Source organism: Nannobrachium achirus (assembly GCF_963921795.1).
Source record: "Nannobrachium achirus genome assembly, chromosome: 17".
NCBI classification, from domain to species: domain Eukaryota; kingdom Metazoa; phylum Chordata; class Actinopteri; order Myctophiformes; family Myctophidae; genus Nannobrachium; species Nannobrachium achirus.
The window spans coordinates 10073486-10145574 of record NC_137824.1 but is presented as its reverse complement, the minus strand read 5'-3'; the positions used below and the strand labels follow the sequence as shown (position 1 = coordinate 10145574).

Sequence of the window (72089 nt, the reverse complement as noted above, 5' to 3'; positions counted from 1 at the left end):
AGAAGAACAAATGAAAAGGAGGGGTTTAATTACTTTTCCTTTCCATATAGCTACTGTACACTGCTCTATCGATAAATGTGTGTAATCTCTGGGATCATATCAAGGTGCAGGTTTGTCAATATACAATGTCCATGTATTTGGAAGATAATCACTGTGTTTACTTATTTATATCCATAATAATACATGTTTCCCTTAAAAACCTGCACTATCCACACATTTCACACAGATTTAATTTCTTTGCTAAATAGTTACTATGTCGATTTTAAATCATTGAATCAAATCGTATCGTATCGACATGTATGAACCAATATCGTCCATGTATCGTCAACCATGTATTGTGATATGTATCGAATCGCTGTTAGAATGTATCGTTGCACCCCTATTACTTACTATATACTGTATATATGTTACACAGTGACTAACATTAACATGCACTATCGTCTCTGACGGGTGGAAACCTCATATGTCGAAAAGCGTCACTTTTTCTGCTCCCCCGATAGCGATGATACGCAAGTGACTGCCACACACACACACACACACACACACACACACACACACACACACACACACACACACACACACACACACACACACACACACACACACACACACACACACGTGCGTGCGTCACTTTGCGTCACGGAATGCATTCAACGACAACGTAAATTCCCCACCACAGAAGCCGAGGGCATGCATATGTTAGCTTTGATAAGGACTTAAAATACTGGGGGGGAGGGGGGGGTGACCCACCACGGATTTACTATCTCATTAACATGCCGAGGACAAACGCACACAAACAAACACACACACACACACACACACACACACACACACACACACACACACACAGAGTAGACCCGTGTACGCACACACACACACACGCACGCACGCACGCACGCACGCACGCACGCACGCACGCACGCACACGCACACGCACACGCACACACACACACACACACACAGAGAAACAAACACACACACACACACACACACACACACACACACACACACACACACACACACACACACACACACACACACACACACACACACAGAGAGAGAGACAGACGCACACACGACACGTCACACACACGCACACACATAAAGCAGCAGATAATCACACAGAGAACACACATGTTTAATTCATGGCTTTTTAGCCTTTAACTGAAAAGAGACTTATCCACCCTGATATGTAGGGCTGGCGTGGATCACACACACAGGCACACAGGCACTTACGCACGTACACACACACACACACACACACACACACACACACACACACACACACACACACACACACACACACACACACACACACACACACACACCGTTTACTATACTTGTGAGGATATGGACATTGTGAGGATGCCAGTTTCAATTTTCTTTACCATTTTTAGCTCTCCAGCCCTGACGTAAAAAATAGCCTCTCTACGCACTGTGGTGAGCTTATAGATCTACGAGCTCACACTGCTACGTGCAGTGAGCTTATAGATCAGCTATCCTTGGTTGCACAGAGCCAGCGTAACGAAGTATAAAGCAGCCATACCGCTATAATCCTGACCCCTCAACCTAAACCAATGGATTTATGTCTTTACCATAAAACAAGCACTTCTCTTGTGAGGAGTCTGAGGACCAGGGGTGTGCAGAGAATGTTAGAGAGGCCGGGGCTGAAATGTCTAAAAGGGCCTTTTGCAGGGGCGCTGGAACTCCCAAATCCCAAGGGGAGCTGAGCCTGGAGGAGTTCATGCGTGCGGCCAAAGGCTGCACGCCGAAGAATTCACGTTTTTTATCTGGTTTTGGGTTATTTTTATTACGGTTTCGGGTGCTTATTCCCCGCACAACGGTGTAACAAGGAGCTATATAGTTACTAGTTATTTTAGCACACAGTGCAACACACAGCACGCATGCACACACTAGAGTTGTACGGTTTTTCGGTGTTTCGGTTTGATACAGTGTTATAAAATGTTGACGTTCTCGTAAGCCGAAACCGAAAACCGTCACGTGACATGTGCGCCGCTGCCGCATGTGCCGTGTTTACGGAAGCAGCAGAAATCACTCCTGAAGGAGGAGACACAGAGATAATAGTAGCAGCTGGACTGGAGGGAGACCTGGTCTCTAAAGAAATGCACGAGGCTTAGCTTGAAGCTAAACACGGTGGATCTACAAGCTCACAACACGTTGCACGGTCGACGAGCCACAAGCTTGTAGATCAGCTATTTTTGTATGCCTCTCGTCTCCTCCAAGGCTAAAGGAACGGGGCTAAAGCGCTAGCATGCTAACGATTTAGCCACGTTCCTTCAGGAGGAAAAACAACAACAAACGTAGGCTAAAAGTAACAATTATGTAACGTCAGTGAATCGATGCAGAACGGCACGCGGCTGTATGCAAGCAAATTGTCTTATATTAATCTAAAAACTTTTAAGAAGTCTTCTACTCCATCAGTGTTTACTATGCAGTGTGTGCGCTTGCCGCTTGACACAGCACCCAGTACAGCGGCGTCAATTCAGAAAAAGCTAAGGTATGGCAACATGACTGGTGTCTTGCATGCGCGCCCTCGCGCGTGTGCAAGACACCAGTCAGGTTGCCATACCTTAGCAACGGCCACGATTACAGTACATTTTATTATTTCCCCCTGTAGCCAAGGGTATGGCAGCTGCCATAGCTTGCCATACCCAATTGACACCTCTGACCCAGTACAGGCAAATGCCTCAGCGTTTGTCAATCTGTGGGTCGAGACCCCAGAGAGGTCCCAAAATGATTTTGGGTGGTCCCCAAATGATTAACTTAATGTGCAACATTGTTTTCTCACTCAACTGTAAACAAAACAACAATAATATAATAAAATAATAGCTACCTATATTATCCCGCGGGGGAAATTCAGATATCGCAGCCCAACCCAGCTGCTTTTTTTTAACATACAGTGTAGTGACAACGTAAGGACTTTTTTAACCTATGACAAATTAAATTGACTTGGGCTATTTACAATTTATTTTAGTATAGCCCAATAGTATTTACTGCATTTTTGTGGGTAACTTTTGTATCTGCTTTATAAATAAAGCACATCTATAAGATTGTAAAACCATGTAAAACCGTGTACCGGGGTTTTGGGGGGGGCCTAAACCGAGGTTAAGAAAAAATGGAAACCGTACAACCCTAGCACACACACAGTCACTCACGCACACACTACAAAATCGGGTATTATTTTTGTAACAGTTTTCTACTGTTTTTTATTCCCCATATACAACAGTGTTAGTTTGCAACAATGAGCCTATAGACAGTTTCTAGTTCTCAAATAAATAGACTTTGGTGTGCCATCAAAGCGGGATTTAAATTTGACTTCCCTTCTGACCGGAAGTGGCAAGGTGACCATGTGATTAGGTCACCATGTGATAATCAAATACCTTTTTTCAACATATTATGTATGGGGCTTTAAGCCGTGACATCATTTTGTATGCAGAGGAGAACTCTGCCCCCAGCATTTTCTGTCCCTCGCTAGATCCGAGACAAAAATAACGACTAAAGTATAATTCTAACACTTTCCTTTCAACAACAAAGAGAAGAAAAATGTGTAAATAGTAAAAATAGTAAAAAGATTCACGGAAACTGGGGGCAGAAATTCTCCTCTGCCTACAAAATGATGTCATACTTAACAGCCCCATTGTATTTATCATTTTAAAAAGGATTTAAACTAGTGTTTAAATCACAGCCGATCTGCAAGCACACAACGTCTCGCGGTGCGAGGCGTTGTGTGCTTGTAGATCTGCTGTTTGCACTACTGTTGTGTGACAGCCTTGTATGATGAAGCAGAGCTTTACTTTGCGAAGAAACAAATTCGAAACTTGGAGATACAAGATTTCTTCCCGACACTGACGATATTTACACCCCCGTGTTATGTTGGTGTGCCCATGGATTCTTGGGATATGAAAAGTGTGCCCATGCAGAAAAAAATGTTGAGAAACACTGTTCTAGTGTAGTCTTGCCAGTCGCTACGAGTTGGACTAAAAGCATGCATATACCAAACTAATTTTCTAAAAGCAAAACTACGCCGCAACCAAGGGATTTATTAGGTAGGCCCTAAAAGTATGTCCTTGAGCGCAGGGGAATTGCTTTGAGCACTACAACATGACGTGGAGTGGTTTCCGCTCCTGACCGGATCAAACCCCGAAATGGGAAGCGCTCCCAGGCTAGGGAAACAGTCTATAGGTGTCTGCTAGACACATAAACACATAAGCCCTGGCAGAGACAGGCCCAGGAGAATTAACCCATTCAGAACGGGTACACATTTTGTGTTTCATTATTTTATGCTTTAGCTATTGAAAAATAGCAGATATACAAGCTCACAGCGCGGCACCGAGTGCCGCGCTGCGAGCTTGTAGATCTGCTATTTTTTTTTTATCGTGAAAATTAGAATTTTGACCCGATTCTATAAGTGTCTTTTGAATCCTTCTAAGATTTTTTGAAAAACCTAAGTTTCTATGTCAGCAATCTGGCTATAGCCATCGTCAAAGAAAAGGTCCTTTTCACTTAACTGGAGCTCAGTTAGTCTGTTCTTGAGAGACTACTATGTCAGTGGTTCTCAAACCTTTTCATGTGAAGGACCCCCAAAATGATATTTATTTGGCCACGGACCCCCATCTCAAAATATCTAGTTCCAGGGACCACCCAGAAGCAAAATTTGAGTTACAAACGTTCGCTTTGAAAATACATATATTCAAAGATTTGCACACATTTTCACGACTTTTTCAAAAATAGCAGATCTACAAGCTCGCAGCGCGGCACTCGGTGCCGCGCTGTGAGCTTGTATATCTGCTATTTTTCACTGGTTAAAGCATTCAATAATTTTAGGCCTAAATGGGTTAATAGCATGTACATTCTTTAGCCTTTAGAGAAGTAAGAGAGCGGCCCATGGAGAATAGCATGTATATGATGTATCCTTTTAGCCTTTAGAAGTAAAGCGTTCCAGAGGAGAGCTGTGTTCCTCTCCGAGGAATAACATCCACGCAGCAAACACACAGGGAGAAAATATCATTCCAATATTTAAACCATTTAGACCTGCCATTGTTCATGCTTTAAAGGCCCGCTGACACGCACCGAAATTGTAATAGTATGATACAGTACAGTAGGTCACGTGGTCTCTCTGAAAACGGTCTGAAACAGTCTGAAGCTCATGTCACAGTGTAATCTGCCCCTCGCTCCCCAACAACAGCTGACCAGTACAGCAAGTAGTCTAAGTACAGTAAATTAATTTGATTGGCTTATAATTGCGCATTCTCACAATGACATCATAAACATATTAACTAATATTTTAAGATTACTTTTTAAAGTGACAGTATCCCTTTAGATGACAGTCCTGCTTTAACTATTGCAAAAAATAGCAGCTATACAAGCTCACAGCGCAGCACTCAAGCTTGTAGATCTGCTATTTCTTTTTTTTTTCTTTTTTTTTTTTTTATCGTGTAATGTTTAACACATCTTTGAATATATCATTTGCAACTCAAATATTTGCTTCTGGGGGGGTCCCCTGGAAGAAGATATTTTGAGATGGGACCAAATACATATAATTTTGGGGGTCCTTGACATGAAAAAAGTTCGAGAACCACTAATTTAGGAGAAGGATTTAGAAGACATTTCTAGAATCGAGTCTAAAGGCTTGCACAAATGTCCACCATTGTTCTACAAGCTCGTATGTGAGCTTGCATATCTGCTATTCTCCAATAGTCTTAAAGAGGTTCTAAGTCTGACGCGACACAGATGGGTTCCCGATCTACATGGGTTAAACATGGTTGGAAGGAAAACCAGACGGGCGCACAGCCACGGTGGCCCGGAGGGACCCTGCTGTGCCTGCAATGAAGTGCCAGGACACCGACGGCGGAGTCTGGGGGCTCCAATCCACCAGCGGTGCATCCGGCTTTGTCGAGCGTCTGTGTGCGAAACACAAGTGAATTCTGTTCCCGTGCTCTGGGGAAGGGGAGCCGGGTGGGGAGGATGGATGGATGGATGGAGATATGTGTACACGGCCAGGGGCGTCACAAGGGGTAGGAAAGTGGGACTGAGTTACTGGGGCCCAAGGTGGAGGGGGCCCTAGTAACTTTATCTATTGAAAAATAGCAGATATACAAGCTCACAGCGCGGCACCGAGTGCCGCGCTGCGAGCTTGTAGATCTGCTATTTTTGAAAAGTTGTGAAAATGTGTGAAAATCTTTGAATGTATTTTTTTAAGCGAACATTTCTAACTCAAATTTTGCTTCTGGGGGTCCCTGGAACTAAATATTTTGAGATCGGGGTCCGTGGCCAAATACATATCATCTTGGGGGTCCTTGACATAGGTTTCTTGCACACATTTTCACGATTTTTCAAAAATAGCAGATATACAAGCTCGCAGCGCGGCACTCGGTGCCGCGCTGTGAGCTTGTATATCTGCTATTTTTCAATAGTTAACATTCATGGGGGGCCCGCAGTGAATCCTTGTACCCAGGGCCCAGGATTTGGTGTGACGCCCCTGTACACGGCCCGTCAGCGGGGAGCGTCAAATTGATTCCGTAACAGAACACAATAACGCAAAGGCAAGGATTCAGATTTCAAAGCGTGAGAGATTTTTAGCACTTGACTACGGAGGAAGACTTACATTTACAAGACGATGGAAAAGAAAAACAACTGGGCATATCAACATGTTATCTCCCCGTCCGTCCGTCCGTCCGTCCGTCCGTCCGTCCGTCCCCCTCTCTCTCTCTCTCTCTCTCTCTCTCTCTCTCTCTCTCTCTCTCTCTCTCTCTCTCTCTCTCTCTCTCTCTCTCTCTCTCTCTCTGGATACTTGTTTTTAAGAAAGGACTTGAGTGTCTTAAACACACTTTCTAAGTGAACAAATTTGAAAGTGTGTTTTTCTTGTGAATATCAATACATTGCTATTGCATCTTTTCCGCCAACAGTTAAATGGTTTCCGCCAGGGCAGGAATTTCACGGAGGCCATGAAGGCCATGGCCGCCATTGCCCCTCTGTTTGGCCTTGTGCCCCTCAAACCAATGGCATGACCTGGGGCAACAGTGGCCTTAATGCCCCAGCTGACTGTACCACTTTCTCCTCTGTCTATTTCTTATCAATATGTAGACAGTACTAGACACCAGTCTCTTCATGTAGTCATGTAGACACCAGTGTCTTTTGTTGAGATTCTGAAATCTTAACTCCCCCGCGTCCCCATCTTTAAACCAATCCAGTGACTTTGATTGGTGCAGGGCTGAGCATGGATCAGATTGTAAATACCATCATGTATCTATTTCACTGCAGATTAGGTTATCATCCCTAACCCTTAAATTCAACAAATTCTTTCAGTGGACTAAAATCTTGTTTTATTTGATGGTCTTCCTGCCCTGGCATTTGGCCTTTGTGCCCTCAAAAATGGACAACACCAAAGGCCAAGTGGCCCTGCCCCTTAAATGACGAAATCCCAGGCCTGGTTTCCACAAACGGTCAAGTGAGAGTGAAAACAGCAGATCTACAACAAGTTCCCGGTGCATAGGCAGCGTTGTAGAGCAGTCAAAAAGCCACAAGGGTTTCATGTCTCTGAGATGCAGCAGAGTGAAAAAGGCATGCGCGTCCAAAATGACAAATACTCGAGTGGAGTACATGGTACTCAAAAAGTAGGTAAGTAGCCTATAGATACAGTACTCAAGTAGCTTGTTACAGTCCCTCACTGATTCCCCCTCTCCTCTCCATCTATCAGACTCCACAGAGACCTCTGACCTCCGCTCCTCTCTTCTCCGTTTCACAGACACTCTAAATCTCTGGCTCTCTGTAACCCTCTCCTCTCTCTAACCCTCTCCTCCATCCACTCTGAGACAGGGGCGTCAATTGGGTATGGCAGCTGCATACCCCTGCCTGGATGTACTCATTTATAGCACGACCAGCATCAGTTTGAATTCATGTGAATTACGTCACACTAAATAAATGCTCCTGGTGTGTGCTCTAAGTGGTTGATGACCCTCTTTCTGTCTCTCTATTCTCTGTGTGTCTGCGTGCATGTGCATGTACATATGCACGTGCGTGTGTGTGTGTGTGTGTGTGTGTGTGTGTGTGTGTGTGTGTGTGTGTGTGTGTGTGTGTGTGTGTGCGTGCGTGTGTGTGGGGCACACAGCTCAGCTCTATGGCTGCCCTAACCCTAATCCTGGGTCCAGGGGGGAAAATAAAAGTTGCTTTTAAATACAAATCCACAAATGTCTCTTTGTCTATCTGCGCTGGTTATTATGTTGTTAAATTACAGTAAAATAACTACAAATGCAAAATGTAACAAAATGGTCACTTTAACAAGGTATTATAATTATATTCTCCACACTTGTATTCTCCCCAGCTTGACAGAATGGTATATTACCAGGTTCCGCAGGTCAGCTGCACAGGTGCAATGCATTATTGTTAATTGTGGCACGTTAATAACATGCCAAGTTCAGCTGCACTTGAAAAACCATTCCAGGCTGCCATATCCAGCCCAAGAAACCGTAGAGACATGTGTAAAAAGTCGTTCTACGAAGCCGATCTACATGCTCACAACGCCTTGTGAGGCATGTAGATCTGCTATTTTCACAATAGAACCGTGTTATACAAAATGTAATGCCTCTTTTCCATGAGGACTCCCATCTTTGCCATACCCTAGCTTTTGCTGAACTGACGCCACTGACTCTGAGAGCCTCTCCTCTCCTCTGCTCCCCAAATCCAATTAGTCACAACTGAGAGGAGAGACAGACGGAAAGAGAAGGAAAAAAATGGAACTGAGAGACAGAGAGAAAGGCAAGGGAAAAGAGTGTGTGAGGACTGAAACATGACAGGATGGGAGAGAGAGAGATTTCTGTCCAAAACAGTGTATGTCCAAAACAGTTTCTTTTCCAAACCCTGTGTTCTTCCAATGGACAAAATGTAGTTATCATTCAGTCAACACACAGACAGTCAGAGCTGTTACATATTCCATTGTCGTCATATTTCTGTCATCTACTGTAAAATGTAAGGGTAACATGTCATTAGGTCGAACACCCTTTGGATCGACCACCAAACTCTAACCCAAACCCTAATCCTAACCTCAGTAAAACTATGCCTAACTCTAACCCTAACCCTAAACCTAACCTCAGTAACCGTGACGCAGGTGATTATCTAACCTGCCGACGGTCGCGGGTGATTATCTAACCTGCCGACACTGTTCGACCCAGCGGGAGTTCGAACTATGGGGCAGTCCCCAAATGTGGATGATATAAGATTTTAGTCAACTCATTATACAGTTGATTTAGTCAAGTAAAAAAATATATATATATATATATATATATATATATATATATATATGTTACAGTATGTTTGGGTAACTCAGGACGTTCATTGTAAGAGCGCTTGTTTTGTCGTTCACCACACACCAATCACCACCAGATGGCGACGACAGCCATTCACTAGTGAAGGCGCTGACGTCACTCGTTTGCGACTCTCTTTCTTTATTTACCAGCCTAGCTCGGCAGTGTTTAGCCATTAGCCATTAGCCATTAGCTCCATTGTAGTCACTTGGACAGGGCATTTATCGTGGGCTTGCCCAGGCCTTACGGCCTGGGCATAAATATAACGATTGCATTCACCACGGCTTCGTAACTCTTCGGCGCTTGGGGGCGAAGAGCAGGACCAAGGTCCGCTGGCCTTCGCGCCGCTTGCAATGTCGTGGACAATCGAGCGGCTCCGCCTGGAGGACGTTGTTGTGGCGACCGCTTGTTCCGCCCCGTGCCGCACGGCGAGTGCTCCGTTTCTCGACCGTACTGTTTCTCTAACAAACCGTGACATATATATATATATATATATATATATATATATATATATATATATATCGTCGTTGTCGGGTGGAAACCTTCTATGTCCAAAACTGTTCGTTTTGCATTTATCATTTTAAAAATGATTTAAACTGGTGAAAACAGCCGATCTACAAGGACACAACGCCTCGCACCGCGAGGCGTTGTGTCCTTGTAGATCTGCTGTTTTCACTAGTTTTGTGCGACGGCCTTGTATGGTGAAGCAGGGCTTTACTTTGCGAAGGAACGTACAAATTTGAAACTTGGAGATACAAGGTTTCCACCCGACAACGACAATATATATATAGCCTGTGTAATTTGTGTTTTGTTCAGAACACACACTTGACATTAAATGACCGTTGATGATGATAGTTAAATAAAATGGATTAAATGCGATGCATACGTATGTGACTTGTTCTGGTCCGACTGAAAGTACATTATGTCAGGAGATATTAGTCGGCCCTTGGGTGTTTTGATATTTTCTAATGTGGCCCCCTTTGAAAAAGGTGTGGACGCCCCTGCACTATGAAATAATGACACCGTATACGTCCAAAACCGCTTGATTTTATCATCAAGAAATATTGAAGATATGTTTGGTTTTCAGACTGAACAGAGAAATGCAAACTACAGAAATGTGCTCCTTGGAGCACAGCTCACCACCAGGAAGGTTAGAAAAACAGTGGATCATTTTCAAATCGGACTTAGGTCTATAAGGCTTTTTTTTTTTTTTTAAATGGACTCATGCCTAAATGGGTTAAAATCTGTACGAGTAGTAGCCTACAGCAGGGGTTTTCAAAGTGGGTGACGGGGCACCCTGGGGTGCTGCGACGGCAGTCCAGGGGTGCCGCGTGACCAGTGTTGTTTTTGTTGACGAGACGATGACGAAAATGATTTCGTTGACGCCCCTTTTTTTCATGACGATGACGTGACGTTAACGTAACGAGCTAAACATATGACGAAAATATGACGAGACGAATGTGTGTTTTCGTTGACGTAACGAAGACGAGACGAACATCTGGTCTTCGGACGACGTTAAATAAACATGCATGAAAGCCAGACAATATTATTGTAGTTGTTTCAATGGAGGAGTAGTGGCCAATCATATGGAACGTTCTAGGACGCATATAGCAACAGGCTCTGTGATTGGCTGGGATGTCGGCATGATTACACACGTGTTGTTTGTTGTCGTCAACTTTTTTCAGAAGTTAGTTGCACACATTACTGCTGGAAATGCTATTACATTTCTATTGGGATATGAAAGCTAATCATCTGATTGAGGAAAGACCTACTGTAGGTCTGCGTCATGCAGCAGCGCCGTCAACATTAATTAATAGATTTGGTCGTCGGAAAAGAAGACACGATATGGATATATTTTACAATCCAGGAAATAATGCAGGCTTACTTACGACGGAGCGGCTGCAATTCCAATCCGGTAAGCTGACGGTCCTTTTAACAAAATGATAGTCCTTACTCCTTTGCCTTGAGTCGATTTGCTTATTGACAAGTTGACAACTGTCCCATCCGTGGTCGCTTTCCTACTAATACTATCGCAACGTTTTCTATAACATCTGGTGCTAAGCTTCAGGCTAATGTTGTCTTTTAAGCAAACGTAAATTAATTGGATTGTTTGTTGCAAACTGTTGATGCAAACTTTGTTTTCGCTGGATCATGGATGTGGAGGTCGCTGTATGCGGAGCTATTATTCCCAAAGGCTAAGTTAGTGACGTAGTGGTTGTTTGTTTCCGGTTAGCGGCCGCCGACGATGCGTATGACCTGACGTCACTTGTAAATCCTTGGAACTCGGGGACGGTTCTCAGTACCGTGTGTGTGTGTGTGTGTGTGTGTGTGTGTGTGTGTGTGTGTGTGTGTGTGTGTGTGTGTGTGTGTGTGTGTGTGTGTACTCTGTAGTGTGAAAGTGCAAGTGGCCAGTTCAGTGATACCATACCAAAAAAGATGCATAGTATTCTTATATTATATTATTATATTGCCTCCTGTGTGAACTGTGCATATAAATAGGATGGGGCAGGTGTAATATACACTTGTTATTAGCCCATATACCGGTACATATTGCTTGAATCATGAATTCAATTGCACCTGTCAACTTTGATTATTTCCAATGTCTATTAAATACTTTATGTATTTATTTAAAGACACATTTTTCTTTTTGACTAAAACTATTGACTAAAACTGGACTAAAACCTTTGTGTGGGTTCGTCGACTAAAACTTGACTAAAACCTTTTGAGTTCTAGTCGACTAAAACTAGACTAAAACTATCAAGGATATAAATGACTAAAATCTGACTAAAACTAATAAGCATTTCGTCAAAAAGACTAAGACTAAGACTAAATCTAAAATGCCCGCCAAAAACAACACTGCGCGTGACAATTTGATAATATTTGGGATTTATTTGGACACTTGAAAAAATATTTAGTATCATTTTAAACTTGATGTACAAAGTTATTTTCAGTCAGTTCTAACCAAAACGTTTATTATCTCAACGTTTTCCTGACAACATAATCACTAAAATATCGTCACTGTCGGGCAGAAACCTTGTATCTCCAAGTTTCAAATGTGTACGTCTTTTGGTAAAAGCAAAGCCCTGCTTCATCATACGAGACTGTAGCACAAAACTAGTGAAAACAGCAGGTCTACAAGCACACAACGCCTCGCATCGCTTGGAGATCGGCTGTTTTCACTAGTTTAGATAATAAATATAAAACGAACGGTTTTGGACATACAAGGTTTCCAACCGACAACGCCGATATGCTATAAATATAAGGTGCTGGGAGTGAAAATTATAATGTAGGGGTGCCTCGGATTAAAAAAAAATATTTATGGGGTGCCCTGAGACAGAAAAGTTTGGGAACCCCTGGCCTACAGATGTTTGGTCTCTGTGTTGTGGTGGAATATACCAGGGCAGGAAAGATACAGGAAACATTAACACATGGGTAAAACGTGTTGGATGCACATCTTCTCACACACACACACACACACACACACACAATCGCCTAATAACATGTATCTGCGATAATCGCAATAGAGATTAGAGGTTATGCGCATGCATAAAAGGAATGGCAAATCGAGTGGCAAAGTGAGTTTAACGTTGTTTAATGTCGTTCAATGCAGTCAGATAGGACTTTTCTGTTTGGATGTATGGACTGTCAAGGCCAGTTTTTTTGCGACTCAGTAGGCGTTCCCGCAACTTCCGGGTATGAGGATGATGTCACGCTCATACCGTCTATACTGGCTCGTATTGCGAGCTAGTAAAATAACATAACTATTCATGTTATTTTGTTTCCAAGTATGAAGCTCCGCATCACATCTGCCCTGTGCAGCTTTTGTTTACGAAGCAAATAAATCGTTATTAAATCGCAATTATATGAGCGACAATGAATCGCCAAGTTAAACGTGGTAATGTTGACAGCCCTAAAGGGGGTTTCCTTCCTACCTTGAGCAGCAGGGGCCGACACTGTCATGGACAGGGCTGTGACGCCCCCGGTAGGACCGGGGTCTTCAACGGAGACCACCGAGGGCCCGGGCCATCGGCGCCGAGGTATCCCCCACGCAGACGAATAATCCTGGGATAGAGAGAGATCTCCAGATCTCCATCTCCCTGTAGTGTAGTTGATACATCCTCTTCTCCCTGTAGTGGCACATCATCTTCACCATCTCCACTGCACACAGCAACAACATCTCTTCAGCAGAGTTCCCGACCGTGCAGATCTCTTCTTCGTTGAGCCATAACCTGCATGGCTCTGACGGTGCTGTGTCACCATTATCAAACACAACACGTGACTCATGTAATAAACATTATTCAAATTCACTCAAACACAATAACCTCTATAAACAGGGGTGTCGCACCAAATTCTGTGCCCTGGGTACAAGGATTCACTGCGGGCCCCCCATGAATGTTCTTCATAGGGGAAGGAGGTTTAACCCAATTAGACTGGGAACACATTATTACGCATTATTTTGTGCTTTAACTATTGAAAAATAGCAGATCTACAAGATCGCAGCAAGCTTGTAGATCTGCTATTTTTGAAAAATCTTGAAATGTTGTGCAAGTCTTTGAATATAAGTTTTTTTTTGAAGAAAAAATATATGTTTCTATGTCAGTGGTGCTCAAACCTTTTCATGTGAAGGACCCCCAAAATTATATGTATTTGGCCACGGACCTCCATCTCAAAATATTTAGTTCAGGGACCCCCAGAAGCAAAATCTGAGTTACAAATGTCCACTTAAAAAATACATAGGCCTATATTCAAAGATTTGCACACATTTGACATTTTCACTACTTTTCAAAAATAGCAGATCTACAAGCTCTGTAAGCTTGCATATCTGCTATTTTTAAATAGCTACAGCATAAAATAATTAAGGCCCCTCTACCTTGGGCCCTAGTAACTCAGTCCCACTGTTCGCCCCCTTGTGACGCCATTAATCAACACTAAAGATAATTGAAACACCCAAATACATGGAAAATAGGAATAAAGTAGTAGACCTACAAACATATCACCAATGCGAATATCTGCTCCTCATCTCAGCAGCAAGTGATGAAATAAAACGAATTTAGCTGCACGTAATTCTTACCAAAACCCTTCACCAATAATATCTCTGTCGAGTGTTCCAGTGACCAAACCAGCATGTAAAGTACATACATGTACAGTAGAATAAAACAAAGATGTAAAACGTGTACAAAGTATCCTACACAACGAGGCAATGCGGCACCTGCGACACATCAAAGGCACATCAAAGGCTTTGCAACTGGGCCGCTTCGCGGTCTTTTTACTGACTTTTAAACTCGACATTAAACACTCAAAAACCTTCCTAAAAACCCAGCACAGTCTCTTCACATAAACACTACATGTTAGGAGTTCAGTTGGTGAGGCTTTTACGTTGTACCAACCTGGAAACACAGAGGAAACGAACCATGCACAGCAGGGATGAAGAGAAGACACTAATAAAGTATTCAATCAATCAACACTAGAGATGGGACGTTCGCGAACGAATCGAGTCATTTGAACGGCTCTTTAAAATGAACGATGGGATCCGGTTCGCAATATAGGGAGCCGTTCCTTTTGTAGCCTAAATGAACAGTTGTGGGAAAAGTACAAGCACATTTACACAGTAGAAGTTTGGAATTAAAATGTATGAGTAAAAGTACAAAAGTATTGGTATCAAAATGCACTTAAAGTACCAATAGCAGAAAGTACTCATTATGCAAATTCAATGAATATGTAGGAAAAAATAATACAAAAAAAAAAAAAAAAAAAAAAAAACATTTGAAAATAGCAGATCTACAAGCTCACAATGCATTGCGTTGTGACACATTGTGAGCTTGTAGATCGGCTATTTTCAAATGACCAAAATGTAGGCTATATATGGCCTAAATGTAAATATGGTTGAAATGATTTGTTATTATAAACACAATCTACAAAGTAGGCCTATAAGCCTAGTAACTAAAATGAGACAGTTCTGAGTTTTTTGAACGGCTCTTTGAGAGGAACGGATCCCAGAGATCCGGCTCACTTCAAATAACCATAAATCCCATCTATATGTTGTGTTTCCCAAGTCTGATCTGAGGGGGGAGGGGAGAGCAGTAAAGGAGTAGTTCACCCCCAAAATGACTTTTTTTCTATTGGTTACTCACACCATGGAGACTTGAGTTCAATATTATTATTATTTTATTTTTTGGATTTTTTTCGCATTCCTAAGACAAAAAAATATATTATTGTAAATGTACCCCCATTATTTCCGGATGGGGACCCGAATGCATTTGGGTCCCCATCTGGAATCAGTAGGGGTAGATTTATTGTAATCAAATTATTGTCTTAGGAATGGGACAAATATATATATATATATATCAAAACATCTATAGAAAAAAAGTCATTTTGGGGGTGAACTATACTCCTAAAGGAGACAACACCTGCTGCAGACACAAAGGTTGCGTCTCCCCCTAGTCTCAAGCAGTGGTGTAAAGTAACTAAGTATATTTACGAGAACAATGGCTTCCACTTTAACATTGCAACTTTTCAGGAATAGAAAGCCTGCATTTTCTATTAGCTTGGATTCCCAATCGATGATGTCACAAGAAGATGGGTTTCTGACCTGCCCACAACCCTAGCCTCTGAGGAAAAAAAGAAAAAAAGAAAAGCTATTTTTTAGTGAGGACCAATTATATGAAGATAGGTTGAAAAGTGGTGAAGTACAATTTTGAGATATTTGTACTTTACACGAGTATGTCCTATTTCCAGTACTTTTACTTCAACAGATCCAAATATTGTACTTTTACTCCACTACATGTATTTGAAAACTTTAGTTAATAGTTACTTTGCAGATATAAATTATAATATTATAAAACATAGTATAGCCTAAACCACTTTAGACCTATTTTATACCTCGGCTATATTTGAAAATAGCCGATCTACAAGCTCACAACGTGTCGCATCGTGGCGCATTGTGAGCTTGTAGATCTACTTTCATACTTTTACTCAAGTAGACCTACATTTTGAATTGTGGACTTTTACTTGTATTTCTACAATGCAGAATTGATACTTTAGTAAAATATGTGAGTACTTTTTCCACCGCTGCTTCTTGGGGGCACATGAACAAACTGTCAAAGACGAGAATGGTCCAGGGAAAAAAGAATCGCTAGCTAATTCAGGGGTGCCGTGGATGAAAAAGTTATTTACAGGGGTGCCCTGAGTCAAAAAACGTTTGAAAACCCCTTTGATCTAAGTTTAAAAAAAAATGTAGGCGACTAAATCAACAGTTGGACTTTATCCTTGCGGTGACTCTCCCCACCTCATTATAAACTGCTAGCCTGGTCGTCGTCATCATCATCATCATCATCATCATCATCATCATCATCATCATCATCATCATCATCATCATCATCATCAACTTGGACTGGTCTGAAAATGGCCAGATGGAGGAGGAGAGGAGGGGAGAAGAAAAAACGATGTTAACATCTGGAATGGATTCAAACGTGATGTCTCCCGGTTTCGTAGTAAAAAGAACATTCATCTCGGAAGGTTTGCCTCAGCTCATTAGACAAGCATCATCAGCACTGATAAGCTTCAGACGGGGCTGGGCTCGCCGACCTGAGATTACATCCTGCGTTTGGCTAATTAACGACTGCTTGATGGCTCTGAACCGCCAGCTGGAAGAGGGTTTGCCTCCACAACGCCGTCGCCGTCGGGTGGAAACCTCGTACGTTGTCCCTAAAACTACTTTTCAGGGAATGTTAAATAGGAACTCAGCCTATAAAAGAGTAAAGGACAAAGTGTTGGCATATTTTGTTCCAGGGACCCCCAGAAGCAAAGATTTAAGTTAAAAACTTGGGTCCATTCTGCATCCAACTTAACCCATTTAGGCCTAGAATTGTTGACTGTTTTAGCCAGTGAAAAATAGCAGATATACGAGCTTGTAGATCTGCTATTTTTGAAAAAAATTGTGATTTTGTTTTTTGCAAATCTTTGAATATATGTATTTTCAAAGCGAACGTTTGTAACTCAAATTTTGCTTCTGGGTGGTCCCTGGAACTAAATATGTTGAATGGGGGTCCGTGGCCAAATACATATCATTTTGGGGGTCCTTCACATAAAAAGGTTTGGGAACCACTGACATAGTAGTCTCTCAAGTACAGACTAACTGAGCTCCAGTTAAGTGAAAAGGACCTTTTCTTTGACGATGGCTGGCCAGATTGCTGACATAGAAACATAGGGTTTTTCCAAAAAACTTTAGAGGGATTCAAAAGACACTTATAGAATCGGGTCAAAATTCTAATTTTCACGATTTAAAAAAAATAGCAGATCTATTGCGCGCGGCACTCGGTGCCAGCTTGTATATCTGCTATTTTTTTAATATTTAAAGCATAAAATATTGCGTCATATTGTGTTCAGGCCTAAATGGGGGCCTCAGACCCGTTGACAAACGCCAGGGCGCGGTTTCTATACAGAACGTAAATGAAGCCTATATTACAGCAATTTCAAATCCGCCATATTTCTATACACAAGTTTCCAGTGTCCCATCGTGCATTGCGCAGAAGGTGGGCGGGATTTCCGGCTCGCAGCTACAGTACGTTGCAGCCGAGCCACCCGGGTGTGTCCCACACATAATTCTACGGTAAATTCCTGCGGAAAAACAGGTGGATATACTGTATCCGGTCCAGAAATGCTACAGGAAGTGACTCAAATCAATGCTATTGGCTGCAACCGCAGCGAGGGCGGGTCTTCACTCAGTAGAACCAGACTAAAACAAACCCTACTTTAAAACACATTTTATGTTATACTGGCGATTGAAAACATGAAGTGTTTATACAAAGGTTTACTATAGGTAATAAAATCAAGTGTAAAGTCTTCCCAAAACCAAATTGAATTTCATTGAGATAATAATTATAACAACTAGCCCTTACCCGTTCAAAGATATGAGCTCCGAAAAGATGTGCAGTGTGTGGGTTATGGGATGTGCACTGTGCACACAGTATATGAGGGATGGAAAGTAACTTTAACTGGTGCTTGATAATATAGGAGCATCAATGAAAGAAATACCCGTTTCGTTTGATGGCTACAGAGATACTGTGTACCCCCCCCCCCACCCCCCCCACCTGCACACACACACACACACACACACACACACACACACACACACGCACGCACGCACGCGCGCACACACACACACACACACACACACACACACACACACACACACACACACACACACACACACACACACACACACACACACACACACACACACACACACACATTTCAATCGTTTATTTATGTCCACATAAGAGATACAAGTACAAGGACACAAATATTACAAGGTGCTGTAAATAATGTACAGTCAGCAAATCCTGGACAAATATCCAATAACCACACACCATTCAAGGGTACATATAACAACGCCTTCGCCATATTTGGCAACTACCGATAGTAGAAGAGATTGCACAGAACTTTGCAAGCCGTTTAGTTGCTTTTTTTTGGCATCCCAAGTTGTTGGAAGCCTCTTACAACCAACCTATGTACATGTCCAAGGCTGCCAAAGATGAACACAAATAGATTGCACCTATAGCCTAGCTCTGTGATGGTTCGTAGGAGCGTCTGGTATTTAATGACTTTCGTCATAAAGGCTTCCTCCAAGCTAGAATCAAAGAGGCCATTTCAAGAATGGAAACTGATTTGTCTCCTTCATTGACAACAACATCTGGTGTATTAGCAGAGAGATGTGCAAATATTTCTGGATTTTCTGTACAGAGATGAAACGTGGAGGGTTTGACACAGGAATGTTTGTACATTCTCACAGACGGTGCAAAATGTTTAGATATGTCCTTTGTTATGAGATCAACTATTCTGTCGTGGCGTGCTATGTAAAGTCCTTTATAGGCATAGCAGCCATTCAGAATGTGTGACATGGTTTCTGTAACAAGCCCTGTGGTGTGATGCAAACAATGAGGTGCGTGGGTGGAGGGGAACCAGAGGGAAAGGTTGAGTTTGGTGGGAAGGACCTGTAACCTGGCTTTTACTGTAAAGGTGATAATGTCCTCATTGAGAGCAGTGTTCCTGAGAAATGAATGGGAAACAGAGTGATCTGCATGGGGAAGACAAGCTAGTTTCCCCTGGAGTTTGAGTCCGGTCCAGTGTTGTTGTTGCTGATGTTGGAACAGATCCAACAGGGTCCTGCGAGCACCTGTGGATGTCAACAGGCGAGTGTGTCCACCGTAGGTCACTGTAGCTCTAACAGAGGTGAGGGGGTCAGATATGATGTCCTCAGAGACCCTCACAGTCTCAGAGTCAGACAGCACCCACTCCAGTGACACTCCAGTTTGTACACACAAATCATTAAGGTCCGGCCAGTCTGATGAGACTCCAAAGCCTGGTGAGCGAGTGTCCAGTTTTCCACTGGGTTTTCTTTTGAACCCTAGGAAATGGGGCTCTGGCTCCCTGGCTATAGGGACCTTGCGTCTTCTCATATCCAAAAACAGGGAATGTCTAGCCAACTGCCTTACATCCCTATCATCATTATTCAGCATGTTCAATAGGTGGGAAACACGCATACTGACATAAGTCCAAGACACATTGGGTACACCCAACCCTCCCTCCCACTGAGGATGGAAAATGACATATGCTAATGGTGATGCGATTTCAGATCAATTGCTCCAGCCAATGAGGAGAAACGTTGTGACAGACAAACAGACACTCACTCACTCACTCACTCACTCACTCACTCACTCACTCACTCACTCACTCACTCACTCACTCACTCACTCACTCACTCACTCACTCACTCAGACAGACAGACATTCGGAAAATTATATGTTTGATTGACACCAGTAGAAGGTGAAATAGCGACATCTGTTGGGCCATTAATATAAACAGCAGCAGCAGCAACTACAACCCTGAAGTAGGCTTCATTTCCAGCCAACAAAGTTTATTTTATTAATGTAGTTATTATTTAATCACAAGCTGCTCTGTAATGCTTTGCAATGACTCAGTGTTCATAAAACCGCAGACACAGTTTCTAACTACATTTGTGTGACACTGTAGTGTGATGAAATAGGGCATTAATTGGCAGGAAAAACAAAAAAAATTATAATAAAATAAAAACATAAAACAAGTTGAAATATAGAGATTCTGCCCGACAGCAAAGAAATGTGCCCTGCTCTTCGTTAATCAGCCTCAAACAGACTCCTATCGCAGATGGTCGAATCGCTGGCTAGCCGATAGGGTAAACAACACGCTGATTGAGGGAGGGTGATAGCCGGGGAAAGCTTGGTTTACTAATGTAAATGTTATATCCAGCTATTTGGGCAACAAATATGCATTTCCCAAAGGATCCTATACGCTGTAAAAATGTTAAAGGGGTTGTACTGTACGCAATATTGTTCTGTTAAATTAGCTCTACATGCCGATAGTAATCATTGCTATGGGGTTGTTAGTTCAGTTATCCAATCAAGAGGGAGAACTCATAACAGGATGAAGTGAACTTCTGACTCCACTACATTTCTAGGAAGAAGTGGAAAAAGTATATAGTATGAACTAACCACACCCATTTCAAAGATAGTGAAAATAGACAATCAACAATCTTATAGTTATTGGCCATTTTCACCCGGGGGCAGTATGTGTTAGCGCCCCAGCCTGTGAAGCCCAACAAACCCACGGTGAGGCCTTTAGGAGGGCCAGTCAAGCCGCAAGCGGAGCCTGCAGCACCATGTGGGCCAGGTGGAGCCTGTAGTACCATTGCGGCTCAAGACAGTGGATGTGTGTGTCTGTGTCAGTGGGTGTGTTACGGTTTACACACACACACACACACACACACACACACACACACACACACACACACACACACACACACACACACACACACACACACACACACACACACAGTTTAATTTGTTAACTATGAGCTCTTTAGATTACGGCATAAGTAGATAGTGTTGGTTCAGCATTTCAGGGACTGTGTGTGAGTGTGGGTTCCTTTAGCGGCTGTGGTTCTAAATGGACACTTGTTATGGTCTGTAGTAATCCTGACAGTGAAACACATGGAACCAAATGGACCTGTACAGGTCCGTCAGAATATCCCTCATTCATTCTAGACGTTGTGGTTGTACTTGGGTCGCGGCTCGCGCAGAGACGCCTGAACCAACCTGAAACCCCCCAAGATATGCGCGCGCACACGCGCATGAAGGGGGGCACATGTGGAGGGGGGGCCCAGCTCTTTGATCTTGACCCCCTTCCCAAAAATATTCACGACGGCCCTGCAAGAATCCACCGCTCCAGAATGAAATGTCTGGTACTGGGAGTCTGGTACAACGCACAGGTCCTGGACCTGGTGAGACGTAGAGGGGCCCGGACGGGAGTCAATCCACAGAGCCTAGTCGTTCCATGTGCCAGATTGCCCCTCCCAGTCTCAGCAGAGTAGTTCTGGAGCGGCGGATTGTGTGGCCCTGTCTTTCCTTAACTCTTATACTGCTTTGGACGTTCCTGTTCGCCCCAATTCTCAAGAGACCTCCGCGCCAATACGGCGCTCGTTCGCGTTCGTTCGTTCGTTCGTTTACCTTGTTGAAGCTGATGAGGGGTCGCGCCGCCGTGTACTGTAAACACATTTTCGGCGGTTATGGTGTAAAAAATCCATTATGCGTTAACATCAACGGAGACCAATTCACTTCCTTGTTGATTTCTCTGGCTGTGAGGCTCTAGCTGTGGCCAGTGACTGGTCTGAATGCACGGCAACACATAACAGGCAAATTCACATTCATTCTCGCATGACGCCGCCCTCTGCTGCCTGGCAGACCAAAGTGCACTATTGCACAATCAAAAAAAAATAATAATAAAAATAAATAAATGTCTATCTATCTACTATAACGTCGCAAAGGTAAGCCGCTTTTTGATGGCACCAGACCCAATAAATAAATAAATAATCTGGCAGTAGGAGAGTTAATAGGACTAACCGTGGGTCTAGGACGTAAGTCGGGACTCGATCAACCCCGGCTGGGTCACCTGGATGAGGGGTATGATGTTGCGAGACCCGAAACCCTGATGAGTTCAGGCTACATCACTGATGATACGTCCCAGGTACATCATGTGATGTTGTTTTTGTTACACTTCACACGCATGTGATTTTTAAATATATATCTTTAATTTTGATACAGCAACATTAAAAAGGAAATGTACTTTGTGTATTTATGTATTTTTAAATGCATGCATGTTCTGTTACATATTGAAGTACTCCAGTACTTTGACTCGACTACAAATGTGACATGAGAGCAACTTTGTTTGTATTTGACTAATGTTTGACCAGTGTGTGTGGTGGTGTGTGCGTGCGTGCGTGCGTGCCCTTGCATTAACACCATAACTGACGAAGAGCCACTGCACACATTTGATAAGTAAAGATTTCTTGAAACACAATTATTACAAACTTAGAAAAACCTCCGAGAGACGAAGCCAAAACTCCTGCAAATGTTATTTGTTGTGTACATATTGATCTACTGGAGGCACAGAGTGCTCCAACCACTGCAGAATGAAAACCACAACAAAAAAAAAACATTCAGCTCTGAAAACACAACAAAACTAGTTTTATTGTGTGTCTCACTCAACGGCGTCCTCAAGCAACTGGAGGCTCTGTTTGTTCCAAGAGCTATAATGTGGGCTCCACAATGTTCTCTGTTTAGAGATCGATCAAACCCAGCCTATGGACAGAGGTGGATTTGTGTCATCTCACGCTTTGAGGAGACAGCTGTGTTTTCCTGTGAGAGAAAATTACTTTGCTTTTCTTTCCCCTCATCATTTCAACAAGTGTTGATTTCGTCGACTAAAACTATGACAAAAAATGTTTGTTGACTACGTTTTTTTTTCACTTAAAAAAAACCTAAATAAAAACGAAACTATGATGACTAAAACTAAGACTAAATATATTGACAATTTCGTCAACAAAATAAAAACTGGACTAAAACGTTAGGGAGGGACTAGAGGAGAAGAGAGTTATTTTATGTTTGGTTGCTCTCAGGTGTTGCGTGCTGAAAATAGCAGATCTACAAGCTCACAACGCGTCGCAGTGTGACACGTTGTGAGCTTGTGGATCAGCTATGCAGCACGCAAACCATGAGTAAAATCAGTCATTACGAAGCCATCAAGGCCTGCCAAAATACATTTTTAGTTGAAAAGACTATGACTAAAACTAAATCTGTGCTGTCAAAAACAACACTGATTTCAACGTGAACACAGCACCAGCCTCAGTTAGGGCATATGGGTATAAGGCCCTGTGCTGGCCGGGTGCTTTACCATAATACTGCCATTAACTCATTTAGTTCTCCAGAAATTAACGGATTAAAATGTCCAGTGTGCCTCCCGCAGGCTGCATCCACGACCGTTGTCTTATTTTGAAGGCCAGAAGTCCATAGCGTAAACACTTCCGGTTTGACGTCATCACGTCCTTCACCGGAATCGCTCGTCATCAACATACTGTTGTGTAATGGCGGATCGGTGCTTTTCAACATGTGTTATATAAGCAAGAATCTACTGCCATCCTCCCTTTGAAAGTGTTGTTTGGAGATAATGGACATTAAAGATGAGATTCCCCGTCTGCCTCAATGTTATGGGATTACTATTTTGTGCTCGTGGATCCGTGATGATGATGAATCGGCGAGGGCGATCGTGTCAGGACTTTCCGCGCACCAACAGGGTAGGAGAACCGGCGTTACAGTAATAGAGTACTTTTCACGAGTATACTCGGGATCGGCAGCATGTGCTACTCGAGTATTTTTCACGAGTATTCTCGGGATCGGCGCTAATTGAGTTTAAAAAGTAATTAGTCACGTTAAAATATGACCTAATGAGAAACTTAAGTCATTAGATTACTTTTAGATCGCTTTTAGGTTATCTGACGATTAAATCCTCTTTGTGATGTCTTGAGCAACTTGGCTATGACAAACACAATATATCTCCTTCATAGTGCTTTACGATTATATTTGGTAAACAGAGAGTGCCTGCTATTTGGGTTCTCACAAAATGTTGTGGAACTGTGTGCTTGGCTTGGAGTTGGATCCAAGTGGAACCAGCTGCCATACACTTGCTGTCCAGCATAATAATCCGCATCCATATCTGGGAGGGGAAAAAACACTAGCAGAAAATAGCTATTTGACAAGAAGTGAGCTATATTTTCAGAGCAAAAACAGAAACTGGATCAATGGTTGTACTGGCCATTTTGTACTAATGTGGTTTAGTATTTGACCTGAAAAACGCTGCACGCACAATGGGCACACGTCGCGTGCACGGAACTTCTGAAAATCTGGTAAATACCGGAGGAAAAAAGCTGTGGCAGTAATCTACACTAGTAAGACGCCTCAGCGCGAGGTCGCGCCAATTCTTGGCCATCTGGCCAGTGATGTATATCGGACCAGTTACCTATATATGGAGATCCCGGCCCATATATGGAGATCCTGTACTGTATAGGTACATCCCTTTTATGCCCATACATGGAGATCGCTGTCTGAACCAGCCACACAGATATGGCATTCCCATATGAAGTTAGATATGGGCTTAATATTGATGACATCAGGGATCTCCATGTATGGGCATAAAAGGGATTCTGTTAGAGTGGTTCCCATGACATCACAACATACAATCCCTTTTATGCCCATACATGGAGATCCCTATCTGAACCAGCCACACATATATGCATGGGCCATGTCTTGGCCATCTGGCCAGTGATGTACTGTATATCGATGACATCAGGGATCGTATATGGGCATAAAAGGGATTCTGGGGAATACCCATGGACTTTTACATAGGTGATGTCACCTGTGATGTTACCTGTGATGTCACAGTGATGTGTCAAGGGAACCACAGTGACAGGCGCGACCTTGAGAGATACGTGGACAAGAGGTGCTGGATGTGTCATCACAGTGTCATCATCAGAGCATGATGTCAGAGCAGCAAACCCATAGACCGTAAAAATGTGTGTACACACACACACACACACACACACACACACACACACACACACACACACACACACACACACACACACACAAACAGACAGATAGACACACACACGGAGACAAGCTGTGACATTTCTCATGGTAAACTGCGATCTTCGGTCGCAATTAGTTATGGCAAAAACTAAGGCACTCACTGGTCTCTCAGTACAGCGGCCGGCCACCCCGGGGTCAGCATTAGATCCAAACAGGCCTATAGAGGATCACAAGGAAAACATTTTCCTCTGGCAGTTAAAGGATTTGAAAACTGTTCATTTTCTTTTTTCCTTTTTTTTCCGGAGAGTGCAGCGGAGCGACAGAGCGTGACAGCGGTACACACAGCCGTGCGGCCAGGGGTGTCGCACCAAATTCTGGGCCCTGGGTACAAGGATTCCCTCACATTTAGTGCTTTAACTATTGAAAAATAGCAGATATACAAGCTTGTAGATCTGCTATTTTTGAAAAAAAATTTGAAAATATGTGCGCAGTCTGAATATTTCAAATCATTTTTTTGAAAACCTATATGTTTCTATGTCAGTAGTTCTCAAACCTTTTCATGTGAAGGACCCCCAAAATGATATGTATTTGGCCACGGACCCCCATCTCAAAATATTTAGTTCCACACGGACCCCCCAGAAGCAACATTTGAGTTGCAAATGTTCGCTTAAAAAATACATATATTCAAAGATTTGCACACATTTTCAGGACTTTTCAAAAAAAGCAGATCTATAAGCTTGCAGCGCAGGCTCTCGGTGCCGCGCTGTGAGCTTGTAGATCAGCTATTTTTCAATAGCTAAAGCACAAGATAATTAAGGCCCCTCCACCTTGGGCCCTAGTAACTCAGTCCCACTTCTCCCCCCCCTTGTGACGCCCCTGCGTGCGGCCCACGGACCACCAGTCTCATTGTGTCCCCTTCATTGTCCCCATCCAACCTGTCACCCTCTGGGCGCCCAGACGGAAACAAACAAACACACAAACACACACACAGAAAATGCAGGACAAGAGAGGAGAAAGGGGAGAAAAGGGAAGTGATGATGAGAGCGATAGAGTAAATTGGAGAGGTGAAGAAGAGTGGCAGGGAAGAGAGAGATGGGAAACTCTTTTACTGCCAAAGCTATCCACCTGTTTCCGTGGGATTATTTGGACCCAGGGGCTCCCCACAAAGGTAGTAAAAGAGGCCCCCCCCCCATGAGCGCGCGTGAAAAATAGGTATGCGTGAAAAAACAGTATGCGCGCGCGAAGTGCAGGAATTAAAAATACCACCCTCCAACTCAATACCTATTCTGAAAAAGTGATGATTTAGCATGACAAGACAATGAACTTGACAAGACAATGAAGAGCAGAGGCAGAGGAAGGCTATTTGTTGTCATTATGGTTGGTTTTAAATACCTAACCACAATCATTTTGGATCTATTTGATCAATTTAAGAAGAGTACAGTAAGGTAATCAAAGGTATATAGAGTAGGCCTATATGTATATTTGTATACAGGACATATTTGATGCAGGACAATAATTATTTGAATAACAATAAGGGAATATCAGTGAATAATAATACTTTAAAATGATGTTTTTACAATTCCTTTTTAATTATTATTTTTCAAAATGTAGATAAAATTAAAGCTGCAAGCAGCAATGACCGGGCCCTCGAAGCTCTACCCACGTCACAAGGGGCAACAGCCAATCAGAAGAGGGGACGGGACTAAGTTAAACCAATTAAGGTGAAGGACTCTTAATGAAGTCATATGACACCAGCCACAAGTCTGTACGACAAACGGTTCATGAGATATATAGGCACTTCCTGTTTGGCGAAGGGCACTTCCTGTTTGGCAAAGGAAGCGCCAATTAAGGTTAAGGACTCTTAATCAAGTCATATGACACCAGCCCCGAGTCTGTACGACAAACGGTTCATGAGATATAGAGGCACTTCCTGTTTGGTGAAGGGCACTTCCTGTTTGGCGAAGGAAGTTTGATCTCTGTGTGAAACCTATTGACTCCAGTGAGCAGTTGGTCAATTCTTTAAAGAATCATAACTTTTGACAGGAATGGGCTAGAGACTTACTTTTTTTTCTAAATGCTCAGAATAATGAGCCCAGCAGGGGGCCCCCTCTGCCTAGGGGCTCTACGCAGTTGCGTAGTCTGCGTAGAGCAAATGCCCGCCCCTGTTTGGACCACACTTCCGGTTTAACAGCAGACATACAAGCTCACGTCGCGTCGCAGATGCAGCCCGTTGTGATCTTGTAAATCACACTCGGCTGCGGCGCCGGAAGCTCGGTACAACGTCTGCGCAATGCACTATGGGGCGTTGGAAACCCGTGGATAGGCTTTTTTTTTCGCACTGTAGGTCGCACTTTACTATGAGAACCGTCACATCTTGACCGTATCTGTACGTATGGGTAACACTGCTTTTTGTTGATTGACTATAACGTTCCGACATCACTCTCTGATATCACTGTGATGTCAGGGGAACCAAATCCATTGTATTGCCATATATGGAGATCCCTGTGATGCCAGGGGAACCAAATTAGGGGTGGGCGATACTGGCAAAAAGCATTATCACGATATGCTTCATGCAGTATCACGATACACGATATTATCACGATACTGTTTTATGCGAGTTTTTAGGTTTATTATGATTATTAGACCCACACAGATATTCTATAGATAATCTATTCATTTTTATGCTGCAGATAGAAAGATAGATAGCCTAATCTATGATTTTTTAATGATAACATTCAGATTTTTGATTAAACAATTATCATTTTTTACCTCAAAATATTTACTAGTTGGTGTGATGATGGTTCAGGTCATTCAAATGGGTCCCAGAAATGTTTTATGGGTTCCCTTAAAATGTTTTTTTGAGTGTTGTGAGCTTGTAGATCGGCTATTTTCAAAACAATTTGGCGGGACCTCTCTGGGGGTCTCGACCCACAGGTTGACAACAACCCATGCCTTACCATTGAAACTTCAGGGAAAACAAATTACCTTATGACCAACCAAAGTCAGGAGGTTTGTTATGATACACGCTTTCTTTTTAGAGAATTACTCACTCATTATCATCCTAGCTTTTAGCTTTTCTACTAACAATAATGGCATGGTTTTATAACTAAGCCAATTATGTAATAGACGCGATTTCACCGCGAGACGCGACGACACACGCATGCATCAATGGTGAAAACATAACAAACAAAGCACTTTACAAATCGCAGCAAAAAGCTACTTGTTTGTAGTTAATAAAAACAGAAGCATGGATTTACAAGGTGATCTAAATCATCTCATCAATACTGCCAGAGTGGAGACTCCAGCACAGCTTTGCAAGCAGTGAGATGGCTGATAGCGATAGCAGGACGGATAAGTACAGTAGTTTGCGTCCTGTTAGTTTAATGCATCCATTATGAAAAATATGCTCCAAAGAATGCAGGCCAAGCTGCATCCCTGCTTTACAAAGTCCCGTGAAAGTGAAACTAAATCGTGGGCCAGTGTGCCGTGCTGCTCGGTGCTCCTCAGCTCCTGCACACAACTCAGTCAGTGCTGTAGACACTGTGTAGCCTGTCTGCGTGCTGCCCGGGGGAGGGGCCGTGAAAGCAGGGGACAGATCCCCAAGCTATACGACACGTTGAGCCGCGACACGTTATAGCTTGTAGATCTGTTCTTTTTGGCGAATTACACCACCGTACTATAGAAGTATAAATTAAGCAATCGAGCTGCGACTCATGGAACGTGCACTCGCTGTATATCCAGATTCCAGAGCCTTTTCTAAATGACTGTTTGTATCACGAGAGAAACGATATTCTGAAATGGCCTATCGTGGCAAAGCTGTATCGCCGAGACGATAATTATCGTCATATCGCACACCCCTAAACCAAATCCCTTTAATGCCCATATATTGAGATGCCTGATGTTATCAATATTAAGAGAGGAAAATAGAGAAAAATAAAGAAATCTCATCAGGAAGAAGATCCAAACGGATCGAAACGCTGAAGCAATAAAACAGAGCTGAGTATTCACCAGTGTTGCAAACTCTATTTTTCTCTTGTATTGCCGTTTGTCCTAGCCTAGTTCCAGACCCTGAATGGCTAGCCACACCCCTTTAAATTTTTGTTTTTGGCGATTCAGGGGTCTAGCATTGGTCTCATTGAAGACTCCTTCCTCGTTCGAAAATCCGTACGGCGAATCAACGTCGTGAATCAGCGTCTTGTGATCAGCGTGGGTGGGGGTTTCCTAGAACTCATGTGCGTTTCCAAGTAAACTAGTGCCGCCGCCGTACCGTACCGCGCATCACGTCGCGGTAAAATGCGGTAAATTGTGGTAAAATGCGATCGTATCGATCTCGCTATGAAACACCAGTAGCAGGCATGTTATGTTGTGTTTGATTACTAATTCACTAGCCAGCCACACATAACAACACTACGAACCAATCGCAGAAGGCTGCCTCTTTGGCAACGCCCATCCTTGAAATTGCCTTAGATCAGAGCAAGTTCACACTGAATAATGGAGTGAAACGAAAATGTCAATTCAGGCTGAGTGTCAGGCTACGTTTGTCCAGCACCTGGGCCAGACACTGGCGTAGCGACCCCCCGCCAGGCCCCAATGCGAGGTTTTCACCAGGTTTTCACCCCTGAAAGGGGCGGAGGCTGAAAAAGCTGGCCTGAAAAACATCATTTGGTTTCCTGTTGTCCTTGCATTGTGTCAGTAGTTGGTGTTCTAGGCTCTGGGCTCTGGGCCATGTCTGCTTATAATAAGCAATTTGTGTCTATAAAAATAGTATAGTTGCTTATTGGGCTTACTTTCTAATTAAGGCCCCTCCACCTTGGGAACCACTGGTTTATATTTTTTAAACCAGTGGTTCCCAAATCTTTTCATATCAAGGACCCCAGTTTAACATGTTTGTCCACAGTCGCAGACCCCCATCTGAAAATATTTGGTGCCAGGGACCTCCACACAGATTTATGCTGTTAAAATGTTTCAAAAATATTCAAAAGTCTTTTTTTTTCCTCAATATTTTTTAAATAGCAAATATACAAGCTCACAATGTGACACATTGTGAGCTTGCTGAGCTGTTTTCTTTGGCAAAATCTGGCAACAGACAATTCCGTGTCACTTCCTTACTTGGGAGGAAGTGAAAAGATGTTTTTTTGAAGCAGCACAGAGAAAAACTCTCTAGCGCCCTCTGTAAAAGAAAATGGCAGCCTCCATAGAGAGGGCCAGGAATATGGTGAATAGCTCCGCCCCTGGGGCCAGAGTGGATTTGTGCATGCACAAATCCACTCTGTTATCAATATTAAGCCCATATCTGTGAATGCCAATATATAATCACTGTGATGTCAGGGGAACCAAATCCCTTTTATTGCCACGGTCATTATTGGACCATCACAAACATTTGTGCTTCTGCTTTTGTTTATTACATAATGTGCCGTTAAACATAATCACAGGCAAGGAGGACACACGCACGCACATGCACACAATAAATAGTACCTATTTACTGTACATAGCCAGTACATACGGTACAGTGCATATAAATAGTATCTATAATTATACAGTATAGAACTCTGATTAGATGTTCCGAATTACAAAACTGCTAGCTTAAGTGGCGGTGACTCAAGAGGAGTGGACGCACGCACGCACGCACGCACGCACACACGCACACACACACACACACACACACACACACACACACACAGAAACATACAGGGACACAAATAGGGCTGGCTTGGTAACGACATTTTGTTATCGCGGTTACCGTCTTCCCATTTACCGCCGGTATTGCAGTAATTAGGGGAGAGCCTGCACGATTGTAACGTTTTTCACATTTCAATATTTTACTCAGAGATTATTTTACCTACATATGTAATATTTTCAGGCAAAGGACTTACACATGTCTGCTATCATAAACCACTTCAAGTTTTTCATTTGATAAAACAGGTCATGAGTTATTAAACCGAGAGTGGACGCTGTTCCGATGTTACATTTGAAGCCCACACAGGATTAATTGTAACAGCATGATTTACAAATGTAACATAGCTAAAGAACCTTAATAAACAAATATTGGTTTGTTTAACCCTTAAGTGCTGTTCGGGTCATTTTGACCCGTTTTACATTTTCATTTGGGAAAAAAAGGTAGAAGTTTACATTTTTTCCACCTGAAACTCACTGGCCTTAAAGATTCTTCTGAGATGAACATGTAAAAAAAATATTTTTGCACTACACCCATGCTATACCCCCCTCATATTTTTTGAACCTTTAGTGCTGTTCGGGTCATTTTGACCCGGAAGCACAGATGCACAGAAATACACAGTATTATCCCAAAACACAGACACACAGTCACCCCCACTTCTAACACCCCCCTTCCGAAGCCCCATTCCGAACCCTCCCCCCCCTCCCCTACACCCCCCCTCCCCACAACTAACCCCCCTCCCCTGATGCACAGAAATACAAGGAATCATGTACAAACACAGATACACAATCACCCCCTAACCCTTGAACCACAAGTATTCAATTAATGGGCATATTGGGGGGGGGGGGAGTTCATAAAAACATTGATTTACATTTTTTCCTATAAGCATGAGCAATATTGCCCAGTATTAAATAAAGTAGTTTTTTTACATGAATTTCAGCTAAATCAGTAAAAACGCCTAGCTCTTTCAGTGTTTAATGTGTTAAAGCAAAGCAGAAATGCAAACATTTACCTATATATCATATGAATTGTTTGGTATTGAGTTAAAGTCAATGTATCATGATGATTTGTTGAGTTAAAAGTTATATTAGTGTTGTTTCTTTTAAACCAAATATCCCCCGGGTCAAAATGACCCGAACAGAACAAAGGTGTAGTGAATCTGAACAGAACTTAAGGGTTAAATCAATTATATTTCATTCAAGCAACTCTTTTACATTGTTTTCATACCAAGGGTGTGATAAGATACTATATCATACGTTAGGAAAATATTAAATATTACAAGATGTACCAGTTTAAGCGTTTGAGTGAATTCCATGGGAAAATACATTGATTACCTAATTAAATGTCAAGTTTGATTAATGCAACATGTTATACATCCCTAATCTGACTTAAAATACACTGTAATTGAATGTCAGCTGGCAGAACACAATATTGGCCAATATGTCAAATATTCCAATATGATATTATCATGTTAATTTGGCACCCCTGCTTTGACGTTGCCTACAGAACAGAACTAACATGCATAGCAAGTTAAAACGATGTAAACTAATGAAGAACAGATACATGCAGACAGACAGCCATCTAGATTTTATCTCAGCAACATTAAAGAAAAGATTTGCAGACCAAAGATACTCAAGGTGAAATCTTTTACGCATTTTGAGAAATACCAGTTTTTCTGCAATAACTCGGTCTAGGCTGGAAACAAATAGTTCTTACTTCCTGGAGACGTTCATTACGGCCCTGGTCACATACTGTTGCGATGACGTCATGATGGCATTGACCAATCAGGAAATAATGTGCTTGTTACAGCTCTCCCCCCGCACCCCGTATATATCAATTAAAGTTCTGCGATACGCCAAAATATTCCAATCATCTGCCCAGAATTTGCCGCTCCACAGCCCGAGTTATACATCCCCGTACAGCACAGCGGGTCTGGCTTTGAAAGGAGCAGATCTACAAGCTCACAACACGTTGCATCCACGACGTGTTCTGAGCTTGTAGATCTCTGCACTGTCGGGTTACTATAGTAACGTTACTAACGTAGGCTACAGGGGCTTTTCAGCAGTGGCGTCAGTTCAGAAAAGGCTAAGGTATGGCAACATGACTGGTGTCTTGCACGCGCGCGAGGCACCAGTCATGTTGCCATACCTTAGCAACAGGCACAATGAAAAGTACATTTTATTATTTCCCCCTGTAGCCAAGGTATGGCAGCTGCCATAGCTTGCCATACCCAATTGACGGCAGGGTATTGTTGGTCTTTGGGTTCCTCCTGTTCATCAGAATTGTTCCTGGTGCAGTCTAGAGAGTTCATCTTCACCTGAAGTCTGGAGTCCACAGTCAGTTCTGCTTGAGGTGGAGCCACTAACTGCTTCAATGATTGGCCAAAGAGGAGAACAATAGAACCATCTGTCCACCAATCACAGCCTCACTCACTCTAGGCTCAGCCTTCCCTTCAACACTGCTTTAATTTCATTGTGTGGACATTGGTCAAATATGCCAATACCAGTAAAAATGGAAAGTTAGGTACAATGTTAATACATTGATATAAACTTAATTAAAAGCTGGCAAACACGTTGCTAGTTGCTACTCATCACATTCACAACACCATACAATGACCTAAAAAATAAAACCAAACATGAATCTGTCTTAATTGATGTTACATAAATAAGATTGATGAAGTTGGATCTGCTTTATGTCTGAAGAGAGGTAATTGAATAAATCATTAAATATAAATAGGTTTACCTTTATTACATTATTCAGGTAAATAAAGTGTTAGATGAACTATAGAGAACCAGTGGAGAAAAGCTGTTATTAACATTAGACAATATTCATACAGGATTTAAACAATCAGCATTTGATGTATTTAACACATTAACTGTTGACTGTTCAAACTGAACGAATGGCTGTTTGATAACAAGACAACATAACTGTGTTATTTTTACAACATTATAAACTAGATTATCCCATGTTAAATGAAGGAGGACAATTTCCTTGATAGATGACATTTACACCTATTTCACTTCAGAATTTTAGGTGAATGATAGACAATGTTCTGTTTACTCATATGTGACTAAAGTGTGACTTCATGTCATGTTTCCTCTGAGGTAAACTGTCTCAGGCTTTATAGATGTGTGATGTCTCCTGAAATGGAACACTAGATATGTATCAAATCACACATACTGCTACAATGTTTACAACCTCCACCTTATATAATATTGTAATGTAATGTTAAGGCAGTGCATGCTGTTGGAGGCACAGCTGTGCTGTTGACTCCTTGTATTTTACATCCATGTCTTGGGAATGCAAATGTGATATTTATATAGAACCCAGTGACGTAGCTGTTAATAGCATCAGCCAGTAGCAGTAGAATCATTTAGAGAAGCTGAATGTAAAATAAACCAACCAGACCATGTCAGTAATTCCACCAGTGTAAGACTGATTCATTGCTGGGTGGGTGTGAGGCTTTGTAGTGCATTAGGATGGTGGCTCATTGTCATTAAAGGACAGTCATTGTGTTGTGTGAAGAGAACAGTAGTGTGTAATGATGATGGCTCATTGGTCAGTGATTGGTCTATAGCTTTTACATTCACACATATTGCAGTCGGTGAACATAACAAAGGCACATCAAGTAGGTTAATTAGGTACTAATAAATAACAACAGACAGGAATGTATCTTAATTCAACAATGTTTATTAAGTTCAAGCAGAAAAATCCAACTCATTCAGCAACTTATTGTGTTCACAAAATTGTTAGTTGCCAGATTGTTCCAAATGCCAGCGGTCAACGAGAAACTTCAAAAAATAAAAATAAACAATTCAAAAAGGGTTGCTCAGTAAACACATATCTGCACCAGGCCAGGTGGTCAGTTTCAATTATGAATGATGCATCTATGATGTATGCCATGTACTCTGGCTCCATTGACCTTAGGGTAAAAAAAAGTATGGTGGGCCGGTGATCAGTCCAGCAGACACACAAAGAGAATATAAAATGAAATAAAACAAAATCTCAGTCTTGTCATCAGCCCAGCGGGGATAAAACTAGAAGAACACAACAGCATCACTCTATACTTGTTGCAGTGGTCATGTGGATGTTCTGATGTGTTTTCAAAGTATCCTTTCAAATGAAACTCTTGTCACAATGTTCACAGTGACAGGGTTTCTCTTTCATGTGTGCGCTCATGACGTTGTAGATTCTGTGATGTAGTAAAACTATTTCCACATTGACTACAAGGAAAGGGTTTAAATCCTGTGTGCACCAGCTTGTGACAATTTAAATGAGCTGATCGGCTAAAGGCCTTTCCACACGTACTGGTCACACTGATATGGTTTAATTCCAGTGTGAATTCTCTGGTGCATTTTAAGGTTGGTTATTTGAGCAAAATGTATTCCACACTGATCACACCCATAGGGTTTCTCACCAGTATGGATTCTCTGGTGTTTTATTAATTCAGCATGTGTCTTAAACTTGCTCCCGCACTGGTCACAGTGGCATGGTTTTTCTCCAGTGTGAATTCTCTGGTGTGTTTTAAGGTGGGATATTTGAGCGAATTTAATTCCACACTGATCACATCCATAGGGTTTCTCTCCAGTATGGATTCTCTGGTGTTTTACTAAATCGTCACTCCTCTTAAACTTGCTCCCACACTGGTCACAGTGGTATGGTTTAATTCCAGTGTGAATTCTCTGGTGCATTTTAAGGTTGGTTATTTGAGCAAAATGTATTCCACACTGATCACACCCATAGGGTTTCTCACCAGTGTGAATTATCTGGTGTGTTTTAAGGTGGCTCTTTCTAGTGAAGTGTTTCCCACACTGGTCACAGTGGTATGGTTTTTCTCCAGTGTGAATTATCTGGTGTGTTTTAAGGTTGCCCTTTGTAGTGAAGTGTTTTCCACACTGGTCACAGCTGTGGTGTTTAGGTTTAGCCAAGCTTCTTTGTTCATTTACTGCTGGTAGGACAGGGAAGCCAGAAGGAGGATGCAACACTGGATTGGAAACAAACGACAAGGGGAAGATAGTTGAGAAGTTGAAAGGTGTAATGGTAAGACTTTACTTAAAGATCTCACATTTGTAATGCATATCATGTGCTTATAGGACATTATAACCTGTGTTATGAATGTTTATAATCATGTATGACAACACTGTTTATAATGCATTATAAGTGCTGGTCATAATGCATTATAACAGTGAAACAGCACATTATGACCCCTTGACTTAGATACTTATAGTTAAGTTATATACAAGTGTCTTTGTTATAAGTTGTTAAGCATGATTATGAACATGTAGTGTTACAAGTGTTATGAAACAGTATAAGTAGCCTACTTTATGATGCATTATTAATGCAATGCAATCAACATGAGTGAGTTGGAGTGATACTAAAAGCACTTGGATTCTAAAGTGATGTGAAATGTGTGATGTTAAAATAGACTAAATGTGACTAATGTTAATCTAACCAAACCAAACAGTTACATAACAATTTAACATGTAGAGTGAAAATAATTAGAGCTAATAATAAAAACTAAACTACATCAAAGCTACAGCTAAAACCAAGCAAAATTTTAACTTACCAGGGTATTGTTGGTCTTTGGGTTCCTCCTGTTCATCAGAATTGTTCCTGGTGCAGTCTAGAGAGTTCATCTTCACCTGAAGTCTGGAGTCCACAGTCAGTTCTGCTTGAAATGATTGATATCCTGGAGGAGTTGTGGAGACATTACAACTACACACTCTTCTTATACTAGAGAGCCTGAGGTGGAGCCACTAACTGCTTCAATGATTGGCCAAAGAGGAGAACAATAGAACCATCTGTCCACCAATCACAACCTCACTATCTCTAGGTTCAGCCTTTCCTTCAACACTACTTTAATTTCATTATCAAGTGTGGACAAAAATACAATTGTAATTAAAACATATAAAGTTAAGTAGACCAAACTAGGAACTAATACACACAATGTTAATACATTGTAATAAAGTTAATTACATCCAGGCAAACATTTTGATATTCATCCCATTCACAACATACAGTTATGAAGTGGAATGTTCTCTTTCTGATGAGAAAGCATTGAATGAAATATGACATCTTAAAAGGCTAGAATGCTCACCTATTATATTAACCTCATGAATTGTTAGTAATGTGATGGATCAGATGTGATGTGAAGATGCTTGAGCCTCAAAAACAAACAACGCAAAGACATAAAATCCAGTCAACACATTGATATATTATTCACATTACACTGTCAACATCACAACATATAAAGAGTGTTGATTTGTCTAAGTAAAGCCCAAACCAATGCAACCAGTCACAACTCCTTACAACACAACAGTCTGTTTTAAATACACTCCACACCAATGCAACTCCTTACAACTGCCATCAGGGATAATGGTTGCAAATACATGCAACTAAGGAGTTTTAAGGTGAATCATTGATAAAACACCAGAGCACATATATACCAGGTCAGGTGGCCAGTCTTCTATGATGTTTATAGTAGTATTCGCGCAATTAAAAAGGCAAAACATAATAATCTTCCTAGTAGATAATAAAAACACTACAAGTAGAAAATATAGATAGCGTCACCAAAAACATGTTGCAGTGGTATGTGTATGCTGCTGTATTCTGAGAACAGTGTTAAACTTGTCAGACTGCTCACAGTGATTTGTGGTCATATGTGTGAGCTCATGTCGTCGTAGACTGCCTGACTGAGTAAAACTCTTTCCACATTGACTACACGGAAAGGGTTCAAATCCTGTGTGAACTAGCTTGTGGCTATTTAAATGATGTGACAGACTAAAAGACTTTCCACACTGGTCACACTGATATGGTTTAATTCCAGTATGAATTCTCTGCTGTCTCATAAGGCTGGTCATTTGAGATAAGTGTTTTCCACACTGATCACATCCATAGGGTTTCTCTCCAGTGTTAATTCTCTGGTGTTTTATTAATTCAACATTTGTCTTAAACTTGCTCGCACACTGGTCACAGTGGTATGGTTTTTCTCCAGTATGGATTCTCTGGTGGCCTATTGTTTTACCATTGATATGTAATTCAGTTAGTAAGTGAGAACAACAGCCAGGAAGGTATTTTATTTCAACAATATTTATTAAGTTCAGCAAAAAAATAAAAAATAAAATAAAACAAAATAAAAAAATGCAAAACAATATTGTGTAATGAATAACAACTTAACTTTAGTGAGACGTAAACTTCATATGATAAATGACATGTTGTAAATTAACAGTATAAAATATCCTCTGTGAAATGAAGTAGGACAACATATCATACTTGATAAAATATCATATTTACCCCACAACTGTAACGTTTACACACAACTGTGCTGTTGACTCATTGTATTTTACATCCATGTATTGGGAATGCAAATGTGATATTTACAGTGGGGGAAATAAGTATTTGATACACTGTCAAATTAGGAGGTTTTCTCAATGTGTATTGTAGGTATAGGCTACTTCAACTATGAGAGACATAATCTAAAAGGACATTTAAATATAAATAATTACAAATCATCAATCATTCTGGCTCTCACAGAACAGTATTGTTTTTCAATTAAGACACATTCATGACTATTTATTAATTTATTATCCATGAGTTTAAGTGATTGTGTTGTTATCAAATGCTCATGAAGTTTGAACAGTCAAAAATCAATTTAATTGAAAAAGATTGTCACTATAGACCATATGATATTTCTGCATGAACTTAGTAAACATTGTTGAATCAAGATACATTCCTGGTTGTTGTTCTCACTTACTGACTGAATTACACATCAATGGTAAAACAATAGAGCAAACAATGACCAATGAGACATCATTGTGTTCTTTACAGATAAACCAATTAAAATGACTGTCCTTTAATGACAATGGAACACCATCCTTATGCACTACTCTGACTGAATTCCATGTGAATGGTAAAGCTATTGACCAATCAATGACAAAGTCTCACATCCACCCAACAATGAATCAGGTTAATTAGTGTGAAACCCTGAGGATAACATGGTGTGAATCACAATCTTGCTTATAATTCACCTAAAAGTCTGAACTTAAATGGGTGTCTAAATATGATGTATCAAGTACAATGTTGTCCACCATTTCACACACACACACACACACACACACACACACACACACACACACACACACACACACACACACACACTGTCTTAATATATGAAAAACATATCATTTAATCACTTCAGATTGTCATAAAGTTCACATCTCATTAAAATGACCCTCAACTAAAGTTACAATATCAATCCTTTCCACCAATCCTTTTGTCATTTGAAGTCCAAAAACAATTACATTAACCACAATGTAAAGATAAATAAATGTCTCCTTATTTGTTTTAATCCAGAACATTCCATTTCATAATTGTATGTTATTGTGAATGAGATGAGTATTAACATATTTGCCTGAATTTAATCAACGTTATTTAAATGTCAATGTATTAATACTGTGTATTTGTAGTTCCTACTTTGTCTACTTAGTATTTTTACAATTGTATTTATTACCAATGTCCACACTTGATAATGACATTAAATTAGTGTAGTGAGGTTGTGATTGGTGGACAGATGGTTCTATTGTTCTCCTCTTTGGCCAATCATTGAAGCAGTTAGTGGCTCCACCTCAGGCTCTCTAGTATAAGAAGAGTGTGTAGTTGTAATGTCTCCACAACTCCTCCAGGATATCAATCATTTCAAGCAGAACTGACTGTGGACTCCAGACTTCAGGTGAAGATGAACTCTCTAGACTGCACCAGGAACAATTCTGATGAACAGGAGGAACTCAAAGACCAACAATACCCTGGTAAGTTATATTTTTGTCTTGGTTTTAGCTGTAGCTTTTTGCAGTTTAGTTTTATATTAACTCGAATATGCATCTTGCATATTAGTGCTGCCATGAGTTTTGTTGTCTTTGTTGAATTGGTTAGATTAACATTAGTCAAATGTAGTCCATTTTAATATCACCCATTTTGCATCACTTTCGAATCCAAGTGCTTTTAGTAACACTCCAACTCCACTCATGTCTATTGTATTGCATTAATAATGCATCATAAAGGACTTACTGTTTCATAACACATGTTCACAATGATGAATTACAAAACCATAAAGATGCTATATAACTATTATATAACTACCATAACTATTTATAAGTATCTAAGTTAAGGTGATCATAATGTGCTGTTTCACTGAGGTTAGTTGTCATACATGATACAGATATATAACATGTGTTGTCCTATAAGCAAATTATAATTCATTACAAATGCAATGCTATTGTATTCTTATATATCTTTAAGTAAGTGTTACCATTACATCTTTCAATTTATACAATATCTTCCCTTTGTCTTTTGTTTCCAATCCAGTGTTGCATCCTCCTTCAGAAGGCTGACAAATGGTCTATTCAGTTAGTAAGTGAGAACAACAGCCAGGAATGTATTTTATTTCAACAATATTTATTAAGTTCAGCAAAAAAATAAAAAATAAAATAAAACAAAATAAAAAAATGCAAAACAATATTGTGTAATGAATTGATCTTAACTTTAGTGAGACGTAAACTTCATATGATCATATGATAAATGACATGTTGTAAATTAACAGTATAAAATATCCTCTGTGAAATGAAGTAGGACAACATATCATACTTGATAAAATATCATATTTACCCCACAACTGTAACGTTTACACACAACTGTGCTGTTGACTCATTGTATTTTACATCCATGTATTGGGAATGCAAATGTGATATTTACAGTGGGGGAAATAAGTATTTGATACACTGTCAAATTAGGAGGTTTTCTCAATGTGTATTGTATATAGGCTACTTCAACTATGAGAGACATAATCTAAAAGGACATTTAAATATAAATAATTACAAATCATCAATCATTCTGGCTCTCACAGAACAGTATTGTTTTTCAATTAAGACACATTCATGACTATTTATTAATTTATTATCCATGAGTTTAAGTGATTGTGTTGTTATCAAATGCTCATGAAGTTTGAACAGTCAAAAATCAATTTAATTGAAAAAGATTGTCACTATAGACCATATGATAATTCTGCATGAACTTAGTAAACATTGTTGAATCAAGATACATGCCTGGTTGTTGTTCTCACTTACTGACTGAATTACACATCAATGGTAAAACAATAGAGCAAACAATGACCAATGAGACATCATTGTGTTCTTTACAGATAAACCAATTAAAATGACTGTCCTTTAATGACAATGGAACACCATCCTTATGCACTACTCTGACTGAATTCCATGTGAATGGTAAAGCTATTGACCAATCAATGACAAAGTCTCACATCCACCCAACAATGAATCAGGTTAATTAGTGTGAAACCCTGAGGATAACATGGTGTGAATCACAATCTTGCTTATAATTCACCTAAAAGTCTGAACTTAAATGGGTGTCTAAATATGATGTATCAAGTACAATGTTGTCCACCATTTCACACACACACACACACACACACACACACACACACACACACACACACACACACACACACACACACACACACACACACACACTGTCTTAATATATGAAAAACATATCATTTAATCACTTCAGATTGTCATAAAGTTCACATCTCATTAAAATGACCCTCAACTAAAGTTACAATATCAATCCTTTCCACCAATCCTTTTGTCATTTGAAGTCCAAAAACAATTACATTAACCACAATGTAAAGATAAATAAATGTCTCCTTATTTGTTTTAATCCAGAACATTCCATTTCATAATTGTATGTTATTGTGAATGAGATGAGTATTAACATATTTGCCTGAATTTAATCAACGTTATTTAAATGTCAATGTATTAATACTGTGTATTTGTAGTTCCTACTTTGTCTACTTAGTATTTTTACAATTGTATTTATTACCAATGTCCACACTTGATAATGACATTAAATTAGTGTAGTGAGGTTGTGATTGGTGGACAGATGGTTCTATTGTTCTCCTCTTTGGCCAATCATTGAAGCAGTTAGTGGCTCCACCTCAGGCTCTCTAGTATAAGAAGAGTGTGTAGTTGTAATGTCTCCACAACTCCTCCAGGATATCAATCATTTCAAGCAGAACTGACTGTGGACTCCAGACTTCAGGTGAAGATGAACTCTCTAGACTGCACCAGGAACAATTCTGATGAACAGGAGGAACCCAAAGACCAACAATACCCTGGTAAGTTATATTTTTGCTTGGTTTTAGCTTTGATGTAGTTTAGTTTTATATTATCTCTAATATGCATCTTGCAAAGTGCTGCCATGAGTTTTGTTGTCTTTGTTGAATTGGTTAGATTAACACTAGTCAAATGTAGTCCATTTTAATATCAGCCTTTTTGCATCACTTTAGAATCCAAGTGCTTTTAGTAACACTCCAACTCCACGCATGTCTATTGTATTGCATTAATAATGCATCATAAAGGACTTACTGTTTCATAACACTTGTAACACTTATAAATGTTCACAATGATGCATAAAAAAACATTCATAAAGAAACTTATATAACTACAATAATTATCTAAGTAAAGGTGATCACATAGGCGATTTTAAGGGGTGTCCTAGGGTGCACGTGCAACCCTTGGCCGCCAGGCGGCCATTTTGATTTTTTTTTTTTTTTGTAATGTAACTTTACATCCACTCAGACCGAATACAACAACACCCCCTAGTGGTAGTGATAGAGGCTGGCAGCTCCAGGCAGCCCCCCCTCCCCTCCTGATGTGATGTCATATCCACATGCCAGTATTGAAATTGAAAACAACATCTGTTAAAAATAAAGCATGGAGTTCGAGCTCTTCACTACTATGGACGTGACTACCGGTAGATATTATCACATGGAGAGGATCATTTTGTACCTGACTTTCCTCTACAAAACACAGACCTCAGGCTCTATCAGCCAGGACTCTTGTCTCACTGTGCGTGACTGAACCATTTCCTCCTGACCAGCCCAAGGTAAGACTAAGACAGTCAGATCATGCTTTTATAAACCCTATTATATTAAGCCCAAAATGGTTCTGCCGCCGTGTAGAACCGAACCGATTTTAACTTGAAAAAATGCATTGGGTACAAAATTAACTGCAGAAATCAGCTAAAACAACATTACAAAACCGCTAATATCCACAATTTTTTTCGCGCGCGCGCGAACGTCGTACACGCGCGCTGCGCGCGCGTGTATGAGGTAATAGAGGTCGTGCACCCCTTGCTGGAAGAGGCTAGAGTCGCCTATGGGTGATCATAATGTGTTGTTCCACTGAGGTTATAATGCATTATGACCAGCATTTATAATACATTATAAACATTGTTATATGTTGTCATACACGATAAAGATATATAACACATGTTGTCCTATAAACACATTATAATTTATTACAAATGCAATGCTATTGTATTCTTATAGATCCTTAAGTAAGTGTTACCATTACATATTTCAACTTCTCAAATATCTTCCCTTTGTCTTTTGTTTCCAATCCAGTGTTGCATCCTCCTTCTGGCTTCCCTGTCCTACCAGCAGTAAATGAACAAAGAAGCTTGGCTAAACCTAAACACCACAGCTGTGACCAGTGTGGGAAACACTTCACTACAAAGGGTGACCTTAAAAGACACCAGAGAATTCACACTGGTGAGAAACCCTATGGATGTGATCAGTGTGGAATTAAATTCTCTCAAATATCACACCTTAAATCACACCAGAGAATTCACTCTGGAGAAAAACCATATCAGTGTGGCCAGTGTGGGAGCAAGTTTAAGACAAATACTGCGTTAACAAAACACCAGATAATTCATACTGGCGAGAAACCCTATGGGTGTGATTTGTGTGGAAAACACTTCACTCAAATATCCAACCTTAAAACACATCAAAGAATTCACACAGGAATTAAAACATATCAGTGTGACCAGTGTGGAAAGGCTTTTAGTCAATCAGCTAGTTTAAATCGTCACAAGCTAGTGCACACAGGATTTAAACCATTTCCGTGTAGTCAATGTGGAAAGAGTTTCACTCGATCAAACCTTCTACGTCGACATGAGCTCACACATATGTAAGGAAAACCAGTGATAGGGTTTGTCACACTGTTCTCAGAATACATCAGCATACACATTACCACTGCAACAAGTGTTGAGTGATGCTGTATTTATTTTATTCTTGTATTGTTTTTTTATTAACCACTAGACAGATGTTTCTATTTCCAATAGGAAGATTTTTGTTTACTTTTTTAAATGGTGTGATTACTATTATATACTATATACATCACAGAATACTGACCACCAGGCCTGATGCTGTGCTGAGAGAACATTTATATTTAGACTGTTTACAAGTTCATGAAATGTATATAAAACATGTTCATTATGGATGTGTGGACATTATGGCTCATTGGTTGTTGTTAAAACCACATGCAAGTCAACTTTAGCTGATCATTTTCACAGTGAAATTCAACAGTGTTTTAAATTACTGTGTAGTAAATGGTCCTCAATTCCCTGTTCCATTATGTTAATGTGTGTGTTGGTCACTGATGTTTGGAATGCCTGAGCAAATATGGACACAGTGGTCTTGTTGTTCCACTGACCAGAGTATTATGTTGCAACGAGTGTAGAGTGATGATGATGTATGATGTTGTTCTTCTAGTTTTCTCCCCACTAGGCTGATGACAAGAATGACATACATACATACATACATACATACATACATGTGTGGACAACAGACTCACGAGGATACACATTTGTTGGATATCATGAAATCCAAGTGCAAACATAAGTGATCATTTTCACAATGAATACAAAAAAAAATAGTCTTTTAACATACTTTGTAGTAAGTTGACCGAAATGTTCTGCTCCTCTCTACTCTGAATGTGATTATTATTATGACTGTTTTTGACCGCTGACATTTTAAACAATCAAGAAATCAAGTCCTGTTCTTACATTGACTGGACTGGAATGTTGTGAACAAAATGAAGTATCTGAATGAGTTTGATTTTTCTGCTTGAACTTAATAAACATGTTTGAATTAAGATACATTCCCGTCTGTTGTTATTTATTGTGACCTACTTTAGACCGTAGGTCGCATTTAGTATGAAATTAAGAAACATTCCTGGCTGTTGTTCTCACTTACTGACTGAATTACACATCAATGGTAAAACAATAGAGCAAACAATGACCAATGAGACATCATTGTGTTCTTTACAGATAAACCAATTAAAATGACTGTCCTTTAATGACAATGGAACACCATCCTTATGCACTACTCTGACTGAATTCCATGTGAATGGTAAAGCTATTGACCAATCAATGACAACGTCTCACATCCACCCAACAATGAATCAGGTTAATTAGTGTGAAACCCTGAGGATAACATGGTGTGAATCACAATCTTGCTATATACTTCACCTAAAAGTCTGAACTTAAATGGGTGTCTAAATATGATGTATCAAGTACAATGTTGTCCATCATTTCACATACTGTCTTAATATATGAAAAATATACTTTAATCAATTCAGATTGTCATAAAGTTCACATCTCAATAAAATGACCCTCAACTTACAATATCAATCCTTTCCACCAATCCTTTTGTCATTTGAAATCCAAAAACAATTGTCTCCTTATTTTTAAATCCAGAAAATTCCATTTCATAATTGTATGTTGTTGTGATTGAGATGAGTATCAACATGTTTGCCTGAATTTAATCAACTTTGTTTAAATGTCAATGTATTAATACTGTGTATTTTTAGTTCCTACTTTGTCTACTTAGTATTTTTACAATTGTATTTTTTACCAATGTCCACACTTGATAATGACATTAAATTGAAGGGTGGAAGGGAAGGCTGGACCTAGAGTGAGTGAGGTTGTGATTGGTGGATAGATGGTTCTATTGTTCTCCTCTTTGGCCAATCATTGAAGCAGTTAGTGGCTCCACCTCAGGCTCTCTAGTATAAGAAGAGTGTGTAGTTGTAATGTCTCCACAACTCCTCCAGGATATCAATCATTTCAAGCAGAACTGACTGTGGACTCCAGACTTCAGGTGAAGATGAACTCTCTAGACTGCACCAGGAACAATTCTGATGAACAGGAGGAACTCAAAGACCAACAATACCCTGGTAAGTTATATTTTTGTCTTGGTTTTAGCTGTAGCTTTTTGCAGTTTAGTTTTATATTAACTCTAATATGCATCTTGCATATTAGTGCTGCCATGAGTTTTGTTGTCTTTGTTGAATTGGTTAGATTAACATTAGTCAAATGTAGTCCATTTTAATATCACCCATTTTGCATCACTTTCGAATCCAAGTGCTTTTAGTAACACTCCAACTCCACTCATGTCTATTGTATTGCATTAATAATGCATCATAAAGGACTTACTGTTTCATAACACATGTTCACAATGATGAATTACAAAACCATAAAGATTCTATATAACTATTATATAACTACCATAACTATTTATAAGTATCTAAGTTAAGGTGATCATAATGTGCTGTTTCACTGAGGTTAGTTGTCATACATGATACAGATATATAACATGTGTTGTCCTATAAGCAAATTATAATTCATTACAAATGCAATGCTATTGTATTCTTATATATCTTTAAGTAAGTGTTACCATTACATCTTTCAATTTATACAATATCTTCCCTTTGTCTTTTGTTTCCAATCCAGTGTTGCATCCTCCTTCAGAAGGCTGACAAATGGTCTATTCAGTTAGTAAGTGAGAACAACAGCCAGGAATGTATTTTATTTCAACAATATTTATTAAGTTCAGCAAAAAAATAAAAAATAAAACAAAATAAAAAAATGCAAAACAATATTGTGTAATGAATTGATCTTAACTTTAGTGAGACGTAAACTTCATATGATCATATGATAAATGACATGTTGTAAATTAACAGTATAAAATATCCTCTGTGAAATGAAGTAGGACAACATATCATACTTGATAAAATATCATATTTACCCCACAACTGTAACGTTTACACACAACTGTGCTGTTGACTCATTGTATTTTACATCCATGTATTGGGAATGCAAATGTGATATTTACAGTGGGGGAAATAAGTATTTGATACACTGTCAAATTAGGAGGTTTTCTCAATGTGTATTGTAGGTATAGGCTACTTCAACTATGAGAGACATAATCTAAAAGGACATTTAAATATAAATAATTACAAATCATCAATCATTCTGGCTCTCACAGAACAGTATTGTTTTTCAATTAAGACACATTCATGACTATTTATTAATGTATTATCCATGAGTTTAAGTGATTGTGTTGTTATCAAATGCTCATGAAGTTTGAACAGTCAAAAATCTATTTAATTGAAAAAGATTGTCACTATAGACCATATGATAATTCTGCATGAACTTAGTAAACATTGTTGAATCAAGATACATGCCTGGTTGTTGTTCTCACTTACTGACTGAATTACACATCAATGGTAAAACAATAGAGCAAACAATGACCAATGAGACATCATTGTGTTCTTTACAGATAAACCAATTAAAATGACTGTCCTTTAATGACAATGGAACACCATCCTTATGCACTACTCTGACTGAATTCCATGTGAATGGTAAAGCTATTGACCAATCAATGGTCAATAGCTAATATCGACGTTCGCTGCGCGCGAACGTCGTACACGCGCGCTGCGCGCGCGTGTATGAGGTAATAGAGGTCGTGCACCCCTTGCTGGAAGAGGCTAGAGTCGCCTATGGGTGATCATAATGTGTTGTTCCACTGAGGTTATAATGCATTATGACCAGCATTTATAATACATTATAAACATTGTTATATGTTGTCATACACGATAAAGATATATAACACATGTTGTCCTATAAACACATTATAATTTATTACAAATGCAATGCTATTGTATTCTTATAGATCCTTAAGTAAGTGTTACCATTACATATTTCAACTTCTCAAATATCTTCCCTTTGTCTTTTGTTTCCAATCCAGTGTTGCATCCTCCTTCTGGCTTCCCTGTCCTACCAGCAGTAAATGAACAAAGAAGCTTGGCTAAACCTAAACACCACAGCTGTGACCAGTGTGGGAAACACTTCACTACAAAGGGTGACCTTAAAAGACACCAGAGAATTCACACTGGTGAGAAACCCTATGGATGTGATCAGTGTGGAATTAAATTCTCTCAAATATCACACCTTAAATCACACCAGAGAATTCACTCTGGAGAAAAACCATATCAGTGTGGCCAGTGTGGGAGCAAGTTTAAGACAAATACTGCGTTAACAAAACACCAGATAATTCATACTGGCGAGAAACCCTATGGGTGTGATTTGTGTGGAAAACACTTCACTCAAATATCCAACCTTAAAACACATCAAAGAATTCACACAGGAATTAAAACATATCAGTGTGACCAGTGTGGAAAGGCTTTTAGTCAATCAGCTAGTTTAAATCGTCACAAGCTAGTGCACACAGGATTTAAACCATTTCCGTGTAGTCAATGTGGAAAGAGTTTCACTCGATCAAACCTTCTACGTCGACATGAGCTCAAACATATGTAAGGAAAACCAGTGATAGGGTTTGTCACACTGTTCTCAGAATACATCAGCATACACATTACCACTGCAACAAGTGTTGAGTGATGCTGTATTTATTTTATTCTTGTATTGTTTTTTTATTAACCACTAGACAGATGTTTCTATTTCCAATAGGAAGATTTTTGTTTACTTTTTTAAATGGTGTGATTACTATTATATACTATATACATCACAGAATACTGACCACCAGGCCTGATGCTGTGCTGAGAGAACATTTATATTTAGACTGTTTACAAGTTCATGAAATGTATATAAAACATGTTCATTATGGATGTGTGGACATTATGGCTCATTGGTTGTTGTTAAAACCACATGCAAGTCAACTTTAGCTGATCATTTTCACAGTGAAATTCAACAGTGTTTTAAATTACTGTGTAGTAAATGGTCCTCAATTCCCTGTTCCATTATGTTAATGTGTGTGTTGGTCACTGATGTTTGGAATGCCTGAGCAAATATGGACACAGTGGTCTTGTTGTTCCACTGACCAGAGTATTATGTTGCAACGAGTGTAGAGTGATGATGATGTATGATGTTGTTCTTCTAGTTTTCTCCCCACTAGGCTGATGACAAGAATGAGATACATATACATACATACATACATACATACATGTGTGGACAACAGACTCACGAGGATACACATTTGTTGGATATCATGAAATCCAAGTGCAAACATAAGTGATCATTTTCACAATGAATACAAAAAAAATAGTCTTTTAACATACTTTGACCGAAATGTTCTGCTCCTCTCTACTCTGAATGTGATTATTATTATGACTGTTTTTGACCGCTGACATTTTAAACAATCAAGAAATCAAGTCCTGTTCTTACATTGACTGGACTGGAATGTTGTGAACAAAATGAAGTATCTGAATGAGTTTGATTTTTCTGCTTGAACTTAATAAACATGTTTGAATTAAGATACATTCCCGTCTGTTGTTATTTATTGTGACCTACTTTAGACTGTAGGTCGCATTTAGTATGAAATTAAGAAACATTCCTGGCTGTTGTTCTCACTTACTGACTGAATTACACATCAATGGTAAAACAATAGAGCAAACAATGACCAATGAGACATCATTGTGTTCTTTACAGATAAACCAATTAAAATGACTGTCCTTTAATGACAATGGAACACCATCCTTATGCACTACTCTGACTGAATTCCATGTGAATGGTAAAGCTATTGTCTCCACAACTCCTCCAGGATATCAATCATTTCAAGCAGAACTGACTGTGGACTCCAGACTTCAGGTGAAGATGAATTATCTCTAGACTGCACCAGGAACAATTCTGATGAACAGGAGGAACTCAAAGACCAACAATACCCTGGTAAGTTATATTTTTTTCTTGGTTTTAGCTGTAGCTTTTTGCAGTTTAGTTTTATATTAACTCTAATATGCATCTTGCATATTAGTGCTGCAATGAGTTTTGTTGTCTTTGTTGAATTGGTTAGATTAACATTAGTCAAATGTAGTCCATTTTAATATCACCCATTTTGCATCACTTTCGAATCCAAGTGCTTTTAACACTCCAACTCCACTCATGTCTATTGTATTGCATTAATAATGCATCATAAAGGACTTACTGTTTCATAACACATGTTCACAATGATGAATTACAAAACCATAAAGATTCTATATAACTATTATATAACTACCATATCTATTTATAAGTATCTAAGTTAAGGTGATCATAATGTGCTGTTTCACTGAGGTTAGTTGTCATACATGATACAGATATATAACATGTGTTGTCCTATAAGCAAATTATAATTCATTACAAATGCAATGCTATTGTATTCTTATATATCTTTAAGTAAGTGTTACCATTACATCTTTCAATTTATACAATATCTTCCCTTTGTCTTTTGTTTCCAATCCAGTGTTGCATCCTCCTTCTGGCTTCCCTGTCCTACCAGCAGTAAATGAACAAAGAAGCTTGCCTAAACCTAAACACCACAGCTGTGATCAGTGTGGAAAACATTTCACTACAAAGGGCGACCTTAAAAGACACCAGAGAATTCACACTGGAGAAAAACCATACCACTGTGACCAGTGTGGAAAACAATTCACTGCAAAGGGCAGCCTTAAAATACACCAGAGAATTCACACTGGAGAAAAACCATACCACTGTGAGCAATGTGGGAGCATGTTTAAGACAAATGCTGACTTAACAAAACACCAGAGATTTCACACTGGAGAGAAACCACATGGATGTGCTCAGTGTGGAAAACACTTCATTGACATGTCGAACCTTAAAAGACACCAGAGAATTCACACAGGAATTAAACAATATCAGTGTGACCAGTGTGGGAAGGCATTTAGTCGATCAGCTCATTTAACCCTTAAGTGCTGTTCGGGTCATTTTGACCCGTTTTACATTTTCATTTGGATAAAAAAGGTAGAAGTTTAAATTGTTTCCACCTGAAACTCACTGGCCTTAAAGATTCTTCTGAGATGAACATGTAAAAAAAATATTTTTGCATTACACCCATGCTACACCCCCCTCATATTTTTTGAACCTTAAGTGCTGTTCGGGTCATTTTGACCCGGAAGCACAGATGCACAGAAATACACAGTATTATGCCAAAACAGAGACACACAGTCACCCCCACTAGTCACCCCCACTTCTAACATCCCCCTTCCGAAGCCCCATTCCGAACCCCCCCCCCCCTTTTCCGCACCCCCCCCCCCCCACACCCTGATGCACAGAAATGCAAGGAATCATGTACAAACACAGATACACAATCACCCCCTAACCCCTTCCACCCCTACAACCCCCCTCACCTCGCCCTTACCCCCTCCCCTCCAAACCCCCCAACCCAACCCCCCCACCTCCCTCCCCCCCCCGCCACCCCAGATGCACAGAAATAAAAGAAAGCATGTATACTAACACAGACACACAGTCACCTCCTTCCCCCCCCCTCCTATCGCCCTCACCCCCCCACACCCTTCACCCCCTCTCCTCCTCACCCTCCCCTCCTCACCCCCTCTCCTCCTCACCCCTCCCCTCCTCACCCCTCACCCCTCACCCCTCCCCTCCTCACCCCTCACCCCTCACTTACCTGAAGTTTTCCTTGTGACTGTACTGTATCTTAGGGAAAGTTTTACATTATTTTACATAAACATAAGGTGCTGTAAAGTAACACTGTATTTCAGAGGTGCTGTGGATGAAAATGTTGTTTACAGGGGTGCCCTGAGACCAAAGTGTTTGAAAACCTCTGTCTTAGTGTATACGTTCATGTGTATATTCATATGTGATGTTCATGTGTGTTCACATGTGTGTTCAGCTCTATGTGAGAATTATGTCCTGTTGAACCACAAGTATTCAATTAATGGGCATGTTGTTCATAAAAATATTGTCTGATTTTCATTTTGTCCTGTAAGCATGAGCAATATTGCCCAGTATTAAATAAAGTTTTTTTTACATGAATTTCAGCTAAATCATTAAAAACGCCTAGCTCTTTCAGTGTTTAATGTGATATAGCAAAGCAAGAATGCAAATATTTACCATATATATCATATGAATTGTTTGGTATTGAGTCAAAGTCAATGTATCATGATGATTTGTTAAGTTAAAATTTATATTAGTGTTGTTTTTTTTAAATCAAATACCCCCCGGGTCAAAATGACCCGAACAGAACGAAGGTGTAGTGAATCTGAACAGAACTTAAGGGTTAAATCGTCACACAGGATTTAAACCCTTTCCTTGTAGTCAATGTGGAAAGAGTTTCACACGACCAAATGGTCTACGCCGACATGAGCTCACACATACGCAATGACTTATTTTCTCCTTTTATTGTTTTTTTTTATTAACCAATAGGCAGATGTTTCTATTTTCCACACTTGTTTTTAAAATGGCGTGATTACTATTATATACTATATACATAACAGAATACTGACCACCAGGCCTGGTGGAGATATGTGCTGTGATGAGGGAACATTTATGTTTATTTAGATGGCCCCTTGTTAATGGATCAAAGGAAGGCAATTATGTCTCTCTACACTGTCAACTAGCTGCTACAGATGCAGACTGGTTAATTGGTTCTTAACTCAGCAACAACACTAGTTACTAGTGTCAACCCTTTCTCAACCTTTTTTCTGCCAGGGCACACATTGCCAAAAGATCCCAGCTTGCTAATGCTAAGTTGTTATTTGCCAATGTCATGTTCATACTCCCCTTGTTGGTGAGAACTGTACGCTAACTTATACAATTTATGTATTGTGTAGTTGCCTGTGGGTTGTGTAGTTATCATTTATGTTGTTCTGTAAAAGTAGTGGTATTAAGAGCTTGTGTATTTGTATGTGCCTCGACCGGATGAGTCGGTAGAGTATCTGCGTGTGGGGGCTGGTCTGGGCTAAGATGCCAGGGCTGAATTTTAGTCCCAGTCCGTCCCTGATTGACGCCTCTGCTTTTCAGACACAGTACGCTGTGTGTGAACAACCAGATGAGAGACGGCCCGGGATCGTGTACATTGATTCTGTAAAGTCACGTCTCAAATTGCTTTGATTGAGTGACAGGTTTTAGTTACAAGACTTGACACAAAAAGTTGTAAAATCGCAGACGGAGTCAGCTGGAAAAAGTAGAAGCTGGTTTAATTTTCGGTTTTGGTTTTAATTATGTTATACTTTAGCTATTCAAAAATAGCAGATCTACAAGCTCACAAGTGAGCCGGCACGAACATCAATACAGCATGTAACTGTGGACAAAATCCCATCCAACGACAACAAAGAAAGATATTCGACATGTTGGGTCCTAGAGGCTAAATCTCATCAAATGGTGGTCCACGGCTCAAATGCTGAATAAATAACGGGCCTTGATATGAAAAAGGCTGAAAACCTCTGAAGTAGGACTTCAATCTACAGGAGAATTTGGAGATAAGAGGTTTCTGCCCGACAGCAACAATACACTAGGCCATTAAGACCTGGGATTATTTTATACTTTTAACTCATACAGTGCCTATCCCGAACAAGTTCGGCTTTATTTCAATCCAATACAATTTTTTTTTATGAATTGACTTACCCTGAGCTGCTTGTAGAGTCGTGGGTGGTCCTGGCTCGTCCTACGCTAGCCAGCTAGCCATTTTACATGGTCCGACGATATATTCCATTAAAAATGGTTTAAAATACATTTTTGAGCCCCCCAATGTTCACCGAATGTTCAGCGCCGCTTCCGGAACGACGTCCAGTGTGCCTATCCCGAACATGTTCGGCTTTTTTAATGAAATGAATAAAATGATCCGAGGCCTTCTGAAGCCTGGGCCTAAATTTTCAATCCAGTGTTCGAAATCCGGCCGCCCCCCCGGCCGGCCGTTAGCGAGTAACGTAGCCGCGAGAATAGACGTAGAATAGAACGTAGAATAGACATTGTCAAAATTCAATATTTTCACGTTTTATCAAAAATAGCAGCTCTACAAGCTCACAGCGCACGGGGCGTCCGGTGGCCTACTGGTCAAGGCGCATACCACATGGGCACCGCCACATAGGCATGGTTGCCGCAGCGTCGCCGGTTCGATTCCCGTACCGGACGACCTTTGCCGCATGTCATTCCCCATCTCTCTCCCCATTTCCTGTCAGTCTACTGTCCTATCAATAAAGGCAAAAAAGCCCAAAAACAAATCTTAAAACGTTCACGGTCTAAATGGCCTAGAGAGCAGGCATAATGTGCCAAAATGAATGGAAGAGACAGCGTTCCATGCAGGTCAACAATCATCACTTTCAGCTCCACTAATGGTGAGAGAGAAAAAGATAAATAAAACATGCACACGCAGGTGTGTTTTAATGTGTGTGAACATTATGCTCCTAATCTGACTTAAAATACACTGTAATTGAATGTCAGCTGGCAGAACACAATATTGGCCAATATGTCAAATATTCCAATATGATATTATCATGTTAAATTGTGTTACAATTGAACCGTTTTGGCACCCCTGCTTTGACGTTGCCTACAGAACAGAACTAACATGCATAGCAATTTAAAACGATGTAAACTAATGAAGAACAGATACATGCAGACAGACAGCCATCTAGATTTTATCTCAGCAACTTTAAAGAAAAGATTTGCAGACCAAAGATACTCAAGGTGAAATCTTTTACGCATTTTGAGAAATACCAGTTTTTCTGCAATAACTCGGTCTAGGCTGGAAACAAATAGTTCTTACTTCCTGGAGACGTTCATTACGGCCCTGGTCACATACTGATGCGATGACGTCATGATGGCATTGACCAATCAGGAAATAATGTGCTTGTTACAGCTCTCCCCCCGCACCCCGTATATATCGTCGGCGATACGCCAAAATATTCCAATCATCTGCCCAGAATTTGCCGCTCCACAGCCCGAGTTATACATCCCCGTACAGCACAGCGGGTCTGGCTTTGAAAGGAGCAGATCTACAAGCTCACAACACGTTGCATCCACGACGTGTTCTGAGCTTGTAGAACTCTGCACTGTCGGGTTACTATAGTAACGTTACTAACGTAGGCTACAGGGGCTTTTCAGCAGTGGCGTCAGTTCAGAAAAGGCTAAGGTATGGCAACATGACTGGTGTCTTGCACGCGCGCGAGGCACCAGTCATGTTGCCATACCTTAGCAACAGGCACAATGAAAAGTACATTTTATTATTTCCCCCTGTAGCCAAGGTATGGCTACTGCCATAGCTTGCCATACCCAATTGACGGCAGGGTATTGTTGGTCTTTGGGTTCCTCCTGTTCATCAGAATTGTTCCTGGTGCAGTCTAGAGAGTTCATCTTCACCTGAAGTCTGGAGTCCACAGTCAGTTCTGCTTGAAATGATTGATATCCTGGAGGAGTTGTGGAGACATTACAATTACACACTCTTCTTATACTAGAGAGCCTGAGGTGGAGCCACTAACTGCTTCAATGATTGGCCAAAGAGGAGAACAATAGAACCATCTGTCCACCAATCACAGCCTCACTCACTCTAGGCTCAGCCTTCCCTTCAACACTGCTTTAATTTCATTGTGTGGACATTGGTCAAATATACCAATACCAGTAAAAATGGAAAGTTAGGTACAATGTTAATACATTGATATAAACTTAATTAAAAGCTGGCAAACACGTTGCTAGTTGCTACTCATCACATTCACAACACCATACAATGACCTAAAAAATAAAACCAAACATGAATCTGTCTTAATTGATGTTACATAAATAAGATTGATGAAGTTGGATCTGCTTTATGTCTGAAGAGAGGTAATTGAATAAATCATTAAATATAAATAGGTTTACCTTTATTACATTATTCAGGTAAATAAAGTGTTAGATGAACTATAGAGAACCAGTGGAGTGAAGCTGTTATTAACATTAAACACTATTCATACAGGATTTAAACAATCAGCATTTGATGTATTTAACACATTAACTGTTGACTGTTCAAACTGAATGAATGGCTGTTTGATAACAAGACAACATAACTGTGTTATTTTTACAACATTATAAACTAGATTATCCCATGTTAAATGAAGGAGGACAAAGCCTTCCTTGATAGATGACATTTACACCTATTTCACTTCAGACTTTTAGGTGAATGATAGACAATGTTCTGTTTACTCATATGTGACTAAAGTGTGACTTCATGTCATGTTTCCTCTGAGGTAAACTGTCTCAGGCTTTATAGATGTGTGATGTCTCCTGAAATGGAACACTAGATATGTATCAAATCACACATACTGCTACAATGTTTACAACCTCCACCTTATATAATATTGTAATGTAATGTTAAGGCAGTGCATGCTGTTGGAGGCACAGCTGTGCTGTTGACTCCTTGTATTTTACATCCATGTCTTGGGAATGCAAATGTGATATTTATATAGAACCCAGTGACGTAGCTGTTAATAGCATCAGCCAGTAGCAGTAGAATCATTTAGAGAAGCTGAATGTAAAATAAACCAACCAGACCATGTCAGTAATTCCACCAGTGTAAGACTGATTCATTGCTGGGTGGGTGTGAGGCTTTGTAGTGCATTAGGATGGTGGCTCATTGTCATTAAAGGACAGTCATTGTGTTGTGTGAAGAGAACAGTAGTGTGTAATGATGATGGCTCATTGGTCAGTGATTGGTCTATAGCTTTTACATTCACACATATTGCAGTCGGTGAACATAACAAAGGCACATCAAGTAGGTTAATTAGGTACTAATAAATAACAACAGAAAGGAATGTATCTTAATTCAACAATGTTTATTAAGTTCAAGCAGAAAAATCCAACTCATTCAGCAACTTATTGTGTTCACAAAATTGTTAGTTGCCAGATTGTTCCAAATGCCAGCGGTCAACGAGAAACTTCAAAAAATAAACAATTCAAAAAGGGTTGCTCAGTAAACACATATCTGCACCAGGCCAGGTGGTCAGTTTCAATTATGAATGATGCATCTATGATGTATGCCATGTACTCTGGCTCCATTGACCTTAGGGTAAAAAAAAGTATGGTGGGTCGGTGATCAGTCCAGCAGACACACAAAGAGAATATAAAATGAAATAAAACAAAATCTCAGTCTTGTCATCAGCCCAGCGGGGATAAAACTAGAAGAACACAACAGCATCACTCTATACTTGTTGCAGTGGTCATGTGGATGTTCTGATGTGTTTTCAAAGTATCCTTTCAAATGAAACTCTTGTCACAATGTTCACAGTGACAGGGTTTCTCTTTCATGTGTGCGCTCATGACATTGTAGATTCTGTGATGTAGTAAAACTCTTTCCACATTGACTACAAGGAAAGGGTTTAAATCCTGTGTGCACCAGCTTGTGACAATTTAAATGAGCTGATCGGCTAAAGGCCTTTCCACACTGGTCACACTGATATGGTTTAATTCCAGTGTGAATTCTCTGGTGCATTTTAAGGTTGGTTATTTGAGCAAAATGTATTCCACACTGATCACATCCATAGGGTTTCTCACCAGTATGGATTCTCTGGTGTTTTATTAATTCAGCATGTGTCTTAAACTTGCTCCCGCACTGGTCACAGTGGCATGGTTTTTCTCCAGTGTGAATTCTCTGGTGTGTTTTAAGGTGGGATATTTGAGCGAATTTAATTCCACACTGATCACATCCATAGGGTTTCTCTCCAGTATGGATTCTCTGGTGTTTTACTAAATCGTCACTCCTCTTAAACTTGCTCCCACACTGGTCACAGTGGTATGGTTTTTCTCCAGTGTGAATTATCTGGTGTGTTTTAAGGTGGCTCTTTCTAGTGAAGTGTTTCCCACACTGGTCACAGTGGTATGGTTTTTCTCCAGTGTGAATTATCTGGTGTGTTTTAAGGTTGCCCTTTGTAGTGAAGTGTTTTCCACACTGGTCACAGCTGTGGTGTTTAGGTTTAGCCAATCTTCTTTGTTCATTTACTGCTGGTAGGACAGGGAAGCCAGAAGGAGGATGCAACACTGGATTGGAAACAAAAGACAAGGGGAAGATAGTTGAGAAGTTGAAAGGTGTAATGGTAAGACTTTACTTAAAGATCTCACATTTGTAATGCATATCATGTGCTTATAGGACATTATAACCTGTGTTATGAATGTTTATAATCATGTATGACAACACTGTTTATAATGCATTATAAGTGCTGGTCATAATGCATTATAACAGTGAAACAGCACATTATGACCCCTTGACTTAGATACTTATAGTTAAGTTATATACAAGTGTCTTTGTTATAAGTTGTTAAGCATGATTATGAACATGTAGTGTTACAAGTGTTATGAAACAGTATAAGTAGCCTACTTTATGATGCATTATTAATGCAATGCAATCAACATGAGTGAGTTGGAGTGATACTAAAAGCACTTGGATTCTAAAGTGATGTGAAATGTGTGATGTTAAAATAGACTAAATGTGACTAATGTTAATCTAACCAAACCAAACAGTTACATAACAATTTAACATGTAGAGTGAAAATAATTAGAGCTAATAATAAAAACTAAACTACATCAAAGCTACAGCTAAAACCAAGCAAAATTTTAACTTACCAGGGTATTGTTGGTCTTTGGGTTCCTCCTGTTCATCAGAATTGTTCCTGGTGCAGTCTAGAGAGTTCATCTTCACCTGAAGTCTGGAGTCCACAGTCAGTTCTGCTTGAAATGATTGATATCCTGGAGGAGTTGTGGAGACATTACAACTACACACTCTTCTTATACTAGAGAGCCTGAGGTGGAGCCACTAACTGCTTCAATGATTGGCCAAAGAGGAGAACAATAGAACCATCTGTCCACCAATCACAACCTCACTATCTCTAGGTTCAGCCTTTCCTTCAACACTACTTTAATTTCATTATCAAGTGTGGACAAAAATACAATTGTAATTAAAACATATAAAGTTAAGTAGACCAAACTAGGAACTAATACACACAATGTTAATACATTGTAATAAAGTTAATTACATCCAGGCAAACATTTTGATATTCATCCCATTCACAGCATACAGTTATGAAGTGGAATGTTCTCTTTCTGATGAGAAAGCATTGAATGAAATATGACATCTTAAAAGGCTAGAATGCTCACCTATTATATTAACCTCATGAATTGTTAGTAATGTGATGGATCAGATGTGATGTGAAGATGCTTGAGCCTTAAAAACAAACAACGCAAAGACATAAAATCCAGTCAACACATTGATATATTATTCACATTACACTGTCAACATCACAACATATAAAGATTGTTGATTTGTCTAAGTAAAGCCCAAACCAATGCAACCAGTCACAACTCCTTACAACACAACAGTCTGTTTTAAATACACTCCACACCAATGCAACTCCTTACAACTGCCATCAGGGATAATGGTTGCAAATACATGCAACTAAGGAGTTTTAAGGTGAATCATTGATAAAACACCAGAGCACATATATACCAGGTCAGGTGGCCAGTCTTCTATGATGTTTATAGTAGTATTCAATTAAAAAGGCAAAACATAATAATCTTCCTAGTAGATAATAAAAACACTACAGGTAGAAAATATAGATAGCGTCACCAAAAACATGTTGCAGTGGTATGTGTATGCTGCTGTATTCTGAGAACAGTGTTAAACTTGTCAGACTGCTCACAGTGATTTGTGGTCATATGTGTGAGCTCATGTCGTCGTAGACTGCCTGACTGAGTAAAACTCTTTCTACATTGACTACACGGAAAGGGTTCAAATCCTGTGTGAACTAGCTTGTGGCTATTTAAATGATGTGACAGACTAAAAGACTTTCCACACTGGTCACACTGATATGGTTTAATTCCAGTATGAATTCTCTGCTGTCTCATAAGGCTGGTCATTTGAGATAAGTGTTTTCCACACTGATCACATCCATAGGGTTTCTCTCCAGTGTTAATTCTCTGGTGTTTTATTAATTCAACATTTGTCTTAAACTTGCTCGCACACTGGTCACAGTGGTATGGTTTTTCTCCAGTATGGATTCTCTGGTGGCCTATTGTTTTACCATTGATATGTAATTCAGTTAGTAAGTGAGAACAACAGCCAGGAATGTATTTTATTTCAACAATATTTATTAAGTTCAGCAAAAAAATAAAAAATAAAATAAAACAAATAAAAAAAATGCAAAACAATATTGTGTAATGAATTGATCTTAACTTTAGTGAGACGTAAACTTCATATGATCATATGATAAATGACATGTTGTAAATTAACAGTATAAAATATCCTCTGTGAAATGAAGTAGGACAACATATCATACTTGATAAAATATCATATTTACCTCACAACTGTAACGTTTACACACAACTGTGCTGTTGACTCATTGTATTTTACATCCATGTATTGGGAATGCAAATGTGATATTTACAGTGGGGGAAATAAGTATTTGATACACTGTCAAATTAGGAGGTTTTCTCAATGTGTATTGTAGGTATAGGCTACTTCAACTATGAGAGACATAATCTAAAAGGACATTTAAATATAAATAATTACAAATCATCAATCATTCTGGCTCTCACAGAACAGTATTGTTTTTCAATTAAGACACATTCATGACTATTTATTCATTTATTATCCATGATTTTAAGTGATTGTGTTGTTATCATGAAGTTTGAACAGTCAACAATCAATTTAATTTAAAAAGATTGTCACTATAGACCAGATGATATTTCTGCATGAACTTAGTAAACATTGTTGAATCAAGATACATTCCTGGTTGTTGTTCTCACTTACTGACTGAATTACACATCAATGGTAAAACAATAGAGCAAACAATGACCAATGAGACACCATTGTGTTCTTTACAGATAAACCAATTAAAATGACTGTCCTTTAATCACAATGGAACACCATCCTTATGCACTACTCTGACTGAATTCCACGTGAATGGTAAAGCTATTGACCAATCAATGACAAAGTCTCACATCCACCCAACAATGAATCAGGTTAATTAGTGTGAAACCCTGAGGATAACATGGTGTGAATCACAATCTTGCTTATAATTCACCTAAAAGTCTGAACTTAAATGGGTGTCTAAATATGATGTATCAAGTACAATGTTGTCCACCATTTCTCACACACACACACACACACACACACACACACACACACACACACACACACACACACACACACACACACACACACACACACACACACACACACACACACTGTCTTAATATATGAAAAACATATCATTTAATCACTTCAGATTGTCATAAAGTTCACATCTCATTAAAATGACCCTCAACTAAAGTTACAATATCAATCCTTTCCACCAATCCTTTTGTCATTTGAAGTCCAAAAACAATTACATTAACCACAATGTAAAGATAAATAAATGTCTCCTTATTTGTTTTAATCCAGAACATTCCATTTCATAATTGTATGTTATTATGAATGAGATGAGTATTAACATATTTGCCTTAATTTAATCAACTTTATTTAAATGTCAATGTATTAATACTGTGTATTTGTAGTTCCTACTTTGTCTACTTAGTATTTTTACAATTGTATTTATTACCAATGTCCACACTTGATAATGACATTAAATTAGTGTAGTGAGGTTGTGATTGGTGGACAGATGGTTCTATTGTTCTCCTCTTTGGCCAATCATTGAAGCAGTTAGTGGCTCCACCTCAGGCTCTCTAGTATAAGAAGAGTGTGTAGTTGTAATGTCTCCACGACTCCTCCAGGATATCAATCATTTCAAGCAGAACTGACTGTGGACTCCAGACTTCAGGTGAAGATTAACTCTCTAGACTGCACCAGGAACAATTCTGATGAACAGGAGGAACCCAAAGACCAACAATACCCTGGTAAGTTATATTTTTGCTTGGTTTTAGCTTTGATGTAGTTTAGTTTTATATTATCTCTAATATGCATCTTGCAAAGTGCTGCCATGAGTTGTGTTGTCTTTGTTGAATTGGTTAGATTAACACTAGTCAAATGTAGTCCATTTTAATATCAGCCTTTTTGCATCACTTTAGAATCCAAGTGCTTTTAGTAACACTCCAACTCCACGCATGTCTATTGTATTGCATTAATAATGCATCATAAAGGACTTACTGTTTCATAACACTTGTAACACTTATAAATGTTCACAATGATGCATAAAAAAACATTCATAAAGAAACTTATATAACTACAATAAGTATCTAAGTAAAGGTGATCATAATGTGTTGTTCCACTGAGGTTATAATGCATTATGACCAGCATTTATAATACATTATAAACATTGTTATATGTTGTCATACACGATAAAGATATATAACACATGTTGTCCTATAAACACATTATCATTTATTACAAATGCAATGCTATTGTATTCTTATAGATCCTTAAGTAAGTGTTACCATTACATATTTCAACTTCTCAAATATCTTCCCTTTGTCTTTTGTTTCCAATCCAGTGTTGCATCCTCCTTCTGGCTTCCCTGTCCTAGCAGTAAATGAACAAAGAAGCTTGGCTAAACCTAAACACCACAGCTGTGACCAGTGTGGGAAACACTTCACTACAAAGGGTGACCTTAAAAGACACCAGAGAATTCACACTGGTGAGAAACCCTATGGATGTGATCAGTGTGGAATTAAATTCTCTCAAATATCACACCTTAAATCACACCAGAGAATTCACACTGGAGAAAAACCATATCAGTGTGGCCAGTGTGGGAGCAAGTTTAAGACAAATACTGAGTTAACAAAACACCAGATAATTCATACTGGCGAGAAACCCTATGGGTGTGATTTAACTGATTAACTGTTGACTGTTCAAACTGAATGAATGGCTGTTTGATAACAAGACAACATAACTGTGTTATTTTTACAACATTATAAACTAGATTATCCCATGTTAAATGAAGGAGGACAAAGCCTTCCTTGATAGATGAACATTTACACCTATTTCACTTCAGACTTTTAGGTGAATGATAGACAATGTTCTGTTTACTCATATGTGACTAAAGTGTGACTTCATGTCATGTTTCCTCTGAGGTAAACTGTCTCAGGCTTTATAGATGTGTGATGTCTCCTGAAATGGAACACTAGATATGTATCAAATCACACATACTGCTACAATGTTTACAACCTCCACCTTATATAATATTGTAATGTAATGTTAAGGCAGTGCATGCCGTTGGAGGCACAGCTGTGCTGTTGACTCCTTGTATTTTACATCCATGTCTTGGGAATGCAAATGTGATATTTATATAGAACCCAGTGACGTAGCTGTTAATAGCATCAGCCAGTAGCAGTAGAATCATTTAGAGAAGCTGAATGTAAAATAAACCAACCAGACCATGTCAGTAATTCCACCAGTGTAAGACTGATTCATTGCTGGGTGGGTGTGAGGCTTTGTAGTGCATTAGGATGGTGGCTCATTGTCATTAAAGGCCAGTCATTGTGTTGTGTGAAGAGAACAGTAGTGTGTAATGATGATGGCTCATTGGTCAGTGATTGGTCTATAGCTTTTACATATTGCAGTCGGTGAACATAACAAAGGCACATCAAGTAGGTTAATTAGGTACTAATAAATAACAACAGACAGGAATGTATCTTAATTCAACAATGTTTATTAAGTTCAAGCAGAAAAATCCAACTCATTCAGCAACTTATTGTGTTCACAAAATTGTTAGTTGCCAGATTGTTCCAAATGCCAGCGGTCAACGAGAAACTTCAAAAAATAAAAATAAACAATTCAAAAAGGGTTGCTCAGTAAACACATATCTGCACCAGGCCAGGTGGTCAGTTTCAATTATGAATGATGCATCTATGATGTATGCCATGTACTCTGGCTCCATTGACCTTAGGGTAAAAAAAAGTATGGTAGGCCGGTGATCAGTCCAGCAGACACACAAAGAGAATATAAAATGAAATAAAACAAAATCTCAGTCTTGTCATCAGCCCAGCGGGGATAAAACTAGAAGAACACAACAGCATCACTCTATACTTGTTGCAGTGGTCATGTGGATGTTCTGATGTGTTTTCAAAGTATCCTTTCAAATGAAACTCTTGTCCACAATGTTCACAGTGACAGGGTTTCTCTTTCATGTGTGCGCTCATGACGTTGTAGATTCTGTGATGTAGTAAAACTCTTTCCACATTGACTACAAGGAAAGGGTTTAAATCCTGTGTGCACCAGCTTGTGACAATTTAAATGAGCTGATCGGCTAAAGGCCTTTCCACACTGGTCACACTGATATGGTTTAATTCCAGTGTGAATTCTCTGGTGCATTTTAAGGTTGGTTATTTGAGCAAAATGTATTTCACACTGATCACATCCATAGGGTTTCTCACCAGTATGGATTCTCTGGTGTTTTATTAATTCAGCATGTGTCTTAAACTTGCTCCCGCACTGGTCACAGTGGCATGGTTTTTCTCCAGTGTGAATTCTCTGGTGTGTTTTAAGGTGGGATATTTGAGCGAATTTAATTCCACACTGATCACATCCATAGGGTTTCTCTCCAGTATGGATTCTCTGGTGTTTTACTAAATCGTCACTCCTCTTAAACTTGCTCCCACACTGGTCACAGTGGTATGGTTTTTCTCCAGTGTGAATTATCTGGTGTGTTTTAAGGTGGCTCTTTCTAGTGAAGTGTTTCCCACACTGGTCACAGTGGTATGGTTTTTCTCCAGTGTGAATTATCTGGTGTGTTTTAAGGTTGCCCTTTGTAGTGAAGTGTTTTCCACACTGGTCACAGCTGTGGTGTTTAGGTTTAGCCAAGCTTCTTTGTTCATTTACTGCTGGTAGGACAGGGAAGCCAGAAGGAGGATGCAACACTGGATTGGAAACAAACGACAAGGGGAAGATAGTTGAGAAGTTGAAAGGTGTAATGGTAAGACTTTACTTAAAGATCTCACATTTGTAATGCATATCATGTGCTTATAGGACATTATAACCTGTGTTATGAATGTTTATAATCATGTATGACAACACTGTTTATAATGCATTATAAGTGCTGGTCATAATGCATTATAACAGTGAAACAGCACATTATGACCCCTTGACTTAGATACTTATAGTTAAGTTATATACAAGTGTCTTTGTTATAAGTTGTTAAGCATGATTATGAACATGTAGTGTTACAAGTGTTATGAAACAGTATAAGTAGCCTACTTTATGATGCATTATTAATGCAATGCAATCAACATGAGTGAGTTGGAGTGATACTAAAAGCACTTGGATTCTAAAGTGATGTGAAATGTGTGATGTTAAAATAGACTAAATGTGACTAATGTTAATCTAACCAAACCAAACAGTTACATAACAATTTAACATGTAGAGTGAAAATAATTAGAGCTAATAATAAAAACTAAACTACATCAAAGCTACAGCTAAAACCAAGCAAAATTTTAACTTACCAGGGTATTGTTGGTCTTTGGGTTCCTCCTGTTCATCAGAATTGTTCCTGGTGCAGTCTAGAGAGTTCATCTTCACCTGAAGTCTGGAGTCCACAGTCAGTTCTGCTTGAAATGATTGATATCCTGGAGGAGTTGTGGAGACATTACAACTACACACTCTTCTTATACTAGAGAGCCTGAGGTGGAGCCACTAACTGCTTCAATGATTGGCCAAAGAGGAGAACAATAGAACCATCTGTCCACCAATCACAACCTCACTATCTCTAGGTTCAGCCTTTCCTTCAACACTACTTTAATTTCATTATCAAGTGTGGACAAAAATACAATTGTAATTAAAACATATAAAGTTAAGTAGACCAAACTAGGAACTAATAAACACAATGTTAATACATTGTAATAAAGTTAATTACATCCAGGCAAACATTTTGATATTCATCCCATTCACAACATACAGTTATGAAGTGGAATGTTCTCTTTCTGATGAGAAAGCATTGAATGAAATATGACATCTTAAAAGGCTAGAATGCTCACCTATTATATTAACCTCATGAATTGTTAGTAATGTGATGGATCAGATGTGATGTGAAGATGCTTGAGCCTTAAAAACAAACAACGCAAAGACATAAAATCCAGTCAACACTAGCCTTACATTAAGCCGCACCTGTAGAAGTTTCTGCATTGATGACGTTTATGGCTACAGGACGTCTTAACGCTTTGACAGACAGGTCGGGAGTATGGTCTGCAAAACTGCTACTGCGGCTCTACACATGCACACATGCGAGACATATCTTCCGTACAAGTTCGTCAAGGTTTTTACAACTTTTCCTCGTTTGCTACAACGTTAGCTGCAACAGCGCCCGTTGGTGGCTGGAAGCATTATTGTGCATTCTTCCGTATACACTTACGTCATGTCCTTGTATGAGCGAATGGGGGAATGGATGAACGTCACGTGATAAGTGCAGCCATCTTTAACCAAACCAGAGATGCTAGATTTGGAAAAGACACACACTTGGTAAAAACTCATTTTATTTAACAATACGGACTAATACATTAAACAAGGCTACCGGACAAGTCGCAAAAACCTTGACGAACTTGTACGGAAGATATGTCTTGCATGTGTGCATGTGTAGAGCCGCAGTAGCAGTTTTGCAGACCATACTCCCGACCTGTCTGTCAAAGCGTTAAGACGCTCCTGTAGCCATAAACGTCATCAATGCAGAAACTTCTACAGGGGCGGCTTAATGTAAGGCTAAGTCAACACATTGATATATTATTCACATTACACTGTCAACATCACAAAATATAAAGATTGTTGATTTGTCTAAGTAAAGCCCAAACCAATGCAACCAGTCACAACTCCTTACAACACAACAGTCTGTTTTAAATACACTCCACACCAATGCAACTCCTTACAACTGCCATCAGCGATAATGGTTGCAAATACATGCAACTAAGGAGTTTTAAGGTGAATCATTGATAAAACACCAGAGCACATATATACCAGGTCAGGTGGCCAGTCTTCTATGATGTTTATAGTAGTATTCGCGCAATTAAAAAGGCAAAACATAATAATCTTCCTAGTAGATAATAAAAACACTACAAGTAGAAAATATAGATAGCGTCACCAAAAACATGTTGCAGTGGTATGTGTATGCTGCTGTATTCTGAGAACAGTGTTAAACTTGTCAGACTGCTCACAGTGATTTGTGGTCATATGTGTGAGCTCATGTCGTCGTAGACTGCCTGACTGAGTAAAACTCTTTCCACATTGACTACACGGAAAGGGTTCAAATCCTGTGTGAACTAGCTTGTGGCTATTTAAATGATGTGACAGACTAAAAGACTGTCCACACTGGTCACACTGATATGGTTTAATTCCAGTATGAATTCTCTGCTGTCTCATAAGGCTGGTCATTTGAGGTAAGTGTTTTCCACACTGATCACATCCATAGGGTTTCTCTCCAGTGTTAATTCTCTGGTGTTTTATTAATTCAACATTTGTCTTAAACTTGCTCGCACACTGGTCAAAGTGGTATGGTTTTTCTCCAGTATGGATTCTCTGGTGGCCTATTGTTTTACCATTGATATGTAATTCAGTTAGTAAGTGAGAACAACAGCCAGGAAGGTATTTTATTTCAACAATATTTATTAAGTTCAGCAAAAAAATAAAAAATAAAATAAAACAAAATAAAAAAATGCAAAACAATATTGTGTAATGAATTGATCTTAACTTTAGTGAGACGTAAACTTCATATGATAAATGACATGTTGTAAATTAACAGTATAAAATATCCTCTATGAAATGAAGTAGGACAACATATCATACTTGATAAAATATCATATTTACCCCACAACTGTAACGTTTACACACAACTGTGCTGTTGACTCATTGTATTTTACATCCATGTATTGGGAATGCAAATGTGATATTTACAGTGGGGGAAATAAGTATTTGATACACTGTCAAATTAGGAGGTTTTCTCAATGTGTATTGTAGGTATAGGCTACTTCAACTATGAGAGACATAATCTAAAAGGACATTTAAATATAAATAATTACAACTCATCAATCATTCTGGCTCTCACAGAACAGTATTGTTTTTCAATTAAGACACATTCATGACTATTTATTAATTTATTATCCATGAGTTTAAGTGATTGTGTTGTTATCAAATGCTCATGAAGTTTGAACAGTCAAAAATCAATTTAATTGAAAAAGATTGTCACTATAGACCATATGATATTTCTGCATGAACTTAGTAAACATTGTTGAATCAAGATACATTCCTGGTTGTTGTTCTCACTTACTGACTGAATTACACATCAATGGTAAAACAATAGAGCAAACAATGACCAATGAGACATCATTGTGTTCTTTACAGATAAACCAATTAAAATGACTGTCCTTTAATGACAATGGAACATCATCCTTATGCACTACTCTGACTGAATTCCATGTGAATGGTAAAGCTATTGACCAATCAATGACAAAGTCTCACATCCACCCAACAATGAATCAGGTTAATTAGTGTGAAACCCTGAGGATAACATGGTGTGAATCACAATCTTGCTTATAATTCACCTAAAAGTCTGAACTTAAATGGGTGTCTAAATATGATGTATCAAGTACAATGTTGTCCACCATTTCACACACACACACACACACACACACACACACACACACACACACACACACACACACACACACACACACACACACACACACACACACACACACTGTCTTAATATATGAAAAACATATCATTTAATCACTTCAGATTGTCATAAAGTTCACATCTCATTAAAATGACCCTCAACTAAAGTTACAATATCAATCCTTTCCACCAATCCTTTTGTCATTTGAAGTCCAAAAACAATTACATTAACCACAATGTAAAGATAAATAAATGTCTCCTTATTTGTTTTAATCCAGAACATTCCATTTCATAATTGTATGTTATTGTGAATGAGATGAGTATTAACATATTTGCCTGAATTTAATCAACTTTATTTAAATGTCAATGTATTAATACTGTGTATTTGTAGTTCCTACTTTGTCTACTTAGTATTTTTACAATTGTATTTATTACCAATGTCCACACTTGATAATGACATTAAATTAGTGTAGTGAGGTTGTGATTGGTGGACAGATGGTTCTATTGTACTCCTCTTTGGCCAATCATTGAAGCAGTTAGTGGCTCCACCTCAGGCTCTCTAGTATAAGAAGAGTGTGTAGTTGTAATGTCTCCACAACTCCTCCAGGATATCAATCATTTCAAGCAGAACTGACTGTGGACTCCAGACTTCAGGTGAAGATGAACTCTCTAGACTGCACCAGGAACAATTCTGATGAACAGGAGGAACCCAAAGACCAACAATACCCTGGTAAGTTATATTTTTGCTTGGTTTTAGCTTTGATGTAGTTTAGTTTTATATTATCTCTAATATGCATCTTGCAAAGTGCTGCCATGAGTTTTGTTGTCTTTGTTGAATTGGTTAGATTAACACTAGTCAAATGTAGTCCATTTTAATATCAGCCTTTTTGCATCACTTTAGAATCCAAGTGCTTTTAGTAACACTCCAACTCCACGCATGTCTATTGTATTGCATTAATAATGCATCATAAAGGACTTACTGTTTCATAACACTTGTAACACTTATAAATGTTCACAATGATGCATAAAAAAACATTCATAAAGAAACTTATATAACTACAATAATTATCAAAGGAGTAAAGGTGATCATAATGTGTTGTTCCACTGAGGTTATAAGGCATTATGACCAGCATTTATAATACATTATAAACATTGTTATATGTTGTCATACACGATAAAGATATATAACACATGTTGTCCTATAAACACATTATAATTTATTACAAATGCAATGCTATTGTATTCTTATAGATCCTTAAGTAAGTGTTACCATTACATATTTCAACTTCTCAAATATCTTCCCTTTGTCTTTTGTTTCCAATCCAGTGTTGCATCCTCCTTCTGGCTTCCCTGTCCTACCAGCAGTAAATGAACAAAGAAGCTTGGCTAAACCTAAACACCACAGCTGTGACCAGTGTGGGAAACACTTCACTACAAAGGGTGACCTTAAAAGACACCAGAGAATTCACACTGGTGAGAAACCCTATGGATGTGATCAGTGTGGAATTAAATTCTCTCAAATATCACACCTTAAATCACACCAGAGAATTCACTCTGGAGAAAAACCATATCAGTGTGGCCAGTGTGGGAGCAAGTTTAAGACAAATACTGCGTTAACAAAACACCAGATAATTCATACTGGCGAGAAACCCTATGGGTGTGATTTGTGTGGAAAACACTTCACTCAAATATCCAACCTTAAAACACATAAAAGAATTCACACAGGAATTAAAACATATCAGTGTGACCAGTGTGGAAAGGATTTTAGTCAATCAGCTAGTTTAAATCGTCACAAGCTAGTGCACACAGGATTTAAACCATTTCCGTGTAGTCAATGTGGAAAGAGTTTCACTCGATCAAACCTTCTACGTCGACATGAGCTCACACATATGTAAGGAAAACCAGTGATAGGGTTTGTCACACTGTTCTCAGAATACATCAGCATACACATTACCACTGCAACAAGTGTTGAGTGATGCTGTATTTATTTTATTCTTGTATTGTTTTTTTATTAACCACCAGACAGATGTTTCTATTTCCAATAGGAAGATTTTTGTTTACTTTTTTAAATGGTGTGATTACTATTATATACTATATACATCACAGGATACTGACCACCAGGCCTGATGCTGTGCTGAGAGAACATTTATATTTAGACTGTTTACAAGTTCATGAAATGTATATAAAACATGTTCATTATGGATGTGTGGACATTATGGCTCATTGGTTGTTGTTAAAACCACATGCAAGTAAACTTTAGCTGATCATTTTCACAGTGAAATTCAACAGTGTTTTAAATTACTGTGTAGTAAATGGTCCTCAATTCCCTGTTCCATTATGTTAATGTGTGTGTTGGTCACTGATGTTTGGAATGCCTGAGCAAATATGGACACAGTGGTCTTGTTGTTCCACTGACCAGAGTATTATGTTGCAACGAGTGTAGAGTGATGATGATGTATGATGTTGTTCTTCTAGTTTTCTCCCCACTAGGCTGATGACAAGAATGAGATACATATATATACACTGCAAAAACTCAAAATCTTATGAAGTTGATCCAGCTTATTTCTAGTCAAAATTCCAAATCACACTTAGTATAAGATACATCATCTAACCAGTCAAATTTCTGTGAGATATAGGGACTTGTTTTCATACATTGCAACTTGAATATCTTGCTAAGTGATAAAATCATGAAACCATCTGGTATTGAGTCATGTCTTAGATAAAACAAGGTTATTTTGGCATATCACTGATTTTTAAGCTGGTGTGTTATTGTAAAAGATGTAATCATCTCATATCAAGACATAGACTTAGTTAATTTCAAGAAAAACAACATCTTTATTGGAAAGGTGTGTTTCTACCCCAAACATTACAGTACGTGCAATGAGATCATACTTAATTGGGTTGTACTTTCTATTATTGAATGTCACAAAGTATTATGGCACAAAATCAACAAGGTTTCCAGCATCAACATAGCTTGAGCTTGCAAGGAACTTTTAACCCATGTGGTCCTCAACCTTTTCAGGCTGTGACCCCACAAAATAATCACATTGGAACTGCTGTGGATCCCACAAAATAATCACATTTGAACTGTGGACCCCCCCCCCCCCCCACCTTCACCCTGACAAACACTTGGAATGTAGGAGTTGAGACATTACATTTTGTTTGACTCGGTTCCAGATACATTTTGTGAAAATAGCAGATCTACAAGCTGGTGTTGTGAGCTTGTAGATTGTCTATTTTCAAAAATGTTGCATCTTTCTCATTATTTGATCTTTTTTTGTATAGTTTGTTGATTAGTTTTGATGCAGTAATGGTAATTTTCGATTAATTTACATTTTAACCTTTTCATTTTTAGATTTTAAAAAGGCCTTCAGAGTCTTAACCAGTAAACTTGTCACAAAACTGTCATCTGGGGACCATCTGGGACACCCAACCCCCACCCGAGGGTCCCTACCCTCAGGTTTAGAACCATTATTCTACAGTATGGGCTAAATACTGATCATTCTACCCAACTGTAGAGAGAGAGGTTGTCATTCAAAACAATGCAATGATACAATATAAATGTTTTCACAAGACCAAACTCTGGTGTACCACTCATGACATTAGAAATAGCCGCATATATAGTAATTTGAATTTCCATAATGCATTAT

General features: G+C 39.4%; 1 long non-coding RNA gene across 1 annotated transcript in view; it reads right to left on the bottom strand.

The window, feature by feature from the left end:
• Positions 1–71303: 71303 nt before the first annotated feature.
• Positions 71304–72089, bottom strand: part of LOC308301790 — a 2410-nt gene continuing 1624 nt past the window's right edge. Inside the window, exon 3 of the long non-coding RNA XR_013962912.1 lies at positions 71304–72089. This exon is cut by the window's right edge and continues 553 nt beyond it. This is a non-coding gene — a long non-coding RNA (uncharacterized lncRNA).